At 36.6% G+C, this 66,797-nt stretch overlaps 1 protein-coding gene across 3 annotated transcripts; it reads right to left on the reverse strand.

Moving 5' to 3' along the window:
- Positions 1–11,578: 11,578 nt before the first annotated feature.
- LOC127812274 (uncharacterized) lies at positions 11,579–58,694 on the reverse strand. Of its 3 annotated transcripts, none has more exons than XM_052352669.1 (2): positions 58,341–58,648; positions 11,579–12,200 (listed from the first exon to the last, which is right to left on the reverse strand). In XM_052352669.1, the coding sequence occupies exons 1-2, from the start codon at positions 58,603–58,605 to the stop codon at positions 11,866–11,868; spliced, it is 600 nt and encodes a 199-aa protein (XP_052208629.1). In that variant the 5' UTR covers positions 58,606–58,648; the 3' UTR covers positions 11,579–11,865. The 3 variants fall into 3 exon arrangements, with proteins under 3 accessions (XP_052208629.1, XP_052208628.1, XP_052208630.1); XM_052352668.1 differs by lacking the exon at positions 58,341–58,648 and adding an exon at positions 19,704–20,036; XM_052352670.1 differs by lacking the exon at positions 11,579–12,200 and adding an exon at positions 34,640–35,140 and having other exon boundaries at positions 58,341–58,694.
- Between the last annotated feature and the right edge of the window lie 8,103 nt (positions 58,695–66,797).

Below are 66,797 nucleotides of genomic sequence, written 5' to 3' on the forward strand. Positions count from 1 at the left end.
AATTGTAGAATGAAAAGCAAAAGAAGAAAGAGAGGGAAGGGGGAGCCGACGAGAGAGGAAGAGAGGAGCTAGTGCTTTGGCTTCTTCAACTTCTCTTCATCAATCTTGATTCTTAGTGCATCAAAAGGTAAGATTCAAGTTGTGGGTGGCTTCATCTTCCTTATTTTTTCTTATTTTCTCTATTTTGGGGTGTAGAGCAAAGTATAGCTCTTGTGGTGGATTCTTCAAGTAAGACCATGGGGGAAAGGATTAATAATGCAAGTTCTTCTCTTCTCTTCTTCATTTAACTCATTAGACTTCATGTAAAGAGGATTTAGTGATGAAAATCTTGTGGTTTTCCTCAAAGAATTGTTGTATAGCCTTCTATGTCAAGAGTTTTGTAAAACTCTCATTCTCTCAGATTAATCCCATTAGTTTCATTTGGATTTTGAAATAGAGGTTGTAGCACCCTTTGAGATGAGGGAAAAAGATGTGAATTCAGTTTGATGGAGTATTGGAAGATTTGGGATGGTTTTGGGGTGTTCCCGATCATTTTTGTGCATTTTTGGGTTCATTAGTCGACTATTTTGGTTAATAGTTGACTAATAAGTGGGTCAGTTGACCCTCAGAAGATTAGGTCTCGACCTAGTTGACTAATCATCTCTTTAGTCGACTCTACACTGCGCACCCTATACTATTTTGGCCATAACTTTTTGTGTAGATCTTCGATTTAGGATCCATTTAAAGCATTATAAACTAGACTTGAAGGGCTTTGATTTGGTATAAGATTTGGGTCATTTGAACAAGTTTTGAAACCATGAGGTTCCTTTGAAGTGATTGCATGAAATCGAGAAATTGGAAATTGTGTCTATTGAATGTCCTTTGTTTTGTCCATCCTTTTTATGGATGAAATCATGACTTGTGCCCATTTCCTTGTATTGTAAACCTTTTGGTATTATTAGATTCATGTTGAATCTTGTTGAAAGCTTAAATAGGGTTTGATTCACCCTATCTTTCTTAAGGAATGATGCTTTCTCAGTTAAGGCGTAGCCTATGCAAGACTTCGATGTTGTCTTGCTTGTATTCTCTAACCAATCAGCATTGCTATCCAGTTCTTAGTGCAACCATTGAAATTGACATGTGTGGGTTTATGATTGGGAAGGAAAGGGTATGAACATAATTACATGCGTTCATTTATGATGGTTGCGATATGGCAGGTGGTCATAGAGATTGTAATGTGATGAGGGCATAACTTAGACACGTGAGAATATATTTGTGTATGGGAGTTAGCCCTAGGAACTATAATGTGGTTATCATGCCGGTGAGCTTATGCCCGACCGTGGTTATCGTGCTGGTGGGCTTATGCCTGACTGTGGTTATCATGTCGGTGGGTTTATGAGGTGGATATTGTTCCACAATTGGTAATGGAGTACTGTGGGTTTGAGTCCCCAGCAACCATATCTTATGACGATTAAGACTGTGGGTTTGAGTCCCACAATAGTCTTATCTTATGATGCGTAAAATCGTGGCATCACAGGTGAGTGTTAGTGTCGCAGTGTGGATTGGATTTATAGGCTCAGTGTAACATCCCGATCGAGCGATAGGAAGAACCAGAACAACTTACCCTGATGGGCCTACGCGAACTTCCTAGGGGGGTCACCTATCCTTGGATTTCCCCGAGTCAAGCACGCTTAACCTTGGATTTTTTTTGCCTGCATTCAGCCCAAAAGGTATTCAGCTGGTGTTGTTTCCTTTCTTACACTATCCTCGATATATACTAACCTCTCTGGGCTCTTGGGGTATTACATTCTTCCCCCCTTAAGCACATGATGTCCTCGTCATGCAACCTTACAACTGGTCCCAGATCTCCCCCCTTTGCATGACTGATGTGGGATTCGCCTAAGGTGCCTACACGTACCCCCCTTGGGGACTCAACATCCTCGCTGAGGTTTGCCCCACCACCGCGCTCAGAGGCTCAGGGATCGACTCTGATACCACCTGTAACATCCCGATCGAGCGATAGGAAGGACTGGAATAACTTACCCTGATGGGCCTATGCGAACTTTCTAGGGGGGTCACCCATTCTTGGATTTCCCCAAGTCAAGCATGCTTAACCCTAGAGTTTTTTGCTTGTATTCAGTCCAAAAGGTATCCAGCTGGTGTTATTTTCTTTCTTACACTATCCTCTATATATACTAACCTTTCTGGGCTCTCGGGGTATTACACCCAAGGTGGGCTACCTTGTGATATGAATGTGTGATACCGCAAGATAATAGGTGTTGTGCTTAGAGCATTAGATGGGTTCTAGAGACTATATAATAGTGAGGCTACCGGAGTGTGCCTTGTTCATGCTATGGTAGGAGTTTATTACTTGTGTAGATGGTACAGATCTCGGTTATGATTATGACCTTAATATCCCATGTTACAATTCTACTTGTATTACGCTGTGCCATGATCCTACCATATATTGCTTGTTATTGCTAACTGAGTCTCTATTTTAATATATCTTATGCTCTATTTCGTTGTATTATACTTGTTAGGCCTTGCGGCTCATTCTTTCTTTTCACATCATTCCAAGTGCAAGTAAGCCAAGGATTAGAGGGGTCTTAGCAAGGGATGATCTATTGGGTTAGATGTGTACAGAGCTCACCCGAATAAAAGGTTTTAAGGGAGTTGGTTGGCTGGTTGGGTTGTATTATGTTATTGGTTGTATTTTATTATTGGGGTTTGTTGTATTTCTCTTTGGGATAACCTAATGATATGTACATGACAATAACCATCTTGTTATGTATAAAGAGAAAAAAAATGGTGGAATTATTGTTATTTGTTGTATTGGACCTTTGGGGTCATTACAAAGTCTTTGTGGCTTTTGTGTTAATTGAGTAATGACTTGGTTATACTTGAGTGAGCCTGTCACATAATCGATTACTTAAAAAGTCCAATCAAGTGCTATAATAGTCAAGTGAGCTCATATGTTAGTAGAGTAACTTTTGTCAAAATTTGAATTTTATAGCCGTTACTTATAGAAGAAAGAAAGGACTAATTTTTACCGTTTGAGTTTTATTTCATTATTTTATGAAGTGTAACTGTTTTTTTATATAAAAGAATGATAAATATGTTTATATATGTGTGAAAAATGTTTTATCTTAATATCATACATATTTTCTTAACAAATTTGACTGTTATCAATCAAATTAAAAGAAACTAAGAATATGTGTAGTTATTAAGGCAAAATTTAAGTTTCAAAATTTCTATAAAAGGCCAAGGGCTGCTAGATATCATGTTGTTGTTCGAGTGATACCAAGCCAACCTAAATCTTGACACAACAATGTCGAATTCATCTCTAGCCAAAGTTATTGCTTGAGTGATAAGTTCTTCATGCTCGTTCTCCTTCACTTCAAGCCATTATCTGGTCAAGTCTTATGAAGATCTTCTTAAACCAGATAATTAGAAACAAGAGAGTTAAATGTTTTATTCATTCATAACTTGTAACTCTCTTTTGTTCAAGACAATGCCTGCATTCACTGTATTATCTTATATTTTTCTCTTAAGAAATCATTTCACATCAATTGTGAAATTTTGTAAAAGGTTAAGCCTTATTCTTGAAAGGCAGTGGTTATAGCTGAGCTTAAAATGAAAAAGATAACATTAGAGGTTACTACTTAGTTTGTAAAAGCAGAGGTTACAGTTGATCCTTTAAAAGTTGGGGTTTCTACTTAGCCCATGAAAAGTGGAGGTTTCAACTAAGCCTGTAAAAATTGTATATGAGTTATAGTTGATCTCTAAAACCTAAAATCCCTTAGTGGATGTTTTCAAAATTCTTAGTAAGGAGTTAAAGTAGTGGACTAGGTTTGTTGGTTGAACCACTTAAAAATGTTGTGTTATCGTAGTTTGCTTCTTAATTTTTTTTAATGATGTTTTTCCTTATCTACCCTACAATATTTTCTTATTTAAATTCAATTCGTCAATATCCAGCATAACTATTTCGATTTTCATTATAACATGAAAGATCTTTTAACATCACTCCTCTCATGCATACTTTTCAAATACATATGTTTTATGTTAAAATTAAAGATAAATTTTAGAAAAGAAAAGTAAGCTGGCATCATATTAGTCTCTTTATCATTCCTTTTAAATGTAATCGTTTTTCTATATGTATATATATATATATATTACATTTCAAATATGTTTGGATAATATCTATGAATGATAATTTACTCCTTATAATTTTATATTGATCCGATACACCTTTTATATTGAAAAGAATATTATTACAAATAAATTAAAATAGATATTTTTTTTAAATTATAAAAATTTATTCAAAACACCCAATTTACTCCCATCTTGGGTGATCTTTCATAGTATACAAATACAATATCATTTGTATAAAGCCTTTGAGCATGTGATCAGATATTTGCATAGCTTTTATATACTTGAAAAAGAGGCACTAAATTTGACCTGATCGATTGAGAGATAGAAACATATACATAGATAGATAGAGCAATAGTGTACCTACTTCTATAACAATGCGACATTGATGGCTCATACTCTTCAACACCTTTTCCTTTTTCCTATTTTTATATCTTTTTCTCTCTTTTTTTTATCACAGGTGCCCAACTTGATGACTCCCTGTTTTAATTGACAAACCAAATGGGCCATCACCTTTGCAATTGACTCTCATTCATTTTTCCTTCCTTCTCTTGCTCACTTTCAATTTGTAAAAAACCCTCAAATGAGCCCATTATAGATAAATTGAACTTGCACTAAATCTATTTGCAAATGTCATGTAAGTTAAAATCATAATATTGTATGATGAACATAACATACAATTAATCATTAATGCCCATAATCGTAAAACTCATGTAAATCACATAAACTGTAATTAAATGCGTACCTGAATCCATAATAGGAAATACCATAATGAGAAATACCAATTGGTGACGAAATGCTGAAATCTGATTTCTCCCCCTTGACCTCAACCGTAATGATGGAATAAAATAACTGTAATGCTTTTGATTGTGTTGGGTAGGGAGAGGACCAAACCCCTATTTATAATAGTAGAAGCAGTCTCCCATCAAGACTCTTAGGAGTTATTATTAACATCTTCTAAACTAATAGAATTAGGATTGATGATTATTTTATTAAATCCTTATATTTATCTTATCAGATTAATACCATTATATCTGATAATGAACTTGATTATCTCATTAGATAAACACTATAATATCCAAAGAGATATTTACTTAATTATCATGTGAGCCACAAGATAATTCTTACATTCTCCCACTTGGCTCATATGATATTACCTTTATGATTTAATAAGAAATAACATAATGTGCACAAACAATCATCCTTTAATTCTCTTTATTTGGTTATCATAATGTCATTATTAAGTTAAAATATTAACGCGGGTCATGGCGGTTGTGAGTCAATTCTTTCTGATCCAGTCCCTTCCATGTACCACAACACTAATTTTCAACTTAACATGACCTTTAATGTAGATGATCATGATGGTCCAACTTTAATTATTCCTGTCAACTTTATTCTAAACAGTTATGTATACAAATAGAAAACAAGAATATCAGAAACATATGAAATCAAAGTGTCAAATGCATAAACTTTAATAGAGTCAAATTACATAATACCCAAAATACCCATCCTTTCAACATGTTCATTAAATATTTTGGGTGGCAGTCCTTTTGTCATAGGATCTGCAATCATAAGGTTGGTGCTAATATACTCTATTGACACTGTATGTTTCTGAACTTCTTCTTTAACGGCCAAGTATTTGATTTCCATATGCTTAGCACCCTTAGAATACTTGTCGTTTTTAGAGAAGAATACTGCTGCGGAGTTATCACAATGAATTTTCAGCGGCTTGGCAATACTGTCGACAATCCGAAGCCCTGAAATAAAATTCCGTAGCCATAAACCATGAACGGTGGCCTCAAAGCAAGCCACAAACTTAGCTTCCATAGTGGATGCAGCGATGACGGACTGCTTCGCACTTTTCCATGAGATTGCTCCTCCGGCTAATAGGAACAAGTAGCTGAATGTTGATTTTCTGGTATCAACACATCTGACGAAATCTGAATCTGAATAGCCAATCACCTCAAGATGATCGGATCTTCTGTAAGTGAGCATGTGATCTTTAGTTCCTTGCAGGTATCTGAAAATCTTCTTTGTAGCTTTCTAGTGATCAAGGCTTGGATTACTTTGATATCTAGCCAGAACCCCAACAGCGAAGCTTATGTCTAGTCTGGTGCATGTTTGAGCATACATTAGGCTCCCAATTGCAGATGCATAAGGAATATTTCGCATTTGCTCTCGTTCCAATTCAATTTTCGGGCATTGCATAAGGTTAAATTTATCCCCCTTCTGAATTGGAACTACCCCTGATGAGCACTTATCCATATTGAATCTCTCTAGAATTTTATTAATATATACTTTCTGAGACAACCCTAACAATCCTTGTGATCTATCACGGAATATTTCTATTCCTATCACATAAGTTGCCTCTCCCATATCTTTCATTTCAAAATTCTCAGAGAGATACTTCTTGGTTTCATGTAATAAACCAAGATCATTAGCAGCAAGCAGAATGTCATCAACATATAGGATTAGAAAAATAAATTTGCTCCCACTGACCTTCATATATATACACCGATCAACGGTGTTTTCCTGAAAGCCAAAAGACGTAATGGTATTATTAAACTTTAGATACCATTGGCGGGAGGCTTGCTTAAGTCCGTATATTGATTTCTTTTATACCCTTCAGGCAATTCAACGAGATCCCAGACTTGATTTTGATCCATAGATTTTAACTCTTCTTTCATAGCATCTAACCATTTAGTAGAATCATCACATTCCATGGCTTGCTTAAATGAAACTGGATCGTTATCAATTCCTAAGTCAAATTCAGACTCTTGTAGATAAACCACATATTCATCAGAAATAGCAAATTTTCTGTCTCTTTGAGATCTTCTTAATTCCATTTCTTGTGGTTCAACTGCTACCAGTTCATCATGGAGTGTTTGTTGTTCTTGACTATTATTTGGTTGGATTGTAACTTGAGGAACAACAACTTTATCAGTCTTGGGCATAGGAATTTCCACCCTGACTTCTTGAATGCTGACATTATGCATTTTGTCACTCCCACTAATTTCACCATTTTCAATGAACCTAGCATTTCCAGTTTCAACAATCCTAGTACTGTGATTAGGACAATAAAATCTATACCCTTTGGACTTTTCTGGATATCCAATGAAATGACCACTGATAGTTCTAAAGTCCAATTTCTTTTCATGTGGATTTTAAACCCTTACTTCTGTTGGACAACCCCAAACATTTAAGTGCCTTAAACTAGGTTTCCTACCCGTCCACAATTCAAAAGGAGTTTTTGGAACTGCCTTACTAGGAACCCTATTAAGCAAATACATAGCAATCTTTAATGCATACATCCACAATGATAAGGGTAAAGATGAGTGACTCATCATACTCCTAACCATTTCCATTAGGGTACGATTACGCCTTTCAGAAACACCATTTTGTTATGGTGTACCTGGCATTGTGTATTGAGCACAAATACCATGTCTTTCAAGGAATTTGGCAAACGGTCCTGGACATTGACCTGATTCATCAAATTTTCCATAATATTCACCACCTCTATCTGACCTTACAATTTTCACCTTTTTATCTAATTGCCTCTCAACCTCTTTAATATACACCTCAAGTGCATTGATAGATTGAGACTTATCATGCAATAGATAAACATAACCATAACGTGAAAAATCATCAATAAAGGTGATAAAATATTTTTCTCCACCAAAAGATGGAGCATCAAAAGGCCCACAAATATCGGTGTGTATAATTTCAAGAAGCTGTGTGCTTCTTGTGGCTCCTTTCTTAGTGTGTTTTGTTTGTTTACCTTTAATACAATCAATACACACTTCAAGGTCAGTAAAATCTAAATATGGAAGGATTTCATGCTTTACTAATCTTTCCATCCTTTCTTTAGATATATGACCCAAACGTTTATGCCACAAGTAAGCTGAATTTTCATTAACTAAACTGCGTTTAGTACCAACATTATGATGCAAGGTTATTAGTCTCAGCAAACACATTATCAAGTTTAAACTTGTAGAGACCATAACATAATATACCGGAACCAATAAAACTGTTATGTTTGAATAAACTAAAAGATCCAGAACCAAATTTAAAAGAAAAACCAACCACATCAAGTTTCTGTAATGAAACTAAGTTTCGAGTAAATGTAGGAACATAAAGAGTTTCTAATAAATCTAAGTGATGTCTGGTATCCAGAATCAAACGATAAGTGCCAACGCCTTCAATGAGAGCTTTACTTTTATTCCCCATGAACACGAAACTTTCATTTGGCCTTGTGGTTCGGATCATAAGGAACCCCTGCATTGTATTAGAAATATGAGTAGTGGAACCAGAATCAATCCACCAAGTGTTATGTGGAACTTCAGTAAAGTTTGATTCATAACATACTAAAGCACAAGGCTTACCTTTCTTTTCGAACCAAGCTTTATGTTTCAGGCAGTCTTTTTTCATGTGTCCACTTTTCTTACAAAAGTGACACTTAATAGCCATAGGTTCTTTATGAGTGCCTTTCGAAGAATCATTCAGGTTACGAGAACCTTTCTTCTTGCTCTTGCCACTTCTCTTCTTGAAATTGTTACCAGCTTCTTGATGCTTCAGAAAATGAACGGAATGAGATCTTTGGTTCTTCAGCCTTGTCTCCTCTTAAATGAGCATACTGGTTAATTCATTGACGTTCCACTTATCCTTTATAGTGTTATAGTTCATTTGAAATGGCCCGTATTGCTCTGGAGGCAAGGAATTGAGAATAAATTGTACCAAGAAATACTCATCCACAATCATTCCCAGGGACTTTAATTGCGCTGCTAAGGTAGTCATTTCCAGAATGTGCTCATGCATGGTACGAGAACCATCATATTTCATGGTGGTCAAAGAACTCATTAATGTACCGGCTAGAGATTTATCAGCAGTCTGGGAACGCTCTTCCACGAACTTCAAAAGTTCCTTAGCATTTTTAGTTTTGGGAAGCGCTGACTTAATGCTGTTTGCAATAGTCATCCGCATAAACATAAGGCACAATCTGTTTGATCTCTCCAATACTTTATAGAATTCCCTCTGCTCATCGGTGCTTTTATCGGTGAGATCAACGGATTTCTCGGTTCTGAGTGCTAAATTAAGATTCAAAACACCTAAGTGAAACTGAACTTGTTCACTCCAGTCGGAGAAATTTAATCCGTTAAAAAATGGAATAGATGATGCTTGCGAATGCATTGAAACAGGCACAGATACTGCAAAAGAAATTTAAATACTCAACATTAATGCATAAAAAAAAATTCACGTAATTTCAAATTCAGATATTAATCATAAGGCACATCATAGTTCTCCTTTGGGCGATACTAGGGAGAACTATGATGGAATAAAATCTGATTTCTCCCCAAAAATCTGAATTTGAAATTATTCAGCTGATTTTATTCCTAATAGTTCTCCACATTTAAGACAAAATCTGATTTCTCCCCCTTAACCTTAACTGTAATGATGGAATAAAATAACTGTAATGCTTTTGATTGTGTTGGGTAGGGAGAGGACCAGACCTCTATTTATAATAGTAGAAATAGTCTCCCATCAAGACTCTTAGGAGTTATCATTAACATCTTCTAAACCAAATAGAATTATGATTGATCATTATCTTATTAAATCCTTATATTTATCTTATCAGATTAATACCATTATATTCGATAATGAACTTGATTATCTCATTAGATAAACACTATAATATCCAAAGAGATATTTACTTAATTATCATGTGAGCCACAAGATAATTCTTACATGTCAATCACCAAATAGAATAGGGAAAGAAAGGTGTGTCAAAAAAGATGAATCATTGCTAAAGAAATGATCATGGGGTCATTTGTGGGATGAATCATTGTCTAGAAATTAAAAAAAAAAAAAATAGATTTTATCTAAAAATAAAATGCTTGTTGCACTTTTAACTATTATCTCTAGGGCAATGGTTAGCAGCATTACCCATTAAGGTAGCGTTTTGTTAATCAAAATATAGATCATAAAAGATGAGATATGGAAAGTATTTTGAATGAAAATATTTTTCATTATATTTATTAAATTTTTTGAAAAGAACTCACATGACTTCTTATCATAATTTTCAAGATAAATTTATCCCTTCCCCTATTCGAATAACTTATCTTGAACTTTACAGATAAATTATTTTGATAGAGTTTTATCTTACTTATTTTAAAGAAATATGTTACTAATTTTTCATATGCTAATATTTTTTATGGTATAATGATACTAATACTTGCATTAAATTAATGTAATTATTAATTACTTTTAAGGGTAAAATACATAATTACAAATACCTCCCTTGTTAAAAATTAAAGTAGCATGACTATTTTACCCTTATAATTTTCTCTCCACTCTCTCCTATTTCCCCAACTCCAATTTTACAATTACACATAACATTTTATGTTTCAAAGCAATCGCATTCATTTTAAAAACTTTTTTTTTTTTGAAAAATTTTAATTTATAATATAAAGCTAAAAAATTAAAAACTTGAATTTTATATTTTTAATTGGAGATTCAATCATTTAATAAAAAATCAAGAGTTAAAAAAAATTAAAAAAAGTGCTTTCAATAACTGAATTGGTCATTAATTTTTTTTTTTTTTTTTTACAATCACTCTTAACTTCTTTTTTAGTTTCAGTGGTAGACTAGGGTTACATCTTGTTATTTTATATCGATTAATGCTAACGTGATAATTTTTTTTTTATTATTTTTGAAAATGAATGGGGTAAATTTTATTAAAACAAAACTTAAGATGATTATCAACGGATATAAGTTGAAAGAAGAAATGATGAATAACCACCACACCCTGCCCCCCTTAAATGGATGATACCCATCAAATCCAGCCCCAAGAGAACAGACACACCAAAAATCATCAGCATTAATAATCCCTTCCTTTCTTTCTTTGAACAACGCCACTTTACTGGTATTCAATTGCCCATAATACGAACTTCCAACTCAGATTTAGGGTTTGGGAGGAGGAGGTATCGATGGCGGACTAAATAGTTAAAAAAGAGTAATGCTATTTATCTTTAATAGAGATAAACAACACTAATGTGTCATTCATGTAAAAATATTTGTTTAGACAACGTTTATTAAAATGAACAAGATAAGAGAGTATCAAGATAAAGCCATAATGTTTTCCGGACCAAGATATGGAATATTTAAGATACGGCTGAGAAGTATTTTAAAATTTTTATTAAATTTTTTAAAATGCACTAAAAGACACAAACGTTATTTTTTTCTTATATGTAAAAATCAATATTTGCTTATCTTGAGAAGAAAGAGAGATAAGCATATATTGAAAAATCAAGATATGAAGTCGTATGATTTCTTTTTCTAAAGTCACTAGATAAGTTTAACAAACACGTTAGAAAAAACAAACATCTAAAATACTTCTCATATATATTTGATATTTTTCATCTCATGTCTTAGTTAACAAATACTACCTCAAGAAAGATGAAAAGACACTTAACAGATTTTATATTCAGATAAACACTTCTACATGAATTATCACATCACCGTTGTTATTCATCTCTGCTAGAGATACATACATTACTCGTGTAATACATTTTCTGGCTTCTCAACCAACCAACCAACCACAAAGTAGGCTTATACATTTTATAGTATTACATTTTACACAACACGCAGCGTAGTGCATCAGCCCCCAACCACAGGCTTCTTCTGCTTACAACACAACACACCACAAAAACACATAAACGAAGCCAGCCCTAAATCCATTCTTCACTTCTCGTTCCTCTGGCGGCCAACCCCGGGAACGAACAGATCGTCGAATATTTTTCCGGTGATATGCCTACCGCTGAATTCCTTCATCATGAAGATTCTTATCGCATCTTCCGGTTTCTGGTTTGCGTTGGAGTATTGGCCAGCTCTCGAGTCTTCTTTGCCATGGCCGCGACTGACCGTTTCGACTCCATCGGGTAATTTGCCGCCGGATTCTTTCTCCAGTTTGGTGATCCTAGCTTGCAATGCCTCTATTGCTTGTTTATTGTCCTCGGTTTTCTTCTTCTTCTCGTCCTGAAGCGATCGCGAGAGGATGTTAACAATTGGTGTCCCTCCTGCAGATAGTTCCGGCCGGTTGCAGAGATGTCAATGCCCAGAAAATCAAGTTTGAAGAATTGAAAGTGGAACTGGTTTACAGGTCTGCTCAGAAGGATATATAATACGTGAGAGCATATATATGATCAATTCATAGAAATTCATCCTCAAGTCCTTAATTGATGCAGTTGATCTTATATTGATTCAGCTACACAGATCATAATGCTAGAAATCTATACTAAAGGCCCTTACACATGTCTCTAATCACGCTATTTATTTTACTTTTTATTATATTATAAATAATTCATTATTTATTCTTTTTTTTACCTAAAAAACTATACTTATTCTAACCACACTCCCTATTCTACTCTTCCTTTTATTTATTTATTAATAAACTTCAATTCTAATTTTTTTACCTTACCTATAATTTTTATTACTATAAGAATTTAATATTTATTTTCTAATTTAATAATAAATATTAATGCATTAAAATTTAATATTATTTAATATATCTTTAAAATTAATTTAGTAATATTTTTAAATAAAATTATTTAACATTTTTTTTCAAAATAATAATTCATCTTTCACCGTCACATCTGTTCATCTTTTGCCACTCCTTCACTGTTGATTCTTTGCCTTCTTCGGCTGCTTGACCTCTTCTAATTTGTCATGTCGAACCGCTTGAACCCTTCGCCTCGACTACGACAGGCGATGACAAGGGCTGCAACGATAATCGTCATGGGGGGAGGCTATTGAGATGGCTATTATGGAAAGAGATGACAAGGGCTGCAGCGAGGCGGTGGTAGTTAGAGTGGAGAAATTCCAAAACCTCCCTAAAAATTTGGCTTGATTAGGGAAATAGCAATCGGTCGAAGACAGCCTAATGGAAGATGGTGGTTTTCTTAATCTTAAAATTTTCCGTCCAGTTATTCTTTATTAAGTTTCAAGTGATATATTGTTATTTATTAAAATAAATAAACTTAAATAGTAAGTAATACTACATTTAAGATATTATCAATCTGAGATTGAGTCCTAACGAACTTCTTTTTTTCAGCAAAAAATTTCATGTCAATAGACAATAAATATCAAACATCTAATCCTTAAAAATGAACTGCACACGCACAAGAGCCGACGCATCTAAAATTTTATAATTCATTTTTTGGTAAATTAAACACTCTCTTACCGTTTGATTAAAGTGCGCCAACTATGCACAAATCTCTAGTGAGTTTTATTAACACAGACCACTTAACCCCTTTATTATTAATAAAGATGTGAGTTTTATTGACATAGACCACTTAACCCCTTATTATTAATAAAGGTGTGTTAAATTTTCTTTAAATTATTAAAATATAACAAAGTTGTGGGAACGATTTTGTCTTTATGTGAGATTGTCCAATCGCTTGTGTTTCTTCGAGAGGTCGGATTTCGAGTTTAGAATATGGCAAGGTTGTGGGAACAATTTTGTCTTTATGCGAAATTGTGCAATCACTTGTGCTTCTTTGAGCGGTTGGATTTCGAGTTAATTTTATCCCCCAATAATCCTATCCGTTTATCTAAATCGTGGGATAGGCAGATTATAAGTTTTAAAAATTGTGAGATAGCTCAAGTCAAAGGTCGTCTGCGTAATAGCGATCTCTCAAGTTTCTCAAAATGTTAAAAAAAATATCTCTATATTCATTATCATTATAAAAAAAAAAAAAAACAAAGAACCCAAAAAATTAAACAAAATTATAAATGGTCAACAATGACATCGCCAGCAACTACTAAATCAGATTCTAAGAAACCCGAACCTCTGAATCTAGGTTCTTTGAAGGGTTCTTTGTTTGGCCCTTAAAGAACCCAAAAATTTGTGGCATGAAAAACCCTTAAGTCTAGTTACTCGACTTTGAAGCACCTAGTTTCAAGGCTTAGATTTGCTTGAATAAATCTAACCCTTGAATCTGGGTTCTTTGAAAGAAGAATCCATATTCAAAGATTTAGGATTTAGAGTTTGAGGTTCTTCGAGTTTGAAGGACGAAGGACGAGTCCAAAAATTTAGGCTCGGAAGAGAGAGAAAGAAACTTAGTACCGCTAATTTGTTGTAGTTTATTTTAAATTAAACTAAAGGAAGAAGTATAGGGAACAAGAGAAGGAGAGGAATATAATCTAAAAGATAGCCTTCTATTAATCTGGAAGAAGAGAACAGAAAAAACTTCCGCACCGAAAGCTGATTGCAGCTAGCCTATTTATAATAGGCAGAGACTCCTACTTTCATGCCACTACTAACAAAATAGCTTAAGACTAGAACTTACAAATTAACTGAATTCAATCAGAAAAACTAATAAGTAGATAAGACTAAAGATTTATTCAACTACCTAACTAGCACAGAATCAGGATTACACATCAACATCCTCCCTTAATCCTGATTCGACAAAGTAGTCATTCCCATCTTCTGCTTCAACTTGATGAAAGCTTCATACTTCAGTGGCTTGGTGAGGATGTCAGCCACTTGATCTTCAGACTTGCAGTACTCCAATTTTATCTCACTTTTGGCAACCTGATCTCTCAAAAAATGATAGCGTATGTCTATATGCTTGCTTCTTCCATGTATAACAGGATTCTTGGCCAGATTAATTGTAGAAACATTATCAATAAAAATCTTCGTAGACTCTCTCTGTGGAATATAAATATGACCCATTAAATAACGCAACCAGATTGCTTGACATGCACTTGATGTTGCCGCTACATACTCTGCTTCACAGGTTGAAAGTGCAACAATTGATTGCTTCTTAGAGGACCATGAGCAAGCTGTATTTCCGAAATTAAAACAGTAACCAGATGTGCTTTTACGGTCATCTAAATCTCCTCCCCAGTCACTGTCTGAGTATCCTACAAGAGTACACTGGTTAGTTGAAGCATAAAACAGACCATGATCATAAGTACCTTTTAGGTACCGCATAATTCTCTTGGCAACTTGCATATGAGATTGTCGAGGAGATTCCATAAACCTACTAATCAAACCAACTCCATAAGAGATATCAGGTCTTGTGCATGTCAAATATCGAAGGCTGCCAACAATTTGCTTAAAATAAGTTGAATCAATAGGAGCCCCGTCATCATTCTTTGATACTTTCGTTCCAACTTCCACAGGGGTTCTCACAGGATTGCATTCAAACATATGAAACTTCTTTAAGAGATCAATAGCATACTTCTTTTGGGAAATAAAAATCCCATCTTCTCTCTGAACTACTTCTATTCCAAGATAATATGACATTAGACCAAGGTCTGTCATTTCAAATTCATCCAACATAGATCTCTTAAATTCTGAAATCATTCTGGGATTATTGCTTGTAAAGACTAAATCATCAACATAAAGACACAGCAATAATATATCACCAGAATTATTAACTTTAACATATAAAGAGTGCTCAGAGGGGCATTTTCCAAAACCTGTTTTACTGAAGAAATAATCAATGCACTTGTTCCATGCTCTCGGTGCTTGTTTCAGGCCATACAAAGCTTTCTTCAGTCTATAAACTTTATCTTCCTTTCCCTTCTTCACAAATCCTGGAGGTTGCTTGACATAGACTTCTTCTTCCAATGGACCATTTAAAAATGCCGACTTCACATCCATTTGGTGAACCTTCCAATGATTCTGTGCAGCCAAAGCAATAATCAATCTAATAGTTTCAATTCGAGCAACAGGAGAGAATACCTCTTGATAGTCATAACCCGGACGTTGCTCATATCCCTTCGCCACCAATCTTGCCTTATGCTTTTCTAACTTGCCATCTGACTTTCTCTTTGTCTTGAAAACCCACTTCACATCAATGGCATTGTGACCTTGTGGAATATCAGTAAGCTCCCATGTGTCATTTCTTTCTATTGCGTTTATTTCTTCAGTCATAGCCTTCACCCACTTGTATTCTCGATTTGCTTCCTCAAAAGTCATTGGTTCACAATCTGCGAACATTGCGAAATGCACAAAATTTCCATCATCATCAATAGCATTGTCAGAAATTACCTCAAAATCACGCAAGGTAATTGATGGCTGCCATTGTCTCCTTGGTCTTTCTGTTTCCAAAGGAGCAGATCTTTCTTGGGCAGAGATTGGTGAAGCCTCAAAATTTCTGATGGGAGCAGCAACTTCAGAGACCTCTTCAAGGTCAGTAATGAGGTGTCTTCTTGAATCATCATGTATTTCTTCATCCCATTTCCAGATCTCATCTTCGGCAAACCTCACATCCCTGCTTAAAATCACCTTCTTTGTTACTGGATTATATAGCTTGTAGCCACCACGCTTGTAGCCAATAAAGATGGTTTTCACCCCTCGATCATCAAGCTTTGTCCTTGTTTGTGCTGGAACATAAGCATAAGCAACTGATCCAAACACCTTTAGGTGTTTTACACTTGGCTTGTAACCACTCCATGCTTCTGCAGGAGTAATATCCTGGACACTCCTTGTTGGAGACCTATTTAATAAATAAACAGAACACGATATAGCTTCTGCCCAAAAAGAATTAGGCATACCTTTGGCCTTTAACATGCTCCTTGTCATATTCATTATCGTTCTGTTCTTTCGTTCGGCAACTCCATTGTGCTGTGGAGTGTAAGGAAATGTGACTTCATGCTTGATTCCCTGTTCTTCACAAAACTTGTTAAATTCAGCAGATACATATTCACCCCCACCATCAGTTCGCAAAATCTTAATAAAATGACCGCTTTCCTTTTCGACATGAGCCTTGAATTTCTTAAAATATCCAAAAACATCGGATTTCCTTTGCAGAAAATAAACCCAGATTTTTCTGCTATAATCATCAATAAAAGTGAGAAAATACCTATTGTTTCCAATAGTTAGTGTGTTCATCGGGCCACATACATCGGAGTGAATGAGCTCAAGTGGTTGTACTGCACGCTGATTTCTTACAGCAAAGGGCATCCTACTTTGCTTTCCAAGAGTACAGGCTTCACATAACTGATCATGATGTTTAATGCTTGGCAAACCAGTCACCATATTTTTCTGAGCAAGCAACCTTAAACTACGAAAATTTAAATGCCCAAAACGAAGATGCCACAGCCAAGATTCATCATTTATTATAGCATTAAGGCAGGTATAACTACCACTAGAAATATCAACTCGAAACATTCTATTCATGGTCAGAGGAGCCTTAAGAATGAGTGTACCTCTCTTATCAAGAATGGAGAGTTGTTTGTTCCGGATACTCATGTCATACCCTTTTTCCAGCAGCTGACCAATACTTAGCAGGTTACTTTTCATGCCCGGCACATAAAAAACATCAGAGATGTATTTATGATCTCCATTCTTCAAATTTATGAGAATCTTCCCTTTCCCCATTACTGGAATTGTGCTGTCATCGGCAAATTTGACCTTGGATTTTACTGATTCATCAAGGTCAGTAAACAACTCCTTCTTGCCACACATATGATTTGTACATCCGGTGTCAAGAAACCAGGTGTGATAGCTTGGTGCTTCATCAGCTGCTGTAACCATCAAGAGGGCATGACTCTCATCATCTTCACTTCCTTGTACATACTGAGCCCTTTGATCATCTTTTTTGTATCTGCACTCACTCGCATAATGTCCAAATCTATGACATGAGTAGCATTCAACATTAGACTTGTCATACCTCTCTTTACCACGTCCTCGACCTCGGCTTCTGGAGTTCGAGTTGCGTTGATGGTGGTTATCTGATCTCTCCTTCTTGTCATTTCCTTGAAAATTGTTCTGACTTCCGCGGCCTCTGTTGTTGTTGTGACCCCCACGTCCTCGTCCTTTACCACACAAACTACCTTGTCCTAAATTGGTGTCACTGCTTCGTTCCGCTTTGGTGGAGACTTGACTTTGAAAGGCCTGCTCAATAGGCTTTTCAATTTGCTTCTCATTCATACGTTGCTCATGGGCTTGCAACGTACCTGATAGCGCATTAGTTGTCATCTCGGACAAATTATGAGCTTCTTCTATCGCCACCACTATATGCTCAAATCTGGGTGTTAGTGTCCGCAAAATTTTTTCAACTTTTAACTGCTCTGTATATTCCTCCCCATAAATTTTCATTTGATTTGTCAAAGCAAGAACTCGACTTACATAATCAGAAACACTTTCAGAAGATTCCATTTGTAAGAGTTCATATTGACGTCTTAGTGTTTGGAGTCTCACCTTCTTAACTTTATCCTCACCTTTAAATGACGTCATCAGGGTATCCCAAGCTTTCTTTGACGTTGTTGCAGCTTCAATCTTCTCAAAGACCTCATCATTCACCCCTTGATGAATGAGATACAGTGCCTTCTTGTCCTTCTTCTTCTGTTCGCGATGAGCATTTCGCTGTGCTTCAGTTGCTGTTTCAGCAATTGCCGAAACTCCAGCCTCTACCACACTTAGCAGTTCGTGGTAGTCAAAAAGCACTCTCATCTGAACACTCCATCGGTGGTAGTTTTTCCCAGTCAAAATGGGAACAGAAATCTGAGTTGAGCCGTTCATCAACTTGGCTCTGATACCACTGTTGTAGTTTATTTTAAATTAAACTAAAGGAAGAAGTATAGGGAACAAGAGAAGGAGAGGAATATAATCTAAAAGATAGCCTTCTATTAATCTGGAAGAAGAGAACAGAAAAAACTTCCGCACCGAAAGCTGATTGCAGCTAGCCTATTTATAATAGGCAGAGACTCCTACTTTCATGCCACTACTAACAAAATAGCTTAAGACTAGAACTTACAAATTAACTGAATTCAATCAGAAAAACTAATAAGTAGATAAGACTAAAGATTTATTCAACTACCTAACTAGCACAGAATCAGGATTACACATCAACATAATTAACGTAACACCATCGTGATGTCGTCTCCACCATCTACACGATCACCACTCACTCATCTCCATCGGACAACTATATATTGCCTAAAGAAACTGGCCTCGAGATAGTGTGAAGAGGAGAGGAGTAAGAGAAGAAAGAAAGGAGAGTGAAGGACAGAGATCATCGACGACGTGAAGAGAAGGGAGAGAAAAGGAGGGGCGGGAGCGGAGAGAAAAAGAAAGGGAAGAGATGAGGAAAAGAGGAAGAAATAGCATACATATAAAATAAAATAGTAACGGAGGATACATGTTATCTTTAAAAAAAATATAGGCCATTAATGTAATTTAATTAAATCTCATTTATTTTTATAATTTTTTTTTTCCATTGAAGAGGGTTCTCCATTAAACTATAACATTCACCTGAGTTTTCTTTACCTCTTTATTGCTTCTTCCTCTTCTGTTGTAAATTTTCTCAATTTTACTTCAATTATTTCGGAAAAATCATCTGAGTCTAAAAACTAATAAAATGATATTTTCTCTTATCCTCATCCTAGCTACTTTTATTGCATTGAAATAGAGGCGCTTTCAAAATTTTCATAATTTAAAGTAATTATTATAAAACAAACGCAAATTAAGTTAAACCTAAAAACCAAGAGACAAAGAAATTAGTAAAAGAGTGTAGAAGCGCAACGAATAGGAAGAAAGAAAGAAGTTAGGTTAGGTTAAAGCGTACCGGGGATGTATTTGATGCCCTCTTGGAAGCCATAGAAAGCGGCGTTTTTGGCCAAACGGCCGATCTTGGCCCGATCTTCGTCGTTGGCCAGGTGGTGGTTCACCCTGTTAACGACGACGTTATCTCTGACGGCCCGATCTGCTTTTCCGACGGCCGTCCAGGCGAAATTGTATGAGCTGCGGCACGCTCCCTTCACGGAACTCAGATCGGGTGCGTTTCGCTTCACTGTCTCGGTGGTTGCGCTGATGAATTCCCACATTCCCATCTCTCTATCTCTCTCTCTTTCCTGTGTTTGTTAAGCAAAGGATGTAGAAGACAGTGGGAAGCAGCATTCTTTTTATATATATATATATATATATATATTTTCCTGTATGCATTTACTTGGAGGTTTCTTAAACTGTGGGCGCGTCACCAAAGCAACTTCCTAGTTTCAAAGGCAGAATGGTACTTATAATGTAATGTAATATTAAGAAATGAATAAAAGGATTGACAGGTTAATTACACGACGACTATAAATCCGAGGCCATGTTTTATGTATCTCTTTAATAAATAAAAGATTATAAAGAATATTTACACTATAAAATATTAAAAACAAAACTATCCCTCAAAGCACATAGTCACGCTCTTTCAAACCAATAACATTAATTAATTTCTGTAAATAAAATTTTTATTAAAACAAAAATACAAAATATCTACAGTTTAAGACTAGGGCATATCTTGAATCTCATAATAAAAAAAAATCAAACAAACAAAACAAGTATAAAAATAAACTAATAAAGGACATTTCTTTTATTACAACAATATAAAGATGTCAAATAAAGTCTTCAAAAGACTACACTTTAACCTCTCTATACACTTAAACGATTTCGATATGAATGATGACATTTGTAATGTTAACACTCGATCACTTATAAGATATTTGGGGAGGACACAAACAAATTTTGAAATTATCAATGCGTAAATATCCTTAAGAATTATAAAATATATTGGTGCAAATGATAACATTTGTGACAAAGACATATGACTACTCTTCAAATAATGACTTAAAAGTGCCAACAACGTATTATTGTTTGACTTGAAAGTTGACATTTGTGACGTAAATGTAAAAATGATTATAATTAAAAAACAAATAATCATCAATTAAGATTATTATTATAAAATTATTAGTGTGTGTGCCATAATATTAGATTTGGATGATATCTAGCGGGATTGTAATTAATATATTTATTTTATCTTCGTATATATTAATAAAAGACAAATTTATCATCATTCATAAACTCTCCAATTATTATATGAATGAATTCTCATATCTTCTGTAACACCTCGCCTTACACGGACGCGTCACTATAAGGCAATTCTCGAGAATCTTCTTTTTTTTCAAGTTCATCACGTGCGGTGTTTCAAGAACAATCTTCATATGCAGATAACATACCTGACACATACGATGGCTGGCACCCACGATGATTTTAAAAACAATCTTCACATGCTGATAAGATCCTGAGAACTCCAATCTTACTCGTTTAACTAACAAGATCAATAATCTTAAACTAAACGAGATATAGTATAACGTAGCGGATTAAATAACATCAAAATATCATGGCCTATCACGAGTTTCATACAAAGTGTTCCCACACCGAAATACGCATTACAAAACTACCAAATGATAACGACATTATCATACAACCGTTCATACATATACCAAAATAAATACTATCGCCTCAAAATAATATATATAACGACTATCACACAAAACATCATTGGCCCTTAATTGGCCATGTTCTCTCCCTCGCAGCAATCCCTAGCTAGAACGTTAAATGTTCCAGGGGTATAACTCAGATTAAATGATAAAATACCTAAGTGATGGCATGAAACAGTTTACTGAATGCATGAAAGACATACGAGCATGACATACATAGACTATAACAACATGCAACACATCTAATTTGAAAAATCTCCTTGGTATACTCAATCTCCCATGAAAAATCCATTCCACACACCTTTGAGATTGACATTTGTTGAGCCAATTTGCTTATATTAATTAAGTTTTGATGATTAATAAAAATATTTTTATGATATAAATGTATTTCTTTCTTATATAAAAAATAAATTTATTTTCAATTAAAGGTGGATTATCTTTAGAAATGTTTCCTACTTTTGATCATTTATATCTCAAAAGTTTATGTTTGAAGTTTTATTTATTGATAAATACTTTTATTCCTTATGCAAAAAGTATATTTATTTTGAATTAAAGGAGAATTACTTTTAGACATGTTTTCTCTTTCTCATAAAAAAAGTATATTTATTTTAAATTAAAGAGAATTGATTTTAGACATGTTTTTTCTTACTCATGTAAAAAGTAAATTTATTTTGAATTAAATGAGATTACTTTTAAACATATTTTCTTATTTTAATCATCTATGTCTCAAAAGCTTATATTTGAATTTTCAAATCTTAATTTCTTATGCAAAAAGTAAATTTATTTTGAATTAAAAGTAAGACATGTTTTCTTATTGTTTGATAAAGTTTAAACATTTTTTAAATTTCAAATTTCATATTAATCATTTCTTTAGTGGTTAAAATACTTATAAATACCCCTCAAACTCATTTGTTGAGAATCCATTACACATCCAAATCTCCCAAAAGCTCTCAAGCTAATTTTCAAGCATTCCAAAGCTCTCAAAGATTCATTATTCATCCACCGAAGAGCCACAAGGCAAGAGGAGAAAAAGATATTGCAAAGTCGAATCCGATCTTCTCCATTCAAACTGAGGTAACTGTTTATTTATTTATTTAAATATTATTACTTTGTATAATTTATTCTTAATTTCTTATTTGTGTCCAAGTGTGGACAAATTATTTGTAATATTTAAATTATTATTGAGTATTGTATAGGTTTTCTAGATCCGTTAAAATCTAAGTGAATCCAGTTTCTAAGGTAAGATAGGAAGAAAACATTGGTGTAGTGGTTGCCTAGAATCCACTGTAATCTAGGTGTGTATCTAGTTTCAAATGTGAGCTAGAGTGGAAATCTTGGTAATTTTGATTTAGTGGAACCCCAATGGTGGTTAGACCTTGGGAGAGTGGACTAAGTGTATGTGAAGACACTGAACCACTAAAATTGTTTTGTGCCTCATTGTATTTATTTTTGTAATATCTTGTGACTTACATTTATTATTAATCTCAAATATAATTTATTATATTTCTCAAATATAATTTTTTATATTTATCAAATATATATTTTTCAATAAAATCATTAATCAAGAATATTTATTAAAATTGAGAAAAAATTTAATTACTCAATTCACCCCCCTCTTGAGTGGTCATATCCTAAGGGACCAACAACCTTGCCAAGACATACTTAATCCTCGAGTGCCCTATCGTGTCACCCGATCACTGGGATTAACCTTACCCCATTCTCAAGAACACCTTATCCCGTCCCCCACGGACATAACAATGACACGAAAATCAATATCCTGATGATATGAAAAATTACACGCTATGCACTGACTCTTTTACAAGTAAAAACAGTTTATGCAATATAACACATGTTCGAAATGCATACGATGCCACAAGTGCATAAGTAAAACGCCTATGCATAACATCCCAAGTTCTAGAGGGTATAATTGCTCACTAGAACTAGTTCAATCACATGTAATCTAAGCTCGGGAGGGTAAAAATGCTCACCTGAACCCACTACACACACACCAACACACTTTCAAACAAGAGTAAGATTGGAATCAAACCACTCACCTTAATTCAGAAAAAGCCGATTTTCTCCTCGAAACACATGTCGTACCTCGAAAACCGTGCAATCCTTCCCTCAAATAGTCCAGTCGTCTCCTGTTTACCATTATGACTCTAAAAATCAATATTTCTATTTTTTCCATAATTTCCTCAATTTTTCCTTTTTTTTCCTATTTTTCCAACATTTATTTCCTTCGAAAATTCATAATAAATGTCAAATATCTAATTTCTCCAAATATTTTTGCATAAAGCTTCCTAAAATAATTTTACAAAAATTATAAAATTAATTTCAGGGAAAACCTGGGCCTCACGCACCCTCACACGCTGGTGCGTAGGTGAGGCTGAAGTCCGTGCGTGTACACGAGCGAGCTATCTTCTCTGGTTGTCTTCTCTGTCTACGGTCGCCGGTAATGGTCTCTGATGGCCAAAACGATGGCAGGGCCTTGAAGCTCTCGATGAGGCGACCTTGATGGAACCCTCAAAAGGTCGAAACAGTCACCGAAAGAAGCCTTAAATAGCTATTGTAAGTTGCGGTCCGGCAGCCCTCGATTTTTCGACGAGTTTCACAAAACCCCACTAAACCTATACCAAACTCTCTCAAACTCTCCAGAAATGCTCCCCAACCTTCAAAAAACAAAATCCCTTTATCCATGAGACTTGATTCAAGCAAAAACGTGAGAAATTTTGCTCGTTTTTTATTTTAAACCCTCGGCCTTCAACCCCTATTTATACTCGTTTTTTACGTCGATTTCCACCAAATCTTGCTTGTTCTTATCTGTTAAGCCCCAAATCTAGCTTCCAAACCAATCAACTAGCTTTAAATCATGAGATAAGGCCTTCGAAAATCTCAGCCAAATTAGCGGTCACCTCCGCCAATAAAACCGATCCCATCGTAGCTTTTTTCGGCCAATGGCAAACCCTACTCGCTTCATCATCACTTGGAGGCTACCCCTAAGACTCCAGGCGAGCTTCCCGATGCCTCAGGGTGGCTGGCCGGTGGCTACAGGCGGCCGGTCGGTTTCACACCATAAAGTTTCCATTTTTGCACTTTAACCCCAAAGTCTTTTCTAATTATATTTTCTCCCTATCCTTGATACCCCTATATTTTCTAACAATTCCACTACTACCCATAAGTTCCAAGCTATTCATTTCCTTCAATAATTTTGGAAAAACTCATCGTTTTGACTTCCCTCTAACAGTTTACAAAATTTGCTCTTTTGCCTGAATGCCTCTAATCGAGTGTTTTCGACCTCAAACCTTCACGAATCTCTTGATTTTGTCAAATATCACTTATTTGGGAAATTTTACCTTTATTGAATTTCTTTGACATGGACTCTCGCCTTTCGTTCATGTTTTGGATATTGTATTTTGGCCCGAAACTATAGTAATTTCCATTTTAACCCCATAATTTTTGAAAAAACTCTTGATATTAAATACTGGGTATTACATCTTCTATTTGAGAATCTTATTCTCAAGATGTTGAGACTATGTGACATGATTATCTTGTAATAGGACTTTTTAAATGATTCTTAGTTCTTAGATTCTTTGGATGGGGACTCCGATTAGTCGAGTGTGGACTAGTATAAGAGTTGTTACCTCATTTAGTATGAGATACTGATGGAAGGATGGTGTATCACATTCCAAATGATATCGAGATGTCACTAGTAGACTTGTGGGTGGTTGTTGGAGAACAACGCACCGAATGTGATGTCAATAATTGACCACATGGCATAGTGGATGATGATTGTTATTAAGTTGCGATAGTGTAAAGGCCCTCTCCCAGATAATCCCGCTAGCATAGGAAAATCCGAAAGGAGGTCGTCACATAAATGGATACAGAAACCAAACTCAAATTAAACATCAATATTTAATTTTTTTTTTTTTACTTGCTCATTGATCATCAGGAGCCAAAAGAAAGCATTTCCAATGGCGATTTAACTTACACAATTCTTTAAGCTCAAGGCCACACAATCAAAATATAAGGGCAATTATCATTTACAAAATAAGTCTCACTCCACATGCCCTCAAGACAAATCACTCCCCTGAACCTTTTCGGCTGGGGTATCTCTGTACACACTAGACCTGGGCTCTAGTCTTACTGGACTCTCCCTCAGCAATTGCTTTTCCTTTACCTGAAATGACATGAATAAACAAGGTGAGCCATAAGGCTCAGCAAGTATGTATTACAACACATGAAGCAATAGAGTCAAGACATGGGTAAACCAAAGTAGAATAGACCCGACTTCCCAAGTACGAGTAGCATTCCCATTAAATCCCATCATTATTACCAATTCCATACCTTTATCATTACGCACTTCGTGCATTATTTCATTTCTCAAAATACATTATTCTCCATGTAGTATATCGGCCTTTAAAGGCCTTTCATTCACATGCATGCATAAATATACATAGACAATTCATTTAGCCATTCATTTGGCTTGAGCATCACCTACCGGGTTTATGGCCACCTTACCCAAGTCAGGCGCTCTTTAGGATATCATTTTCTCACCTCGCGGTACATAGCCGCCGCGCAAAATAATAAGTGCACAATTAATAATAATATCATGCAATGCTCATGTAGGTTTCAAGTAAACATATCAAACATGCTTCATTATTAGCAATATTCCTCATAATCATCATGCACATTTAGCCATTTCAAGATTATATCCTCAGATGAGCCAATGATATTTTCATCACATGGTTTAGCATTATTTGTTGGGATCAATTTCTCAAGGTCAAATAATTTAATTACATGAATTCACCATTAACAATTCATGATTTTCATTTTTAATTCTCACCATTAATTAACTTCCCCATTTTTGGAACACCTATATATCCACGAGATGATTTCAAAGCCAACTAAAACATCGCAAGAGCTTTGGGGAAGAATTTCAAGCATTAGGAAAGAATCGGACCAAAAAGAAAGAATTAATCCATTCTATTGGTTGACCGAATTAAAGAGTTAGTCAACCGACTAAAGACTTAGTCAACCGATGAAGAGAAGTTAGTCGACTAAATAGGGGCTTGGTCGATTGAGTAAAAAGACTTGTTCGACTAACAGAAGCTTAAATTATCACTTGGTTGACTGACTGAAATCGCTTGGTCGACCGACTGAAACACTTGGTCGACTAACAGAACATGAATTATTACTTGGTCGACCGACTAAAACACTTGGTCGACTAACAGACCACTTGGTCAACCGACTGAAATCACTTGGTCGACCGACTGAAACACTTGGTCGACTAACAGAACATAAATTATTACTTGGTCGACCAATTAAAACACTTGGTCGACTAACAGACCACTTGGTCAACCGACTGAAATCACTTGGTCAACCGACTGAAACACTTGGTCGACTAACAGAACATAAATTATTACTTGGTCAACCGACTAAAACACTTGGTCGACCAACTGAAGAACAAAACATAAACTTGGTCGACCAACAAGGGCCTGAAACTTAAAAATGACAACGACAACTCACAAAACTCAACAACCCAAGCAAGATACACCAAACCTTGCTTATCTAACATTCCTAATCAATCAAGTATCATTCCTTGGAGGATTTAGGGTGAACTAAACCCTAACGAAAACTCTCAAAAAGACCCACGAATGATAAACACCAAAAGTTAAAGAAATGGGAAAAGAATCCATCGATTAATATAAACTCATGATTTGATCTTCTAATCAAATAGAAGATTCGAAGACAAGGGAACCAACTTGACCCAAGAGAAAGAGAATCCAAAACTTGCGTTAACAAGAAGAATCAACATGAACTTCCATAACCAAAAAGAAATGCAAGAAGAACTTGCCTTGATAATGCTTGGTCCAACGAGAAGAACAACCAACTGCAACTCCCACCTTTGAAGCTTCAATGGAGATTGAAAATGGAAGAAGAAGAAGGAGAAAGAAGTGGCCGATCGAGAGAGGAGGGGGAAGGAAAGAGAAAAAGACAAGAAAATAAAGAAAGCATGGGGGAAGGGATGGCCGCCCATCAGCCCTCCACCAACTCCATATGCCAAATTACAACTTTACCCCTCTCCTTTGCACACACACCACAAGCCTTTAAACCCATTATGGTCATTTACCTCTTTTTCATTTCTTTTTCATTTTCTTCTTTACCCCCATTTTCTTCTTTACCCCATAATACTAATATCTCCATTTCTATTAATAACCATTTATGAAATTCCCAATTCACCCTTGCTTTTCACACACACAAAGAACAACATCAAGCCCTCATTAGACTTTTCATAATTCATTCTTTTTTTTTTAACTAATTAAAATACACAAAACTTTATGCTCATGGGCCCAAGGCCCATTTCATTAGCCCAACACAATGGGCTCAAAATATTTTCTTAGGCCCAAGGGCTTCTCAATCTCATTCTTAAATAAAACCCAATCCAAAACAAATGGTTTCAATCTAAGTTTTCTTTAAAAAAAAACCCAATTTCTTAAGTCAAACACTTCACAATTCTATAACATTTTATTCTTGAGGCTAATTTATCACACATAATAATTCAAAATTCAAGTAAAAACTCTAGACCCATCAACGGGTCGTTACAGATAGTGTAGCTGATTCTTAGATTGAACTCACACAGTTGTCTTATGTATGTGTGTGAGTAATTTGCTAATGCATCGAACCATCCAATTGCGAGGTGGAGAGGTTCATCTATGCGGTTCCGTATTGTTAGTTCATGGAGGCAAGTGCTCAGGGAGAAGATCTGTCACCCTCATCATCATTGATAGGGTAAACTTCTTATGTGATCTACTATTAATATGACGGGATAGTCCCTAGCTAGATAGATTAATTATCAAGAAAGGTGTTTCCTAAGATGTCATCTAGTCACATTGATGAGCTCAGACAGTAATCGTCAACTATAATATGTTCATTTGAAGTGAGACTTCATTGTCATCTATATTGTCTTGAACCACTGCTAGGTGCTATTCAGGAACCCTCATATAGTCATCGAGATAAAGAAAGATTCTGGTGATGGGTCAAAGGGTTAGCCGGTGTCGAAATAAGTTTTGGTGTTATTGATTGCTAGCGGACGGTGAAGCTAAAACGTCACACACCATATTGTTTCATGTTTAGTATCGACATCATGTGCCCAAAGCGTCTCGGGGATTGGCGAGTCAAATGTTGATTTGCAAGCTTGAGGAGTCAACTTTCCTCTCGAGGAGTCAATTCCCAGTAGCAGTGGGAGTCGACTCCCAATGCATGAAAAGTCGACTTTTGGTGCTACCTTAGCCTTCCTAATTGCGTGCCATGTGTTGGCCAATTGAGAGGGGTTGAGGGTGAAGTGGTGAATTAGCCAAGGGATTAAAATTGAAAAAGCAGAGAATTCACTACTTCTTTCTGCATTTTCTTCTTCCTCTGTTATTTTGTCGCAGTGAAAATTTATTAAAGCGTGATAGTCACGCAAGAAATTTTGAGATACGGGTGTTGGTGATACGGGCAATCTCTTGTCTATAATAGGTAGAGGTGACCGAAAGGGTACCAGACAACACGCTAGGTGTGGATAGCCTAGGATCACCACAACGTGAGGTAGAATTAGTCTTAGTACAGAAATAGTTTATGTACCTTAGCCTAATATCAAACTTTAGGTACGTATTTATTGTTATTCATGTGATGAATATACGTATTGCTTAAATATCCAAACTGTGTATGGCATGTGTTTATTGTATTTCGCTGTGCATATTTGATGTGTAAAAATTTCTAATTTTACCTGCACCGCCATATATGTAATCCGTAAGTGGTATCAAAGTCTCAGTTTAGTATTTAATGTATATTCGTGATTTCATGTGTCAAATATAGCAAACTGGTTGGTGTTCAAAGGTTGTAGAAAATCGAATTTACAGTTTTGTTTCTAGAAGAGTCGACTTCCCAAGAACATAGAGTCAACTTTCAATGCAGATATGCTAAAGGAAACTCCCCTGGGGTAGAGGTTAACTTCTACATGCTACAATGCCCATACATGTTCTAATGGCCTTGTTGTTGGTGGTTATGTGGTGATTCGCATTGAACATCGACACGGGGTGTTAGATATGTGTGTATGAATGTCCGATTGTAATATTTGGCATATGCATGTGATATAAATGTTTGCAAAATTGTTTTGAAGCAACGAATGTATGTTTAGGATGAGCATGAGCTTGGTATGAATGAATGAATGTTATAGAGGCTTCGGTTGATTTATTTCAATTTGTAATAATTATTTATTCAATTATGTACTAAGACATAAGTCTCGAGTAGCTTTTTTTAGTCTTTGTTTTAGATCTTTTAAATGAAGACAGTGTTAAAGAGTTAATAAGATTAGAATCAAGGAGTGGAGAAGCAAGCAGTACATCATATCACGTTGGATGTGATATGTGGCGTGGTGTAAACCCTGGAGGCTCGAGTTTATACTGTGCCTAATCCCATGGTCATTCTAGTTTATTTATTTAGTTTATCGTTCATTTTATTATGCAATGGTTGTGTGATAGAATGAATGGTGTATGATGAGACCTTAAGATAGAAGTTCCAAAAATCTTCCAATGAGCAAACTAATATTAGATTTAAGCAATGAATCTGATTCATTATGGCTTTCCACTAAACTTGCTTGACTGGACGCCAAAGGCACATTTTCTTGGGTTAAGTTACATGTTATATTAGCAGCACACTGCCAAAACTTGCACTAATTTCTCCACATGCGGTTCCTCATAATGGCTCTTAACCACTAGATCATCGACATAAGCTTCCATGGTGGTTCCCAACAAGTCCTTGAACAGGTTGTTAATCATCCATCAGTAAGTCGCTCCCACATTCTTTAGCCCAAAAGGCATGACCTTGTAATAGTAGGTCTCTGTTTCGATGATGAATGAGGTTTTTTCAGTGTCAAGCAAAAACATGCTAATTTGATTGTACCTAGAGAAAGCATCCAAGAAACTTAACATGTGGTATCCCAAAGTGTCGTCCACTAAACGGTCGATACGTGGAAGGGGAATCTTTCGGGCAAGCCTTATTCAAGTCAGTGAAGTCCACTTGCAGACTCGTCATTTCCTACTAGGCTTCCTTATCATTACAACGTTAGCGAGCCAATTAGGATAGTAGACCTCATGAATGAATCCAGCTTTCAAGAGCTTGCCAACCTCTTCTTCGAGGGCTGGCAGCTTGTTAGGTGCAATGTTCCTCTTCTTCTTCTTGACAAGCTTAGCTCCTGACTTTATGTTCAACTAATAGGAGATCACTTGAGGGTCGATTCCCAGCATATCTGTGGGTGTCCATGCAAAAATATTCCCATTATTTCGTAGACACTATACAATCTCATGTTTCTCCTCTGGCGGTAATTGGCTCCCAACATAGACCAATTTTTCCTCGTCCTCATAGAGTTTACCAGGCTCTAGGGCTTCCACTGGCTATGGCTTCAATAATCCCTGCTTAGAGATAGACATGGTCTCAACTCATGCATGAGAGACCTCCTTGCATTTTGTCATCTTCGTGGATGAAACATAACAAAGCTCGGCCTTCTTTTAGTAACCTCAAACCTACCCTATGCCACCAGGGGTCAGGAATTTCATCAAGAGATAGTAGGGATAAATGACCACCCTCATGTTATTGATGAGCGACCTCCCATGAATGATGTTGTAGGCCATAGATAGCGTATTAGTCACCATGAAGTTCACTTGATGAGTAATGCTTTAGGGATGTGAGGCCAGAGTTATTAGTAACTGTACATAACTTGCCATGGGTATCGCCTTGCTAGTAAAGCTGTATAATGGCAAAGAAATAGGTCGGAGGTGGTCATGAGCGATATGCATATGCTCAAACTAGTTTCGATAGATCAAGTTGATGGAATTACCATTGTCCACAAAGATCTGGTCAATCAGGTGCTTGGTGATAACAACAAAGATGACTAGGGGGTTGTCGTGAGGCATAAGTATGTTCCCTTGGTCTATGGGAGTAAAGGTGATGGGCTCCTCATCAAGTGCCACGTGAGCCACGGAGTCCACTTGTAGAGCTTGGCATGCATATGATTTCTTGGCTAATGAAGAGTCACCAGCCAAAGTTTCTCCTCCGGAGATAACATGGATGTGCTTTCTCATGGGCTCATAATCCGTTGGGGGCATAGAAGTTTCACCCCTTTGGGCCCTCTTTGCTACTCTGGTGGGGCCTAATATTGTTGATTTCCACCTCCTCCATCACAATATGCCCTAGGGAATCTATCCTGTCATGGTAGATTATTATAATATGGGCCTCTCTGTTGTGAAAGGTCTGGTCTGGGTTGATTCTAGAAGAATCAATCGAGTTTGCCTTCCTTGGCCATCTTCTCAATTTGGTTGTAAGTTGATGACAACTTTATGTGGTGTGACCCAAGCACTAATGGAATTTGTAGAAAGATTGTGGATCTTCCCTTATTAGTTTGTCAAGAGATCGGGGAAAGTTACTAAGACCCGTGTGCGCTATGGATGAGAGGATGGCCTCTTGAGGAATGGCGAGGGGTGTAAGTTGGAACTCTAGTAAGAGGTGACATGTATGCCTGATGATGATGCCGGTGATAATCATCGGGCCTGGGGTCTTTATGTCATGTTGTTTAGCCCCATTGCCAGCAAGTCGACCTCTTTTCTTTGCTCCCTCGTCAAACAGCTCTGGGGAATTGTAGGTGCGTAAAATATCTAGCTACACAACGTATCTATTGGTACAGGCAAACAAATCGGTCAATATGGTTGGCTATTTAAGAGCCAAGGACTCTTTTAATGGAAAAAAGGTGGTCCCTTGCAGGAAAGTCGACACTACTACCTCGACTAGTAAACCCTGGACCTCCAGCATTGCATTTTTAAAACGATCTATATATTGCCTCAACGTCTCCCTAGGAACTTTCCAGATGCCAAGGAGGTAAGTAGGGTCTTTCTTTCTCGAACCGTTAGCTGTAAAGGTTGCGATAAACTCCACTCATAACTATTTGTAGAAGGTGATATATAACTGGAGGGCAACTCACTAAACCAAGCGTGGGCATACTCTGTCAAGGATTGCAGGAAAATTAAGCACATAATGGCATCACTCCATTTGAATGGATATGCCAAGGATTCAAACCGTTAGGTATAGAGGATGGGATCATTTCTCCTACTATATTAAGGAAAATACAGGAGCTTGAACTTGGGCATAAGGGCATGGCTGAGCACATCTTTAGAAAAAAAGAACCCTCCATGGCTGCCTATTATCAAATATCACCCCCGCCATCTTTTTCTAAAAAACTTCCTCAATTAGCTTCTTGATTTCCAAGCCCCGAGAAGCTAAAAGGGCCTCATGTTTGGAATCTTGTACAAGTCTATGCGCGTCCCTAGTGGAAGTGGTGTTCCCCACTGTTTTTTCTTCTACAATGGCCTTATTTGTGTTCTTGCGCCTTTCTAAGTACAAAATCTTCACAGCAGGGGAAAGTTGTGATTTAGGAGGGCCACTGGAGGCTAAGATGAGTATTGTCGTGGGGGCATTAATGTTTTCCTAAAGGTGTTAATGTGAATTCATAGCCTCGGGTCTTAAGTCTCCTCAGGAGCAGGCAGGAGCACACACTACAACTTAGATAGATGCTTCAAGGTTTTGGGTTTTTTCTCATTGCTTTTCCTTAAATTTTTCATATTTCACTCGATAAATTTAATTATTATCAGTCAAATCAATAGAAGTTGTGAGTATGTGCAAATATCAAGATTAATCTCAAAACTTCTATAAAAGGCCAAAAGCCGAAAGAGATCAAATTGTTGATATCCAAGCAGTGTAGAGCCAATCTAAACCTAGACACACAAAGCCTAACTTCTATTTAGGCAAAAGTTCGTTGCTTGAGTGATAAGTCCTTCATGCTCATCCTTTTTCACTACAAGTCATTATTTGGTCAAGCCTTATGAAGATTTTCTTAAACCATAAATTAGATACAATAGAGTTGAGCAGAGCCAGTCCAACAGAATTGGGGGCCTTAGGTGAAAGGATTTTTTGAGGCCTTTGAGCATTAATTTTTTTATAAAAAAAATAAATAATACATTTTTTTACATAAATATTTTATTATTTTATTAAATAAAAAATAAAATTCAATCAACTATAAAATATAATAATCTTTTAATGATAATAAATTTTCAATTAAAATATAATGTCTCAGATATAAGAAAAAAAAACAAACAACTTACAATAATAAATAAAGAAAAACAAAACTAATTTTTCTTAAAACTCTAAGAAAATTACTGCCAGCAAAAAACTATACATTCATGGGATATTGGGAAAGAAAAGTGGGTTTTATGGGATATTGGAATTTGGGAACACCACAACAACAGTTAAAAATTGGAAAATGGTGAAGGGAAGTTAAAAAAAAATTATAGTGTTTTGTATTTAATTTTTTTAATAAAATATTAATTATTAAAAAATAAAACAAATATACATAAATATTATAAATTTTTAAAATTTAGGGCCTTGTAATTTGGGGGGCCTAATGCCATGGCATACATAGCTTAAGGGTAAGATTGGCCCCGGCCCCGGAGTTGAGTGTTTTATTCATTCATATATTGAAACTCTCTTTTCTTTAAGAGAATGTCAGCAATCATTATATAATTGTATATTTTTCTTTTGAGAAATCATTTAACATTATTTATAAAACTTGTAAAAGGTTACGTTTGATAATTTAAAAAGCAGTGTATTGTTTGGCTAAGCCAAATATAACAACCAACTGTATAGGTCACACCTTATCCTTGAAAACAGTGGTTGTAGCTGAGCTTAAGATGAAATAAAAAGCCAACTGTAGAGGTTACAACTGATTCTGTAAAAGTTGAGATTCCTACTTAACCCATGATAAATGAAGGTTTTAGTTAAACCTGTGAAAACTATATATGGGTTGTAGTTAATCTCTAAAAGTTAAAATCTTTTAATGGGTGTTTTCAAAATTCTTAGTGAGTAACTAAGATAATGAACTAAACTTGTTGGCTGAACCAGTCAAAATATTGTGTTAATGTGATTTGACTTTTATGTCTTTAATGGTATTATTTTTCTCCTACCATAAAATGCTTTCTCATTTGATTTAACTTCATTAGCATCATGCAATATTGCTTTTCTCTTCATTGCATGTATAAATGACTTTTAATCTTTCATGTTTTATATTTACTTCTCAAGTGCATATATTTGTTCATAAGATTTGTATATTAAAATTTAGAAAAGCGAGCAAGATTCTATTGTTGCCATCACAACATTTAAAGAAGAGCAATGACAACTCTGTTGTTATTCATACATATTTATTCTTTGTCTGTCTGAAGTATATTCAAATAAATCTTTATGAAAAATATTTTTAATGTATATAAACTTATATCACTCTGCTTAATCCTTTTATGTTATGAAAAGTATCATTTTAAATCAATTTTGATGCATAATATTTTTAATATTATAAAAATATTAAAAATACTCAAGTCACTCGAGTGATTCTCACAATATTATAGCTTACAGTATGGGCGAGTTCTAGAGTCTTCTTTGCCATGGCCACGATTGACCGTTTCGACTCCATCGAGTAATTTGCCGCCAGATTCTTTCTCCAGTTTGGTGATCCTAGCTTGCAGTGCCTCTATTGCTTGTTTATTGTCCTCGGTTTTCTTCTTCTTCTCGTCCCCTATTGCTTGTTTATTATTGTCCTCGGTTTTCTCCTTCTTCTCGTCCTGAAGCAATCGCGAGAGGATGTTAACAATTGGTGTCGCTCCTGCAGATAGTTCCGGCCGGTTGCAGAGATGTCAATGCCGGGAAAATCAAGTTTGAAGAATTGAAAGTGGAACTGGTTTACAGGTCTGCTCAGAAGGATATATAATACGTGAGAGCATATATATGATCAATTCAGAGAAATTCATCCTCAAGTCCTTAATTGATGCAGTTGATATTATCTTGATTCATCTACACAGACCATAAATGCCAGAAATCTATATTAAAGGCACCTAATGGAAGATGGTAGTATTCTTAAGCTCTAAATTTTCCCTTTGAGTAGAGTATCTCCGGTTATCTATATATATATATATATATATATATATAAAGGCTGAATCTAACATCTTCTTTGATGAGTATTTCAATTTTCTAATTTTATAGTATAAATTTGTGCAAGATAGTTGAGGGAAGACTACCACTTTATATGTTTTTGGCAAATTTGGAGAATTTGAACAACTATCAATCTACAAGTTTATATGGATGTGCACATGAAGGTCAGCAACATATCAAACCCAAGTTTATTTATGCTAATTTTCTTTACATTGTTTTGGTCAGATTTGCTAAATTTATCAAAAGTTAGGTCCGATCTATTTTCAAGCAAATTCATTAAGCAGTGAGCTCATGGACAAACACATGAACGATAGTGATTCATGATGCCTCAAACATGAATCCAAAAACATATTAAGAGGTCTGAACTCATCCTTAATGTCAATGCTTAGAGTATATATATATATATGGGGGTCAACCGTATTTCAAAATGTTATGTCTGCTGCCAAAACTCCAGCCCCTAACATTACTACAGAAGTTTAATGACATTGTTTGATTTTAATATGCAGGCCACTAATGTATAGCTGAATCGTGAAAACACAGTTGTTACTAAATAATTTTTCAAGAATTTAATCAGACCAACTCAACTTTATCTATAAAAAAAATTAAAAAAAAAAATTATGTACCAGAAATAGCAAAGCTTATGCTGGAATAGCCATCTGGGATCTTTTTGTATTCCTCCTTCGACAGATTATGACTCTTAGACTTCTCCTTTGTCCAATATACTAAGTGCAGGTAAGGGAGAATCAATTGTTTCATGAGTGCCAGAACAATTTTCCACTAATACGAAATCTGACTTTGAAGGCTCAGTGTTCAACGAATTTAGAATCAAATTCACGTGTTCAGCCAATAAAATATAGATTAGATTTAAGTTTTATCATTTATTTAAAAAAATTATTGTGTTTATCTTCTCATCATACATTTAATTGTCTATTAATCTAATACAATAAACTTAACAACAAAATAGGAATGATATACCTTGAACTTTACACATCCAAGTAACACTTCATATTCACCTATATATATATATATATATATATATGAAAATTAGTTGGGTGTTGCCAATCATTTAAAAGATTGAAACAAATAAGGGTCCTAAAATTCTCTTCTTTTTTCTCTTTGAATTTTATTTAACTTTCATCAAACATATATGATTTCATAAGTAAAATTTTATCATCAATTTTCTTCAATCCTATGAAGTTTTTACATTCTTACTATTTCTATAATCACTTGGGCATAAATGTGTATGTTTTAGAAATAATTGTATTTTATATGCAAAACAGGAACCTCTAAACTTCACAATCATTCTATCATCTAAAATTTTGAATCATTCAGTGATATATAACAATTATACGTTTTATTTTAGACTAATGTAATTACTGCATCATTTTTGTTCAATACATCATACTTTATGCTAATATTTATTCTATCATTTGCAATGATACAAAGAAACTTTAACAACAAAACATAAGTTGCTTTTAAGACACATACTCCATCATCTGATAATTTCTTATTTCATTATTTGTTCAAATGCTCATAAGTCAAACATAATTAACCAAATCTATGCTTATTTTTTATAGAACAAAAATTGGATAAATGAAGTCATTCCAAGCTTCATCTTTATAAATTTTAACTCTCAATTCTATATATCCATCAATCACACCCTTATATGACTAATATACATACTTATTTATATAGAGTGATTACCATTTTCTTGATTATTATTGCCAACTGTACTAACCTAAATGTTGTATAGATGAATATGCATCCTATACACTACTTCAAGATCTAAAGCCAACAAGAGATGATTGGATAATAAGTATTAGAAAATCAAGAATGTGGGAATCAATCAATCTCAAAAATAACAATGATTTACTTAACTTGGACATGATTTTCATCAATGAAAAGGCAAATTAACAATTACCAATCATATAATTTTGGGTCTACTATAAGAATTGTAAAATATTTGCAAACAAAACTAAAGTTTTTTTTTTAGAATTGCAAGAGAATAGAATGCAAGTAACAATCCGTAAAAATCAAATTAGCAAATACATGCATTTACTGATTGGAGGCTCTATATTTGCAATAAAAAAACTTCAAAGTTGTTGTAACAATAAACAATATCAACCACTTCCTAATAAATACAAGATTTATTTCATTGTTATAACATCTGTTAGAAAATTACATGATGAAACTATTCAAATCCCAAGACATGTATTCCAGTTCGTGACTGCTTCGCAAAAATCAATGACAACACAACACTAACAGGTATGAGAAATTAATAAAAAAATAAAAATATTTTATAATTAGCAATATTTTAAAAACAACTACCAATTCTAATTTCATGTACAAATTATAGATATCATTGACTGCTTGGTAGGAGTCGATAACATTGACCACATTGGCATAGCAAGAATTATTGCAAAAAAGGAACTCTACCAGTAAGATTTTCATTTTTCAAACCTTTTGAAAAATCAAATTTTAGAATATTGCAATCAAGTTGCTATATTATATTTCTTTTCCTATAACTAATTTAGTATCATACAAATTTTGTGGCATCAAGGTAACTACAATAAAAGTGACATTATGGGAAAAACTAGCAAAACCTCTGATTTCAATTTCTGCAATGATAAATATGGTCTTTTCATTATCATTGTCCCTTCTACAACAATTAAAAAATTTCAAGGTAGATAATATTATAAGTAAAAAAAATATTATACTTTACTATTAATTTTTTTAAAAATTGATGCCTTACATTTAAATACTTTTAAAATTTATTATACAAATAACATTATTAACTTTTTGCTATCAATAGGAGACCTTATATTCTTCTCGACAACAACATGTCCAATCTTTATCCCATTATGTAGGGTCGACTACATGAACTTTAGACTTCCATGTATTTCTGTCTTTTGTCATACCTTCATTTAGATTCATACACTTAATATCAAACTTCAATATCTCTCCCAAAGTCTTCTTGGGTCTGTTTTTATCTTTTTTTTGACTAATTGTTTCATTTCATGAACTCTCCTCACAGGAGCATCTCTTGATCTTCTTCTCACATGATCAACCATCTTAGTTTAGTTTCTCCTCGATTGGCACTACTCCTACCTTATTACAAATAACCTCATTTCTAATTTTATCTTTTCTTGTATAGTTGTACATCTATCTTAGCATCCTCATCTTCGCTACACTCTCTTTTGCTCATGCTAATATTTAACTGCCCAACATTCTGAGACATACAACAAAACTAGTCTTATAGTTGTTTTATAGAATTTTTCTTTTAGTTTTAATGAAATTTTACCATCACATAACACCCCCGATACATTTCTCCATTTTAGCCAACTGCTTTAATTCTATGCGTGACATCCTCATGAATTTCTCCATCTTTTTGAATCACTGATTCCAAATATCGAAAATGATATTTTCTTTATATGATTTGGTCTTCCAATTTTATTATTACATCCTCTACTCTTGCATTCTTACTAAATTTACATTCCATATATTATGTTTTCCTTCTACTTAATTTAAATCCCTTAGATTTTAAATTGTTTCTCCACAACTCAAGCTTAGTGTTCACTTTCTTTTTTGTTTCATCCACCAACACTATGTCATTTGTAAATAATATACACCATTGAACCTCTATATGAATGTGTTTAGTGAGTTCATCCATTACTAAAGCAAATAAGTATGGAATTAGTGCAAAACCTTGATGCAATTCCATTGTAAATTTAAACGGTTCAGTATCCCCTTCGTATGTTCTGACCCTTGTCTTTACACCATGATACATGTTCTTAAGGGCTTGTATATAGGTTATTCAGACTCATTTCTTCTCTAAAACCCTCCATAATACTTCTCTAAGGACCCTATCATAGACCTTTTCTAGATCTATAAACACCATATACAGATCAACAATAGAAGCTATATACCTACTGAGACACCTAATGGAAAGGTATCAGGATCATCAGAAGGATCAGGCATGAAACCAAACTAATTTTTCAAGACGTCTGTTTCTTTTCTAAGCCTCTGATTTATTACTCTTTCCCAAAGTTTCATGGTATTACTCATTAACTTAATTCCTCTATAATTTTCACAGTTTTGAACATTTCATTTGTTCTTGTATATAGGAACCAAACTACTCTTCCTCCACTCATCTGGCATTTTTTTTATTTAAGGATCACGTTAAATAATTTCGTTAGGTAGGAGATACCCTCTTCTCCCATGTATTTCCATGCTTCTATTGGTATATTATCTGGTCCCACTGCCTTATGATTTTTCATCTTTTTTAATGATTGACTTATTTCTTTTGAACTTATGTGTCGATAAAATGTATAGCTCACATTCTCTTCGGAATTACTAAGATGTCCCAACCTAACTCTTGTGTCCCCACCATTATTGAAAAATTTTGTGAAATACTCCTTCCATCTCTCCTTAATCGCTCTCTCATTCACTAATATTAGAGAATTATTGTCGCCAGTACGAGAGGGGATGAAACCATTCAAGGAATTGGATGGCGTGGGCAGGGAGTTTAGAAGGACGAAGCCAGTGTTGCCAAGTTTGGATGTGAAATTGTATGGCAATGGTATGCTGATCCAAAAGGTACCAGAGAAACCAAAGAAGTGGTTCGGGGAAATCATGGTGTGGTAGGAAGGAAAAGAGGGTATAGAATGGGTATTCTGGGTGCACTCCAAGGCCACCAAGATGTTGAGAGCCAAAATGGCGAATTGTTTCAAGTTGGTAGTGAAGCATAAGTTTGTGAATTTCTTCTGGGAGGTTAAAGACTCGGGGCCATTCAGGGGGGTAGGATGGTAGTGGCTGAAACATGGCAATGATGGGTATTTGGAGAAGGAATGTTGGTTTAGGTAAAAGGGTTCGGTTGAGGAAGTCGGCTAGGATGTTCTTTTTTCCGAGGATATGCTTTACCATGAATGAGTAGCGAGAGAACCATTCTTGCCATTTGAGAAAGAGAGGAGGAGATAGATCATTTTGTTTGAACTGCAGCATTTTGGGGAATGCAGTCATGTCCATTTGAATTTGGAAGTGATGGTTGACAAGGTGAATCTGGAATTTCTAGATCCCTTTCTTAATAGCTAGAATTTCTTTGAAGGTAGAATGGTAGTGGAATTCACTATCCTTGAAAGCACCGCTTTTGTATCTACAGATGGAGGTGTGTCCATCTTTTTCTTCAAGAAGAATTGCGGACCAATAATGATCACTGACATCTGTTTGGAGGATGCGGGTTCCATCAGAGGGAATGTGCAAAGGGGGAAGGGTAGGAACAATAGTCTTGAGGGTTTTAATAGCTTGAGTATGGGAGGAAGTCCAGGAGGGTCTTTCTTAAGGAGTTACTGGAGAGGGATTTGGGTAAGGTGAGGGACAAAGTCAGCTATGTAATTGACAATGTTGAGGAATTGTTGGACCTGGGTTTTGGTAAGGTGTGAATCAGGGAATTTGTGTAGTTCATGGGCAATATGAGGTTGTAGGGATATTTGGCCATCGGAGATGGTAAGTCCAAGGAAATCAATGGAAGAGATAGCAAGGGTCATCTTCTTGGCGGAGAGCATGACACCATACTGGGTAAGGATAGAATGGAATTTGTGGAGAAGGGCTAAATGATCAAACATGGTGGAGGAGAAGAGTAGAATGTCGTCAATGTAGATAAGGGCATTGGAAAGGATTGGTTGGAAAATTCGGGTCATGACTTTCTGGAAAAGGGAAGGGGTCGTTTTTAGACCAAAAGGCATAATGGTCCATTGGTAATGGAAATTGGGGATGTAGAAGGCAGTTTTAAATCGTTCATCAGGGTGGATGCCTAGTTTCCAGAATCCAGCTTTGAGGTCAAATTTTGAAAAGATTTTGGCGTCGGCCAAATGGGAAAAAAGATCTGGTTTGGTAGGGAGAGGGAATTTGTTATCTATCAAGAAATGGTTGAGAGACTGATAGTTGATAACAAGACGAAGTTTTCCTCTGATTTGGTCAGCTCGTTTGTTGACATAGAAGGCCTGACACACCCACTAGGAGTTGGTGTCTTCTATGAGGTGTTCTTGTTTCAACTGAGTAAGTTCTTGGACAACCAGGGTGTAGTGGTCAGGATTCATGCCAGAATGAGTTGCTTTTGTGGGGTTGATGTCTTCATTTTTCTTAAAAGGAAGGGAAATGAAGAAATCTGGGTTTTGCCAAAGGGGATGAGAACATTTGGTTAGGAATTTAGAATGGGTTTCAGCACAACAGTCTTGGAGAAAGTGGGATTGGATTGTGGATAATTCGGTAAGGCTAAAAAGGTTTTGGGATGACATAAACGGGAGAAAAGATCCTTTATATAAGAGACCTTTGTCGAGGGGTTTGATTCTGGTTTTCCATAATTGGCTAATGATATCCCATCCAAGGATGAGATCTTTTCCAGGGAGAGTAGAGCTAAGGAATTTGTGCTTAATGCGAAGACCAGGGAAGAATTGGAGGTAAACAGGCTTGCTTTTTTGCTCAATGGCGAAAATTTCTCCATTGGCAGCTTGAAAATACTGGTTATGGGGTTTCCAGAAGGAAGGAGGTAAGACAGCAGGGTTAAGAATAGAAGTAGTAGCACCTGTATCAAAAAGGGCAATTACCGCACTTGGTTTGGAGTATTTGTCAGGGTAAATGTGTAGTTTGAGGAAAGGAGTTGGTAATACAGCCTGAATGGGGGAGACTTCATACTGGAGAGAGTCAGATTCAAAAGTTTCAGAGGAGTCTTCGTCCGAGGCATAGGAGATGCCAAAAAGAACTTGAGGGTTTTCTTCATCTGTTTCTGAGAACAAGGACTCCAAGTCAGCATCTTGCAAGGAAACTTTTGTAGCCATTTAGACATGGGAGAGGACTTTCTTTGCTTTGTTGCAGGGGCAATTTTTTGAAAATGACCGGGCTTTCGACAGATAAAACACCTGTCTCCTTTGTTTTAGCCTTTGTGGAACTTACGCTTGAAAAATCTTTTCTTGATAGGAAATTTAGGCTTATGCTGAGGACGGACCTTTTGTCAGAATGTAGAGGGATGGATTTTTTTTGAAATGACGGGTCCGTGACCATTGCAGTCACAAGATTTTTCTTTGCATTTGATTTGCAGATCTGTACGTGAACAGGTTTACGCTAGCTTTGTACTCATTTCCTTGATATCAGCATGTGCTTGTTGTTAAGAACAAAACTGTTGAACAGTTTTCAAGACCATCTGGTGTAATTCTCCAAGGGAAATTGTGGAGAGAGAAAGCTCTTTGTTTTCCAATTGTCGAGACACTTCTTGTCCAAGAGGAGTTGGAATTGAGTTGACGAATTGCTGCTTGAGATTTGGTTCACTCATGCTACTAAGGGCATAAAATCGTCTGGCAATTTCTAGGAAATGTTTGTTTAGATCTTTTGGATGGAAAGAACAACATTTCAGTTGGAAATACTCCTTTCTGGCCGTGTCAGTAACATGAATAGGTTGGCCGAGGAATTCAGTATGAATGTGCACAATACACCTTTCAATAGAGTATTCCGTGAGAATAAGTTGCTTAAGAAAATCATCAAGCTTATCCCACCAATCTCGGAGAATGCCAACAGTTCGAGCAATGAATTGGCAAAAAACATATGGGACAGAGGCATCAGGTTTTTGCATTTCAGCAACACACCAGGCTTGGAATTCTTGAATCCGGGAATACCAATGGGAAGAAGGAATGTCATCAAGGGTAAAACAAGGATGAGAGTTCATGGAGGAGGGAATAGGAGTCGGGGGATCAAAAAAGGTGGAATAGGCAGTATCAGCAGTATTGCGGGGAAGTGATTCAGGGTGATTGCTAGGGTTAAGCGATGGTTCATATTCTCCTAGATTAGGGTTGGTGTGGTATCCAAAAGTATTAGGCTTAAGGTAGGGGCAGTTGTAGAATCTTCAGTAGCGAAAGCAAGAGGAGTTGTTTCGTCTTCTGACGTATCTATTGGTTCAGAATCTATAGGAAATAGAGAGATAGGGTGAGTCATCATTTGGGGGGGATTTTTGTGAAGAGGTTGAAGGGTTTGGAGGAGGTTGATGAAAAGTTGGTTTAGGTCGTTGTGGTTTTGGTGAAGTGAATTTGGTAGAATCTCCATAGAGACCTTTGATTGCCTGAACATTTGCCTCATAATGAGATTTGTCACGCTAGTAGTTTAGATATCCTTTTGAAGGACCAGAAGTAGAAGATCCTTGATATCTTTGGGATTTTCTTTCCATTTCAACTGCAAGCGGGTAGTTTTGGCGTAGCCGCTTAAGCTCTTATTCTTGTTGGTAAAAATTTTGTCAGTCAATCTTCATCTGGGTGATCTCAATCTGGAGGTCATGAATTCTTTTTTCCATCAGTTGTAGAGGATGTAGGATAGCTGGGAGGACCTTATCTCAATTTTGGTTTCAAGGCGGGTTTGAGATTGAGCAATTCTGCTGAGCATGGTATTTTGAGAAACAACATTTTGGGACTGACAATTCAAAACTTGTTCTGCGGGAGAGGCTTTTATAGGGGTACCATCGAAATGAACAATATTTGGGTTTTTGACTTTCCAAGCATAGGAAATATACTAGGCAGTATCTTCTCGGGTTTCAAGAGGGGGAAAATTCTGGTGATAAGTTGAGGAGGAAGGGTGATCAGGTTGAACCATAGCAAGGGTAGGGCATGTGAGGGGTAAAATAGGAATGGAAGGGGTTTTAGGCTTCCATTGTTCGAGAGGTTTTCTGAAGGGTTGGGGTTTAGGTGGAGGGGGAGGTAAATCATCTTCATCGGTATCCCATCCAGAAGGGATGATAGGAACTGAGGATTTAGAGGGAGGTGTGAACTTGACATAATAGTCAAATTTGCCTGAGGGTTCTCCCAAGAGACCAATAGATGGGTCGTCTTTGTCATAGCGATCTTTGAAAGATGTCTGCGGGGGTTTACAAGTCAGCTTTGGGGATGTTGGTTTAGACACTATCATGGCATCAAACCGATAGATATCCTGGAGGCAAGATCAAGTAAGATCATAGTCCTGAAGGGCAACTAATTCTTTAAGACAAGTGTCACAGCCCCATTCTTCAGTGTCTATCTCAAGACCGTCAGGGAGAATGATATGATGTCTTTCCATTACCCATCGAGGAATTGGGGTTCCATCAGCACAAAATTCAGTGATTTCTTTGGATCCAGTTTGATCTAGGTGATAGGTTTCAACAGGCTGAATAGTGAACTGGGTAGAAAAACATTAAGGAGTTGCAACTTCTTTGCTCCTTTGGAATGTAATTTCAACAGATCCATCAGGTTTGGTATTATAAAGCGGATCGGAAGATTGGATTGGTTCAGCGTTTCGGCCTCCTTGGTGGTATTTCTCATAATCAATAACCCACGCATCAGGAAGAATCTTAACGAGTTCTTCTCGAGACAGTTGTCGGGGAACATGGATGCAACTTGGGACTTGGTTAGAGTCAACTTGAAGGAGGAGGGCATCTGACTGGTTGTGAGAGAGAGCGAGATCCAGGGCATGATTCTGGACTCGATAGGCCATCTGGTAATGAAGGGTAGCATCATAAGTTGGGACGCTGGGTTTGGCTCCAGCAATCTGTATCTGGACTTTGAAGGTTTGGAGAAGTTGGGGGTCACAGATTGGCATGTTAAAATTGGGAAAAAGGGTCACAAATATGGTGCCAGAGTTAAGAGTGATTTCAACTGTACCGATGCAAGCATGTTGGTAAGTTGCAAATCGAGAGTCAAGAAGGGCAATTCTCGAGGTGGTTGGTAAGCCTTTATGGCCATGAAAAGTGAGGGCAAGACGGATATAACCAAAGTGGATATGGGTATATCCTTCTCGTAACCAAACAGGGGGCATATGAGCAGGGAGTTCAAGATTGACAAAGTGCTCTTGCTGTTGCGAGGGAATAAGGCACTGGTCAAACTTAGTAGCTTGAATGTATTCTTTGACCTGGGATCTGGGAGTAGAGGGAGAGATGAGAGTTTTCATTTTTCGGACAAGAGAGGTGGAGGGTGCTCTGGTGAAAGTAGAGTAGGGATTGACAAGAGGAATTTCTGTAACTGGGATTCGAGAGTCATCCGGCAGATAGTTGATCTCATAGAGGGAGTCTATCTGAGAAGATGTTGAATTTCTGGAAGAAGAAGCAATAGAATCAATACGAGACGGTGGTGGTGGTAATAGAGGATTCATAATGGTAAATAGAGTTTCTGATTTCAGACTCGTCTTCTTACTAGCATATGAACAACCATGAGAGATGAGGTATAACAGAGATAAGAGTTGTATAGGGCGTTGTATCTAGATCCACTGTGTATGGTTAACACACTTTGTGCCAGTAGCACGCAGGTTCTAGTTTCTAGCCAAATATACTTCCCAAATTTTTGGGTAGGCTCTGATACCAGAATACCCATTCTATACCCTCTTTTCCTTCCTACCACACCATGATTTCCCTGAACCACTTCTTTGGTTTCTCTGGAACCTTTTGGATCAGCATACCATTGCCATACAATTTCACATCCAAACCTAGAAACACTGGCTTCATCCTTCTAAACTTCTTGCCCACGCCATCCAATTCCTTGAATGGTTTCATCCCCTCTTGTATTGGCGTCAATACTTCTCCAGTATTTCCCTCCGCAACGAAAACCTTCAAACTGCCCCCCCAGAAATGGTATATCATCCTCTTGTCACCCGAACCAAATGGTTTGCCACAAATGTTCCAACCGTAGAATCATCCCGGTATACCTCCACATTTCAAGACTATGCATTTTTCCCCTTCAATCTCCATTCTGAATGGCAGACTCACCTCAAAGAATTCAGAGAGCTCCAGCGTCAACTCTCCATCCTCAACAAGACCATTCCTCCTCAGATTTAGCCTAACATCGAAGAAGACGCTCCATGGGAACAATTCCCTCCCAGGTGTACAAAAAAGATAAACAAAGCCCAATTCGACTATCTCCAGAGTATCTCAGCCCCAGATCAAGCCCAAAGTAGTGGCTCGACCCAACCAGAAGAACCGGCCCAAGCCCACATTGAAGACTTATGGTGGAAACGTTTGGGTATGCCTTCTGACCCATACGATTAAGATGAACCAGGCCCAGAATGTAATCTTGGAACGCCTTGAAGCCCAGCCTAACAACCAGGCCCAAGACTTCTCTAGCTCAATCCAAAGAACAACGTCAACCATGACGACTACTAGTACTTTATTGCTTTTCCTGTACTTGTCGGACGCATGCTCTTTTAGTCAAAAGCAGCATGTGACCTTGTATGTGTGCTCTCTCTTTTCACCAAAAGTAGTTTGGCTTCTTGTGTATTTTCTTTATGTCAGTCAGAGCATCCTATGCTCTCGGTGTGTGTGTCTCAGGCTTTTCCTTATCTATAAAAGGAAGCCTTTGCATCCCTTGTCTATAAAACTCTGCCCCTTATCTGAAATAACATTATGTATTTTCTCCATGTTGCTCTAAACCTCTTTCTGTTTTTGGTTTCTCACTTCTATTCTTGTTTGGCTATGTCCGTACCATGAGCATTGTACTTATGGCTAGTATGCTCTGCAGTTGCCTCCTCGAAGGATCCTCTATATCAGAACGTCCGCTGTACAAACTGCTATGATCCGATATACCGGGGGTGGCCTTGTGCATGGTCCTATCTCCGGCGTACTCTGGTATCAGAGCCTACCCGAAAATTTGGGAAGTATATTTGGCTGGAAACTAGAACCTGCGTGCTACTGGCACAAAGTGTGTTAACCATACATAGCGGATCTAGATACAACGCCCTGTACAACCCTTATCTCCGTTATACCTCATCTCTCAAGCTTATTCATATGCCAGCAAGAAGACGAGTCTGAAATCAGAAACTCTATTTACCATTATGAATCATCTGTTACCACCACCACCGTCTCGTACTGATTCTATTGCTTCTTCTTCCAGAAATTCAACATCTTCTCAGATAGACTCCCTCTATGAGATCAACTATCTGCCGGATGACTCTCGAATCCCAGTTACAGAAATTCCTCTTGTCAATCCCTACTCTACTTTCACCAGAGCACCCTCCACCTCTCTTATCCGAAAAATGAAAACTCTCATCTCTCCCTCTACTCCCAGATCCCAGGTCAAAGAATACATTCAAGCTACTAAGTTTGACCAGTGCCTTATTCCCTCGCAAATGCAAGAGCACTTTGTCAATCTTGAACTCCTTGCTCATATGCCCTTTGTTTGGTTACGAGAAGGATATACCCATATCCACTTTGGTTGTATCTGTCTTGCCCTCACTTTTCATGGCCATAAAGGCTTACCAACCACCTCGAGAATTGCCCTTCTTGACTCTCGATTTGCAACTTACCAACATGCTTGCATCGGTATAGTTGAAATCACTCTTAACTCTGGCACCATATTTGTGACCCTTTTCCCCAATTTTAACATGCCAATCTGTGACCCTCAACTTCTCTAAACCTTCAAAGTCCAGATACAGATTGCTGGAGCCAAACCCAGCATCCCAACTTATGATGCTACCCTTCATTACCAGATGGCCTATCGAGTCCAGAATCATGCCTTGGATCTCGCTCTCCCTCACAACCAGTTAGATGCCTTCCTCCTTCAAGTTGACTCTAAGTCCCAAGTTGCATCCATGTTCCCCGACAACTGTCTCGAGAAGAACTCGTTAAGATTCTTCCTGATACGTGGGTTACTGATTATGAGAATTACCACCAAGGAGGTCGAAACGCTGAACCAATCTAATCTTCCGATCCGCTTTATAATACTAAACCTGATGGATTTGTTGAAATTACATTCCAAAGGAGCAAAGAAACTGCAGCTCCTTCATGTTTTTCTACCCAGTTCACTATTCAGCCTGTTGAAACCTATCACCTGGATCAAACTGGATCCAAAGAAATCACTGAATTCCGTGCTAATGGAACCCCAGTTCCTCGATGGGTAATGGAAAGACATCATATCATTCTCCCTGACGATCTTGAGATAGACCCTGAAGAATGCCGCTGTGACACTTGTCTTAAAGAATTAGCTGCCTTTGAGGACGATGATCTTACTTGATCTTGCCTCTAGGATATCTATCGGTCTGATGCCATGACTGTGTCTAAACCAACATCCCCAAAGCAAACTTGTAAACCGCATACATCTTTCAAAGATCACTATGACAAAGACGACCCATCTATTGGTCTCTTGGGAGAACCCTCAGCAAATTTGACTATTATGTCAAGTTCACACCTCCCCATAAATCCTCAGTTCCTATCATCCCTTCTGGATGGGATACCGATGAAGATGATTTACCTCCCCCTCCACCTAAACCCCAACCCTTTAGAAAACCTCTCCAACAATGGAAACCTAAAACCCCCTCCATTCCCATTTTACCCCTCACATGCCCTACCCTTGCTATGGTTCAACCTGATCACCCTTCCTCCTCAACTTATCACCAGAATTTTCCCCCTCTTGAAACTCAAGAAGATACTGCTCAGCATATTTCCTATGCTTGGAAAGTCAAAAACCCAAATATTGTTCGTTCCGATGGTACCCCTACAAAAGCCTCTCCCGCAGAACAAGTTTTGAATTGCCAGTCCCAAAATGCTGTTTCTCAAAATACTATGCTCACCAGAATTGCTCAATCTCAAACCCGCCTTGAAACCAAAATTGATAAGGTCCTCCCAGCTGTCCTACATCCTCTACAGCTGATGGAAAAAAGAATTCATGACCTCCAGATTGAGATCACCCAGATGAAGATTGACCGACAAAATTTTTACCAACAAGAACAAGAGCTTAAGCGCCTACGCCAAAATTACCCGCTTGTAGTTGAAATGGAAAGAAAATCCCAAAGATATCAAGGATCTTCTACTTCTGGTCCTTCAAAAGGATATCTAAACTACTGGCGTGACAAATCTCATTATGAGGCAAATGTTCAGGCAAACAAAGGTCTCTATGGAGATTCTACCAAATTCACTCCGCCAAAACCACAACGACCTAAACCAACTTTTCATCAACCTCCTCCAAACCCTTCAACCTCTTCACAAAAATCCCTCCAAATGATGACTCACCCTATCTCCCCATTTCCTACAGATTCTAAACCAACAAATACCTTAGAAGACGAAACAACTCCTCTTGTTTTTGCTACTGAAGATTCTACAGCTGCCCCTACCTTAAGCCCCAATACTTTTGGATACCACACCAACCCTGATCTAGGAGAATATGAACCATCCCTTAACCCTAGCAATCACCCTGAATCACCTCCTCGCAATACTACTGATACTGCCTATTCCACCTTTTTGGTATTCTTAGATTCAAGAATTCCAAACATGGTGTGTTGCTGAAATGCAAAAACCTGATGCTTCTGTCCCATATGTTTTTTACCAATTCATTGCTTGAATTGTTGGCATTCTCCGAGATTGGTGGGATAAGCTTGATGATTTTCTTAAGCAACTTATTCTCACGGAATACTCTATTGAAAGGTGCATTGTGCACATTCATACTGAATTCCTCGGCCAACCTATTCATGTTACTGACATGGCCAGAAAGGAGTATTTCCAATTGAAATGTTGTTCTTTCCATCCAAAAGATCTGAACAAACATTTTCGAGAAATTGCCAGACGATTTTATGCCCTTGGTGGCATGAGTGATCCAAATCTCAAGCAGCAATTCATCAACTCAATTCCAACTCCTCTTGGACAAGAAGTGTCTCGACAATTGGAAAACAAAGAGCTTTATCTCTCCACAATTTCTCTTGGAGAATTACACCAAATGGTCTTCAAAACTGTTCAATAGTTTTGTTCTCAACAACAAACACATGCTAATATCAAGGAAATGAGTACAAAGCTAGCGAAAGCCTGTACACGTACAGATCTGTAGATCAAATGCAAAGAAAAATCTTGTGACTGCAATGGTCACCAGACCCATCATTTCAGAAAAATCCATCCCTCTACATTCCGACGAAAGGTCCGTCCTCAGCATAAGCCTAAATTTCCTATAAAGAAAAGATTTTTCAAGCACAAGTTCCACAAAGGCTAAAACAAAGGAGACAGGTGTTTTATCTGTCGAAAGCCCAGTCTTTTTGCAAAAAATTATCCCCGCAACAAAGCAAAGAAAATCATCTCCCATGTCCAAATGGTTACAAAAGTTTCCTTGTAAATGCTGACTTAGAAACAGATGAAGAAAACCCTCAAGTTGTTTTTGGCATCTCCTATGCCTCGGACGAAGACTCCTCTGAAACTTCTGAATCTGACTCCCTCCAGTATGAAGTCTCCCCTATTCAAGCTGTGTTACCAACTCCGTTCCTCAAACTACACATTTACCCAGACAAATACTCCAAACCAAGTGCGGTAATTGCCCTTTTTGATACAGGTGCTGCTACTTCCATTCTTAACCCTGCTGTCTTACCTCCTTCCTTCTGGAAACCCCATAACCAGTATTTCCAAGCTGCCAATGGAGAAATTTTCGCCATTAAGCAAAAAAGCAAGCCTGTTTACCTCCAATTCTTCCCTGGTCTTCACATTAAGCCCAAATTCCTTGGCTCTACTCTCCCTAGAAAAGATCTCATCCTTGGATGGGATATCATTAGCCAATTATGGAAAACCAGAATCAAACCCCTCGACAAAGGTCTCTTATATAAAGGATCTTTTCTCCCGTTTGTGTCATCCCAAAACCTTTTTAGCCTCATCGAATTATCCACAATCCAATCCCGCTTTCTCCAAGACTGTTGTGCTGAAACCCATTCTGAATTCCTAACCAAATGTTCTCATCCCCTTTGGCAAAACCCAGATTTCTTCATTTCCCTTCCTTTTAAGAAAAATGAAGACATCAACCCCACAAAGCAACTCATTTTGGCATGAATCCTGACCACTACACCCTGGCTGTCCAAGAACTTACTCAACTGAAACAAGAACACCTCATAAAAGACACCACCTCCCAGTGGGCGTGTCAGGCCTTCTATGTCAACAAACGAGCTGAACAGACCAGAGGAAAACTCCATCTTGTTATCAACTATCAGCCTCTCAACCATTTCTTGGCAGACAACAAATTCCCTCTCCCTACCAAACCAAATCTTTTTGCCCATTTGGCTGATGCCAAAATCTTTTCAAAATTTGACCTCAAAGCTAGATTTTGGAAACTAGGCATCCACCCTGATGAACAATTTAAAACTGCCCTCTGCATCCCCAATTTCCATTACCAATGGACCGTTATGCCTTTTGGTCTAAAAATGGCCTCTTCCATTTTCTAGAAAGCCATGACCCGGATTTTCCAACCAATCCTTTCCAATGCCCTTATCTACATTGACGACATTCTACTCTTCTCCTCCACCATGTCTGATCATTTAGCCCTTCTCCACAAATTTCATTCTATCCTTACCCAGTATGGTATCATGCTCTCCGCCAAGAAGATGACCCTTGCTGTCTCTTCCATTGATTTCCTTGGACTTACCATCTCTGATGGCCAAATATCCCTGCAACCTCATATTGCCCATGAACTACACAAATTCTTTGATTCACACCTTACCAAAACCCAAGTCCAACAATTCCTCGGCATTGTCAATTACATAGCTGACTTTGTCCCTCACCTTACCCAGATCCTCCGCCCTCTCCAACGACTCCTTAAGAAAGACCCCCCTGGACTTCCTCCCATACTCAAGCTATTAAAACCCTCAAGACTATTGTTCCTACCCTTCCCCCTTTGCACATTCCCTCTAATGGAACCCGTATCCTCCAAACAGATGCCAGTGATCATTATTGGTCCACAATTCTTCTTGAAGAAAAAGATGGACACACCTCCATCTATGGATACAAAAGCGGTGCTTTCAATGATAGTGAATTCTACCACCATTCTACCTTCAAAGAAATTCTAGCTGTTAAGAAAGGGATCCAAAAATTCTAGATTTACCTTGTCAACCATCACTTCCAGATTCAAAAGGACATGGCTGCATTCCACAGAATGCTGCAGTTTAAACAAAAGGATCTACGTCCTCCTCTCCTTCTCAGATGGCAAGAATGGTTCTCTCGTTACTCATTCACAATAAAGCATATCCCTGGAAAAAAAAACATCCTGGCCGACTTCCTCAGCCGACCCCTTTTACCTAAACCAACATTCCCTCTCCAAATACCCATCATTGCCATGTTTCAGCCACTACCATCCTACCCCCCTGAATGGCCCCGAGTCTTTAACCTCCCAGAAGAAATTCACAAACTTATGCTCCACTACCAACTTGAAACAATCCGCCATTTTGGCTCTCAACATCTTGGTGGCCTTAGAGTGCACCCAGAATACCCATTCTATACTCTCTTTTCCTTCCTACCACACCATGATTTACCCGAACCACTTCTTTGGTTTCTCTGGTACCTTTTGGATCAGCATACCATTGCCATACAATTTCACATCCAAACCTGGCAACACTGGCTTCGTCCTTCTAAACTCCCTACCCACGCCATCCAATTCCTTGAATGGTTTCATCCCCTCTCGTATTGGCGACAATACTTCTCTAGTATTTTGCTCCGCAACCAAAACCTTCAAACTGCCCCCCAGAAATGGTATATCATCCTCTTTTCACCCAAACCAAATGGTTTGCCACAGATGTTCCAACCAAAGAATCATCCTAGTATACCTCCACCTTTCAAGACTATGCATTTTTCCCCTTCAATCTCCATTCCGAATGGCAGACTCACCCCAAAGAATTCAGAGAGCTCCAGTGTCAACTCTCCATCCTCAACAAGACCATTCCTCCTCAGATTTGGCCAAGCATCGAAGAAGACGCTCCATGGGAACAATTCCCTCCCAGGTGTACAAGAAAGATAAACAAAGCCCAATCCGACTATCTCCAGAGTATCTCAGCCCCAGATCAAGCCCAAAGCAACGACTCGACCCAACCAAAAGAATTGGCCCAAGCCCACATTGAAGACCCATGGTGGAAACGTTTGGGTATGCCCTCTGACCCATAAGATTCAGATGAACCAAGCCCAGAATGTAATCTTGGAACGCCTTAAAGCCCAGCCCAACAACCAGGCCCAAGACTTCTCTAGCTCAGTCCAAAGAACAACGTCAGCCATGACGACTACCAGCATTTTATTGCTTTTCCTGTACTTGTCGGACGCATGCTCTTTCAGTCAAAAGCAGCACGTGACCTTGTCTGTGTGCTCTCTCTTTTCACCGAAAGTAGTTTGGCTTCTTATGTATTTTCTTTATGTCATTCAGAGCATCCTATGCTCTCGATGTGTGTGTCTCAGGCTTTTCCTTGTCTATAAAAGGAAGCCTTTGCATCCCTTGTAGGAGATCGAAAAACTCCACCCTTTATCTGAAATAACATTATGTCCTTTCTCCATGTTGTTCTAAACCTCTTTCTGTTTCTAATTTCTTACTTCTATTCTTGCTTGGCTATGTCCGCACCATAAGCACTGTACTTATGGCTAGTATGCTCTGCAGTTGCCTCCTCGGAGGATCCTTTGCATCAGAACGTCCCCTGTACAAACTGTTATGATCCGATATACCGGGGGTGGCCTTGCACATAAAAGGATAGGGCTTGAAGAGGCTAGCAGGCCAAAGAGTCGTTCAAAGGCCCGTCGCCCAGTCATACCTTGTGCATGGTCCTGTCTCCGGCGTATGCTTGTAACCTTGCTTCACTAACAACTCTTTTTGTACATTTTTTGCTTCTTTATAATTTTTTAGGTTTTTTTCATTGTTGCACTGATATACAGCCTTATAGTAAGTTTTCTTACTTCTAATTTTCAATTGTACCTCTTCAATCCACCACCAAGACTCCTTATGGTTTGGGGCTCTACCATTTCTCTCCAATGACTACCTTTACCGTGCTTCTCAGGGCAGTAGTCATTTCCCTCCACATTTAGTTTGCCTGTCTTTCTCCATTTCATTCTCTTCTACCTTTTAATTTTTTTTGAAAATTAATTGTTTCTCTCATTTTAAATCCCACCACTTAATTCTTGGATTTTGTTTTATATGATTTTTTCTCTTCCAATTATATTATAGGTTAACCTTTTACCACATCATAATTTCATTCTTTTATGGACTTGCGTAAATAGCTCAAGAAGTTGCATCACATTTACATCACATATTTTCTACAACTAGAGTAGAAATTCAAGTTATTGAAAGCAAGGAAAACCTCCAAGTTCCATTAGAGGAACAAATGTTTATCAATAAAAATTGGCTTAATTCTTGGGTGCAATAAAGAATGCAAATATTCATTGATCAAGTAAAAAGAAAAATGAAATTAAGCCAATTTTTTTATTAAATTACTTTTTAAAATAAAATTAATTAATCATGACATTTCATGTACAAGATACATTTTAGAGTGACTGACAATACTAAAGATACAACATTTGTGATCTTCAATAAAGAAGCAGAAAGATTACTAAATAGCTTTGCTAATAAACTTCTAAACAGATTAGGTTCACATAGTTTAACTTTGTCGGTACGAATTCAAAACTTATCGAGAAAAACCTTTGTGTTCAAAATAAAAGTCAATCATTATAATTTAATGGAAAGATTGGGAAACTACACTATCTTGAAAATTTACGAACTGGATGAAAACTAGAATCAAACTACAGCTTCTAATAAGCAAAAAAGGTATCAATATGTTTTCCTCAAGATTTTACAAAAAAAAAAAACTTATGATAGGAATCCTTTATTTTAAAAATTGTACATTACTAATCATCGGTTGCAGATCAAAGAAAGCAAAGAATCTAAACTTCAAGAACTTGAAGGGTTTGAGGTAATTCTTTTTTTTATTTATTAAAATCAATTTTCTTAATCAAAAAAGTTATTTACAAAATTTTCAATTAAAAAAATTGCAGGATTTCCAACATCACTTGGAAATTTCAAATATTTTAGAACTAAAAATAAAGGACAAAGTGGAACTAGACCAAGACAATGAAGACGAAAATGAACGACAAAACAAAAATAAAAAGAGAAAATTAATCTACTCGGATTAGATATCATGTAAGATAGAGTATTATAACTTTTATGAGAAATGTTTTTGTAATTCAATAACATGTAACTACAAATTCAGTTTAATTGTAAATTTTATTAAGTATTTTTAATAAATATACGGAACTACATACTCTTGTATTACAAGTCATTATTTAAAAAAAAAATTAGTCTATTATTACTTAAACTTTTATGATGGAAAATCTACGTGTGGTTGAGATGTTGAATATAATGGCTATAGTGTTGCTTTACTCATGACGGTTTGCAAATAGGCCAGACATTATAACAATTGTATTAAGTACAAATCCAAATGCATAAACATGTGATGGTTTCTTGGGTTATTTATTTTTAAAAAAATATGAAATTAGGGTTATAATCAACCTAAGCCAAGTCAACACAATGCCAGACTCGAGCTCAACGCAATTACAAAGTTCAAAACTCCACTTGAGCTTGATTGAGTTTTATTTCTACATCTCAAGCTCAACTCGGTGAAGTACTCCAAAACTTAGAGGTCAATTTGGATCAACTCAATAACTCAAAGAAAACTTTTCTAATAATTTTAAAATTGAATTTGAATCGAGTCAATCTCAAGTCCTTTTCAAGTTAATATCTAATAGCTCACGAGTTTGCAGATATCATTTACACTCATGGATGGACTTTTGCTAATTAAAATGCAATAAAATCAATTACAAATTACGCTATAAGTATGTCTTATATCTTAAACACATTGAAACAGTGTTATCAAACCTGACCCGAAGCTTGACCTGGTAAGTAGACTGGGTTAATGGGTTAGTTATGAGAAAATATCTCTTATAATACGATGTGTGTATGATTCAGCAAACTCTACAACAATAGAAGAATATTGAGTAAAATTTTTTAAGGTTGATGATATATCAGGGCTTGGACTTTTTACTGAGCTTAAAAACATGTTGACCAATCTTGAGTTTGACATTGATGATATAAAAGGTCAAGGGAAACATAAAGGTGTACAGACAAAATTACTTGAAATAAATTCAAGGGTTTTCTATACTCCATGTGGTTGTCATAGTCTTAATTTGATATTATGCAATATGGCAAATTGTTGTCCTAAAGTTATGTCATTTTTGGAGTGATACAACGCATCTATACATTATTTTCTTCATCTACCAAGCGGTGGAAAATTTTCAAAGATCATGTGAAAAGTCTTACACTTAAGTCATTATCACAAACACGTTGAGAAAGTCATGTTGAAAGTGCTAGGCCTATAAAAGAGTAAATTGTACAAATAAGAGATGTTTTATTTGACTTGATAGATACTAGTGAAGATCCTAAAACAAGGAGCGAAGTTGAGTCCTTAGCAACATATGAACTTTAGAATTTTGAGTTTTTGTTTGGCATGGTAATTTGGTACAAGTTGTTGCACGCAAATAAATTTCTTCAAGTTGAAAATATGGATATTAATGTGCTATCAGTCTTTTAAAATGACTTCTTTTGTTTCTTGATGACTATAGAGAATTTGGATTTGATAAGGCTATGGTTGAAGTGAAACAAATGGGAAATGAAATGAGAGTTGAAGGTGTATTTCGAGAAAAACGCATGATTCGAAGAAAGAAAAAATTAATGAGGATGTAAATGATGAGGTAACACAATCAACAGAAGATTGTTTAGAGTAAATTATTTCCTCTTCATAATTGATCAACCTCGTTCTTCACTTCAAACTAAATTTGAACAATTTCAAAAATATGAGGAAACATTTGGATTTTTGTTTAATTTGGAGAGGTTGAATTGTGCGGAGAGGTTGAACTGTGCTGATGATGATACTTTATTGGGGTTTTGTAAGAATCTTGAAAAATCCTTGACACATAATGATTATTTCGATATTGATGGAGATGATTTATTTTCGGAGTTGACAGTCTTGAAATACTCTTTACCTATATAAACAAAAAAATAATAATAATTGATGTGGTGAACTATTTGAAGAGAATGAATGGGTGTTTCCCAAATGTTTTTGTTGCTTACAGAATTTTGCTAACTATACGAGTTACAGTTGCATCTGCCGAAAGAAATTTCTCCAAGTTGAAGTTAATTAAGACTTATCTTCACTCAACTATGTCATAAGACAGAATGGATTGGCTATGCTGTCTATTGAAAAAAAAAATACTCGAACAACTTGATTAATATTTTTACGTCTAAAATTGCAATGAGAGTAGTTTTTAATTGATCATTTAGAAAATTTTTGATTTTATTTTTTGATATGTATGAATATTTATTTATTTTTTTGATACTTTAATATAAAAATATAAAATTTAAATGTACACTATGATTCAAGGGGTCTATTTTTACATTTTGACTCAAGATTCCAAAATCTCAGGTATGACACTGGGGTAGAGATCATCGACAATGTAAAAAAAAAAAACGGAGAGATAAAAGAGGTAGAGATCATCAACAATGTAAAGAAAAAAGAGAGATAAAAGAGGAGAGAGAAAAAGAAAGGGAAGAGATGAGATAGCATACATAAAAATAAAATAGTCACGGAGGATACATGTTATTTTTAAGCCATTAATGTAATTTAATTAAATCATGTTATTTTTAAAAATATAAATCATTAATGTAATTTAATGAAATCTCATTTATTTTTTTACTTTTTGTCCATTGAGGAGGGTTCCCCGTTAAACTACAACAATCACCTGAGTTGTCTTTACCTCTTTATTGCTTCTTCCTCTTCTGTTGTAAATTTTCTCAATTTTACTTAAATTATTTCTGAAAAATCATCTAAAAATATCTAAGTCTAAAAAATAATAAAATGATATTTTCTCTGATCCTCATCATAGCAACTGTTACTGCATGAAATTAGAGGCGCTTTCAAAATTTTCATAATTTAAAGTAATTATTATAAAACAAACGCAAATTAAGTTAAACCTAAAAACCAAGAGACAAGATATTAATAAGAGTGTAGAAGCGCGCAACGAGTACGAAGAAAGAAAGAAGTTAGGTTAGTTGGTTAAAGCGTACCGGGGATGTATTTGATGCCCTCTTGGAAGCCATAGAAAGCGGCGTTTTTGGCCAAACGGCCGATCTTGGCCCGATCTTCGTCGTTGGCCAGGTGGTGGTTCACCCTGTTAACGACGACGTTATCTCTGACAGCCCGTTCCACCTTTCCGACGGCCGTCCAGGCGAAATTGTATGAGCTGCGGCACACTCCCTTCACGGAACTCAGATCGGGTGCGTTTCGCTTCACTGTCTCGGTGGTTGCGCTGATGAAATCCCACATTCCCATCTCTTTCTCTCTGAAACGATAAAAAGTGAAGTGAAAATGAATTCCTGGTTCCTGTATTTGTAAAGTAAATTCCTAGTTTCAAAGCAAATTCCTAGTTTCAAAGGCAGAATAGTACTATAATGTAATGAAATATTAAGAAATGAATAAAAAGATTAATATAAGTATAATTACAAGAGGACCATAATTGCCAAAGTCAAGGACCTTCCAATGCCATGTTTTATCATAGATATCATTTGTTAAAATAGGTTAGATAAAATTATATTAAAATATTTTTTTAAATTAAGATATAGAATGATTAAGATAAGCCTATAAGTATTTTAAGATTTTTATCAAATTATTTGTTAAATTTTTTGGAATATACTAAATGATATATGTGTCATTTTTTCTTAGTAAAAAACATAAAAATGCCCCTCAACTTCAAGTTGAACCTAACCTATTGTGCCCCTTAACTTTCAATTTTGAACCTATTGTGCCTTTCAACTTCTAATTTTGTAACAATCACACACTTGAGGTCCAGTGAAAATAGCATGTGAGTTACTTGCGCAGTCTGACATAGACCCCAAATTGATAAAGCCAATAAGAAGGCGCCACGTGTCTCGATGCTACAAGAGAAGAGACGGAGTCAGCAACAGGCAATGTGACACTGCAAGAAAGAAGGCAAACGACACAACAGAGGGCAGCGATAGACAACAAAACGTTGCAAGAGAGGAGGCGGATGACAAGGTTTGGTGTCGTCATCAATTCACAAACACAAATTGGGCTGAGCCGCCGTTCGATTCACGAACACGAATCGACGCTTTCGTGCTCGATGCCACCATTTCCATGCAACACGAATCGTCGCTACAGAAGAGGAAGGTGAAGACATCGAAGGAGGAATGTGGTACTTGGTATAACTGTAACATCCCTGACTTTGAAATAATTAATTTATGGGTTTAAGGTGATTTATTGGGTTATTTGTGGTTTTGAGGAAATTGATGAAAAGTATTAAATTTAGTATGTTTTTGGAGTGGAGAAAATAATTGAAATTTTATGGAATTTTTAGGCTGAAACGATTCAGATGATAAGATTTTACAAGAACTCTCGAATGATTTGAAAAACTAGAGTCGATATAAGAACTGAATTGATAAGTGACTTGAATCAATTTCAGGGAATGTCCTGAAACTTAGATATCTAAGAAAAAAAATATGTGATTAACGAGCGTCTTAATGTGGGATTTATGACAATGAAATCAATTAGAATAAGATAATTTTCAATACAGCTTAAGTACAACTTAGAAAACTAAATGATTGTAAGGGACATCTGGAGATGTCATCAAAACCCCTGAGAAGGGTTCAGTTTTATATAAAAATTAATTCTGAAGTGGTTTAGGGATGAAACAAATGTTCTCTGAGAGTACCAAGACGACGAAATCATATTTATCAAGTAATTTAGAATTATTAATTTTGAGTTTTAAATATCTCAATAATTATTAATTTGATGTTAAGGTATAATAGCAATTAAAGAAATACCTAAATAGAATTTTTAATGAATAATTTTCATATTAATATAGTATATTATATAGATATAATATATTATATATAAAAATATATATATTGATAACAGTGGGCGTGAACTAAGGAATGAGAATTTGTGGGTGGACATTGAAATATATTGCAAGCACATGGAATGGATATTAAATTTAGAGTGGAAAGCGACCATAATATAATATATAGATATAATATACATGTACATGCGTGATTCTTGGCCAACAGTGCTACAAGGTGTAATACATAGATATAATATATAATATGCATATATGTGCTTTAGCCAGAGTGCTGCAAGTGTGGGTAATAGTCAGTTGCTGGAATTTTCCAGCAAGAAGGCGGCACCAAGCACCAAATTGAAGCCAAATGGCTGCCATGCGGCAGCCACGCGTCCAGCACTGTTGGGCCTTCAGCTCTTGTCCGTTAGAGCCATTTCCTTTCTCATTCTTTGATGCAAATGACATTGAAATTGAATAGAATAAAATGATGATGTAGCAGAAAATAGGCTATCAAATGATGCCCTCTGAAATGAATAAATTAAGGTTTGCTCTGAAGTTGAATATAAATAGGAGCAATCGGCAACGGCAAAATGAAGGCAATTTTGAAGGCAAGTAGAAGCCAAGCAGAAAGGAATTCGGCAGCTTACAAAGAGGTGAGTTTTTTGAAAATTATCTGCTTAAATTAGTTAATTAGTAAGTTAGTTAATTTAGTGGATGATGTATAGATTAGTTAATTTAAGAAATTAGTTAATTAATGAATTAGCTAATTCAGTTGACTCAGCAACAAAGTGAATTTAGTTATAGTTTACTAAATTAGTTTCTTGACCTTCTGTTACAAATATTTTTTTAAGGGATTTTGGGTGCGTCAATGATATGCCTAACATATCACCAGGCAGCGTGTATTTCAAGGTAAGGGTTTAATAAACTTTGTATGTAAATTACTTTTGCCATAACTTGTATAAGATGTCAAGGGAGTGCCTAGGCATGGGACAGTGGATATTTGACCGTGAGAGTCCTAAGACAAGGTCATAGAGGGAACTACTAGAGGCCACCTAGAGCCTGAGATAGGTGCGGTGGATGGGCATGCATGCATGATGCACTTTATTTTTATCTATGATGTCATGCTTATTAATTTAGTATATTGCATATTACTTTTACTGAGTCCAAGACTCACCCCTTCATTCTCACTAACCACACAGATAACTTGGGATCCGATAAAGGAAAGGCAGTGTATGTCGATGATCAGGTGGATGATAAGAGTGGCAATCCATGATGAGAATGTGAATCTGGTAACTTGTAATTGTTTTGTTTAATAGTTGTGTCGAATGTCGTCTATACTTGTCGGTTGACTTGTTTCTTTTGTAATAATGAGCACAATGGATGAGTGAGTTATAATATATCTAAATTGCAACTTATTAATCTACTTATGAGGCACGGGTTAGATTCGAGACTCGAGTATCCTTCTGTTGCTTATGAATCTTAAACCTCGAGTTCTCGATGGCCAGAGGCGATGAAGCATGGACCCCACCTAACGCGCCCACATCATTTTATTAGGGCATAGTTGGCCTCCACAATGGGACCTCTTGTTGTAACCTTGGGTTACGGTGACACCCGGTAGTGGGGCCAGTGTAACACCCCGCTTTCTCGGGCGCATTATAACTTGGAACAATTCTAGGACAATAATTTTTTTCCTTTCAAACTAATCATATCATTCCTAGTATCCATCCCAGAACTTCCAATCATTTTTCTCGAAAGAGAATCATTATACACATCAAATGCAGAAGTAAGGATCGAACCTAACATCTTAACATTAATCAAAATTCAATTCTTACATCTTTGTTCCTCAACATAACTTAATACAAAACATAAGTTCTCAACTAACATTAACCCTAAATAAGGTTATACATCATCATTTCTCAAAACGTTCAGAATTCAAAGTAGCAGAACTTAAATACATAAGCAATATAACATACATTCAATTCATCATACACTTTGCTAAGTGTCATTTCATGCCTCATTCATCTTTGTATCTACTACAATCTCCATTTGGAACGTTTGAATATTCCATGGGCAAAAGGCCAAGTTAAATGATGAATCATCTAAGTAAAGGAACAATAAGCATATTTCGTGTATGAATGCAAAATGCAAAATGTCCTTTCCATATCATTTCGATTTGATTCGATCGCACCCAATTGTTGCTCCCCATTTTAACAGCCTCCTTACTAGGATGAGGTGTATAGGTGCACATTTGGTAGAACAGTGGTGCCAGTCCATAATCTCAAACCCTTATGCTATACATGATCAATAATATCAACGTGAACATATGCATATTTCATCATCAAAACATGTAAATGCAATCTACATGATATATTCACATCAAGGCATGACAACATGATAAAATCATTTACTTAAAATCGAGTTTTGGGTTGAACCACTTACAAACCAAGTATTTTCCATAAAACTAAATCCAGTCAGGGAGTACCACTTACCTTCTCAAGCTTATCTGGCTATCTCGATATTTGTGCTTTGTCTCAAAATGGCATGTATCATCTCGATTTGTGTCCTAACCTCAAAATTCGCACAAGTCACTTCAACTTAAGCCTCAAAGCATCCTAATCACCATATTTATTTAAATAAGCATTAAAACCTATTTTTCCATAATTTTTTTCATTTTCTCTTTATTTCTTCCTATCTTTCGTCAATAAATCAAAACTAAATATTTCTCAAATATTTCACTATGACAATTCATAAAATAATATTCCTGAATTTTTAAAATTTTTTAGGGAATTTTACTTATCTTAACTTAGCCTCTCAAGCTTTCTCGATATGCGTGTCATATCCTCAAAACACGTGCATGAACCATTTTCTGGCCCAAAATCTCCGAGATACTAATAAATCTCCCTTTCCTATTTTTCTAGAAAATTATAGGATTTTTCAGCATTTTTTTTCATTTTTTTCTTTTCTTTTTCTTCATTTCTTCTTCCTCCTCCTTCTTCTCGCCTGCACTCGAACCAGCCATGCCCACCACCGTCTGCGCGCCATCCGGCCTTGCCACTGCTCTCTGCCGGCTGCTGCAGCCTCCGCCAGCCGCTGTACCGACCGTGCTACCGTCACTAACAGCTTGCTTGCAGCCGCCTTCGACCGGTGTTGGTTGCTGCTTCGACACAACCACCTGGGGCCATGGCTTCCATGGCCGAGCTAGCTTCGCCAAGCGCCTCTTCCACCAAGCCCGTTGGTCACTGCGACCTCACCAGACCACCGTCGACTTGTTGGGCTAACGCCATAGCTGCTGCCAACCGCCCTGCCCTCTTGTTGCTCAATGGCCGAGCTTGCTTCTTTCCTCATTTCTCTCAGACCCTCTCTCTATTTATAGGCAACACTCGGCCTCTCCTCACTACCTGGCCATTCCCTATTGCGTGAAGAACACCTCAATTCACGTTCGCAGGGCATGGCTTGAAGTTGCATGGCATGGCCATTCATGCACACATGCACACAGATGTGTGTGTGTATATATATATATATATATTGCACGTCACATTTAATTGCTCAATCCCTCAAATCATCTTGCCTTACCTACTCCATGCCTCTTAGAGATTTTTTCCTCATTTCATGCTGCCAAAATCTTTCCAATTTACAGCCAAAATCACAGCCTTTAAAGCTTCAGAGAAGCTGGCCTCACCCACTCGCATATACATTTATATATATATAATTGTATATTACATTAATATATATATATATATAAATTACACATTAAACCCCAATTTTCATCTCTATTACACTTGAAATTCTCTAATTGTAATTACATACTCAAACACCAAATTAATTTGCATTACGATACTGAAAATCCAAAATTAATAACTCAAAAATTACTCGATAATGACGATTCCGCCCTAGTGACCTTATTGAGCTATCGTTTCATTCTGAAACCACTAAAGGGTTGCTTATTACTAAAAACCGAAGCCCCCTTAGACTTCCTTTGTTTTCCCAGAGGTCCCCTAAGATGATTCAATTTTTCAGCCTATATGGCAGCTGCATGTTAGCTGTACTGAAAATCATTCCCGATCTGATTTCTTTCGATACCATAAATCTTATCTCGGAATGCTCATCGAGACATATCATTTTCCTTAGATAATTTCACTCTGAGGCATTCCCTGCAGTCGATTCGATACTTATAACTGCTATCGAGTCAATTTTTCAGTATTCTAAACTTGGTTAAATTACGTGGCAACCTCACGAAAATATGGGTTCTTACAGCCAGGGCGTCACAATAATGTTCAAAATTTTCTCAATTTTTTTTATATACACAAGCTTTGATACCAACTATAACGACCCCACCACCCTCGAAGACCCTGCAATCAAGAAATCTAAAAGTGAGCATCAGTAAGGATGGCATATACGTAAGACTCAAATAGAAGCATCATACATATTTCTTGTTATTAACAACGAAAGTCATATTCATACATTATCACTCACAGACATATATACATTAGGGCCAACTTACCCACCATATCCTAACAAGGTACAACCTAGGTCATACATAAAAATGAAATATAGTACATCACATCTCAAAACACTCCTAAGAACCTTTGGGTTGAGACATCTCTGTACATATTTCTATCCCACGGCACAAACTTCACTTGACTCACTCATTTCTTTTAGGAGTGTTCAAAAAATCCGCTGGACCGCTGTTTCCGGTCGAACCGGCTGATTTTTTGAATGTGTGGTTCGGTTCGGTTTGGAAATCTGCCAAATCGCGCGGTTTGCGGTTTGGCAGACCGGCGGTTCGGTTTTAAACCGAACCGCCCGAGTATATATAAAATATAATTAAAAAAAAGAAAAAAGAAAAAAGAAAAATATAAATTGCTAAGGTCGAGCATCAATAGTCGTCGGCCTCCTTCCTTCCTCTCATCTTTCTCTCCCCATTTCTCCCCAAACCCTAACCCGAGCTCACCCACCTACCGCACTGCCGCAATCTCTCTCCCCTTGGACCTTCGGATCGCCGGCGATCGGCGCCAACCTACCAGCGAGTGGCGACCCCCATCGTTTCCGATAGCCTCGCAACAGTTCAACTCCAAGCATCCCATCTCTCTCCCCGTTGCCTTGCAGCAGTTCGACTCCGAGCATCCCATCTTCTTCTTTCCCCATCGTTTCCGATAGCTGATTCGTCGGTTGCTGGTATCACCTCTTGACACCGTCGTTGGCTTGCAGCAGTCCCGTTGCCTTTTTCCCCCTTTTCGATCGTCGATTTGCCGATTGAGGTAGACTCTCTCCACATTATATTGAATGTTTTAGATAGATTAAATGATTAGTATTCAGGTTGCTAGAGGATTGTTCATAAGTCTTAGGCCGGCAGAATAAGTTGGGTTGAACAGAATAGAAACCATCTTTGTCCAACACTTGTGTATATTACACAGCCAATTTCGACTTCTTAATTACATTTCTTGACTGTAATTATATTAAAGAGCTAGATTGAGGACCTGACCTGAAGGCGCAGGAAAAAACGTTAATTACCCGACTTGAATGGATGTTTTGCAGTATGAGGGAGTTCCATAATTAATTAGTAGCTTTAATCTATAGATTACAGAATTCTTATCCTTAATTTGGTGTACAGTCTGCAATAATATGGTCATGTTGACACATGCCTATATTTGTATTATTATTATTATTATAGCCTATATTTGCATTAATAGAACTGATTTTCATCTGATTTATAATTTTTCAAATAATATATATATCATCAAAATAATGTGAAATGAGATTGTGTAGAATGTATATATTTAGCCAAATTTGTTTCAAATTAATTAATAGCATCCAAATAGATAATCTTATTCTAATATAAACTTTAATTTGGTTGAATTTTCTGTTTGTAGAACATCACTTTACATTAAAAAAAAAAAAATCACACTTATGATCAGAATGTTCCATAATTATAGAATGTCTCCATTCCATTATTCAATAACATCACTTTTTTTTCTATAGGTATTCTGTAAACTTATCATTTCCCTATATAAATAATCCTTGCAAATCCTTTATGAAGCTGCATGTTGCTGTGTTGAATGTCTAGTGCCTTGTTTAAATTCAATTTCCAGCATAACTAATTTTCTCTTAAGTTCTTGATTTTTGAATACATGCATACCCTAGTAAGAAGAAGTCTCTACTCTCATGAGATCAACATAGACTTATCTACTTATCTCAATTGTTCCTTTGTCTCTAATAGTTGAGTTTGAAGAGTTGCTTAGTCGATTAATGAATCCAAGTTGCTTAGTTGACTTGTACCTAGCTAGGGTTTAGATAATGTGAATTCCAAATAATTAATTTTCAAGAAAATATCTCAAATTTTTGATTGCTTCAATGGCAGATGGAATCAGCTAGTAATACCGATCCTGAATGTGTAAGAAACATCAATGAAAATCAAATGACTAATACGACGATTGAATCAAGTAGTGGCTCTAAACCTCCAGTGCCACCTAAGGATTCTAAGGACAAAGCTGTAAAAAGGAAACCTAGGCAACAATCTGAAATATGGGAACATTTTACTAAAAATGAGGATGATTATTCTGAGCATAGAGCTATTTGCAACTATTGTGGCAAAGATTATGCAAGTGATACTAGAAGAAATGGGACAAGTACTCTTCGGAACCATATAAACAATCAGTGTAAGAAGAATCCT

This window comes from Diospyros lotus, chromosome 10, assembly GCF_014633365.1.
Source record: "Diospyros lotus cultivar Yz01 chromosome 10, ASM1463336v1, whole genome shotgun sequence".
NCBI lineage: Eukaryota > Viridiplantae > Streptophyta > Magnoliopsida > Ericales > Ebenaceae > Diospyros > Diospyros lotus.

Coding starts and splice junctions, on each gene's coding strand:
- LOC127812274 (XM_052352669.1), bottom strand. CDS start 58,605: ATGGGAATGTGGGATTTCATCAGCGCAACCACCGAGACAGTGAAGCGA. Junction 12,201..58,340: donor GGGCATCAAATACATCCCCG/GTACGCTTTAAC, acceptor AACTATCTGCAG/GAGGGACACCAATTGTTAAC.